General features: G+C 37.0%; 1 protein-coding gene across 3 annotated transcripts; it reads left to right on the top strand.

The window, feature by feature from the left end:
• Nucleotides 1-24,411: 24,411 nt before the first annotated feature.
• On the top strand, nucleotides 24,412-46,017 carry ptbp2b (polypyrimidine tract binding protein 2b). 3 transcript variants are annotated; one of them, XM_017491077.3, is made up of 14 exons: nucleotides 24,412-24,554; nucleotides 25,534-25,564; nucleotides 25,729-25,789; nucleotides 26,354-26,526; nucleotides 26,904-27,047; nucleotides 30,111-30,272; nucleotides 30,405-30,515; nucleotides 31,810-32,008; nucleotides 35,544-35,659; nucleotides 41,634-41,667; nucleotides 42,183-42,275; nucleotides 42,468-42,684; nucleotides 42,845-42,922; nucleotides 43,888-44,134. In XM_017491077.3, the coding sequence occupies exons 1-14, from the start codon at nucleotides 24,547-24,549 to the stop codon at nucleotides 43,991-43,993; spliced, it is 1,533 nt and encodes a 510-aa protein (XP_017346566.1). In that variant the 5' UTR covers nucleotides 24,412-24,546; the 3' UTR covers nucleotides 43,994-44,134. The 3 variants fall into 3 exon arrangements, with proteins under 3 accessions (XP_017346566.1, XP_017346565.1, XP_047017187.1); XM_017491076.3 differs by having other exon boundaries at nucleotides 24,413-24,554; nucleotides 43,935-46,017; XM_047161231.2 differs by having other exon boundaries at nucleotides 24,449-24,554; nucleotides 25,701-25,789; nucleotides 43,935-46,017.
• The last annotated feature ends 26,072 nt before the right edge of the window (nucleotides 46,018-72,089 follow it).

Here is a 72,089-nt window from a genome sequence, read left to right as displayed (position 1 = left end):
TGCTCTGGTTAAGTGAATAAATGCAGATTTTGCAGCACACCAGTGAAATGTTTGATCCACTATCCATCCATTTTCTTATCCACTTATCCTACACGGGGTTGCAGGGGAGACTGGAGCCTATTCCAGGGAACTTTGGGAACAATGCAGGGGACACATTTGGACAGGGTTCCAGCCTATTGCAGGGCACAATCACACACACAAACATTCACACACTGTGGATAATTTGGAAATGTCAATCAGCATACAACGCATGTCTTTGGACTGGGGGAGGAAACCAGAGTACCCAGAGGAAAGCCATGAAGCACAGGGAGAACACACAGGGCGGAGAAGGGATTCATACCTCCAACCCCGGAGGTGCAAAGCAAACATGCTAACCACTAAGTCACCATTATAAATAAACTATATTTTAATTTAAAATAGTCTAAATATTTCAAATATACATCTAGGACTGGTAAAACAATGTCCTTGTGAAGAAAATATGCTAAAATTGAAACCTGAAACATTATGTGTTGGCCTCAGTTCCTCCATGAAATATGAACAAACACTTCTGAAAATACATTTACACCGAGTTGATGAATGATTGGTACATGTGCCTTGTTTTTAGGTGCACTCACCATACTGAAGGAGTAAAATTAGTGTACTCCATTATTATTGTCACCATCAGTGGATAGGGACCACCACTAAGCATGACCATCACAACATTCATGGTAGTATTACAGACATGATGTCCATCTCATTATGATCTGAAAGTAACAAAATGAAATAAAATTGATTAAAATCACCAGTGTTTGTAAACCCTTAAGCAAATAAATAAATAAATAAATAAATAAATAAATAAATAAAGATGTTAACTGCTGCTCCATTTCCTCAATCATTTTTATTTCCATTCCCACCTGTGCACACCTGCTATCAGGAGGATCTCCAACTGTAGGAATGGCTTTGGAGGTTTGATTTTTGTTGATAGTGCTCATAATTTTGATGAAGGTAGGATACATAGAATATTCTACAATATGAATTGCATTTGCATTGCCATACAATGGCCTGTCTCATTTGGGACACTGGGACATTACTAAGTAGTGAACATCTGCTTTGATTTGTTTTCCTTTTATTGCCTTTAGGGCCACAGTATCTATTTGTCTTCTGCGACGTGAGAAAGATTTTAGTTTTTTTTAGGTCGTGCTCTATAGAATTGAAAGAAAGGTTCACACTGAAACACATTAAATATGTTTATATTGGAATATTTGTAATAATTTTAGTGATTCTGGTGCTTATTTTCGGTTGATCCTGTATTTTCATTATTATTGTGGGTGATTAGGAGTCGTGTGCGATGCTGCCATCACTGGGCTACATTGCTAGTGCAATTACAATTGTGTTTAATAGGGGGGAAAAAAATCAAACAGTCAGGTCCCCCTGTTAGGTCCTAAAAACAAAAGAGCAAGAGTTTATTTTCTCACTCACCATTTTCCAGTGACAGTCAATGGCATATTAATGAGAAATCCAACATAGTAGTAATAGAAACAGCAAACATTGGAGTCCAGGTTACAGAATGCAATGCATCTAAATAATGCAGTTGTGCTGAGTTACAGCAGAGGCTTGGCTAGTTAGTTAACACCATATTTGACACCTTTGGAAGCTTATGTGTTTGAGCATAGTGTACAGATGAAGAAGGTGAGGGAGCTGGACAGGACCACAGCATCACTGCATTGTTCTCTTTGGTTAGAGATGAATTCCTAATTGCACCATTATTAGCAGGTAATCAATAGGTATTGTGGGCAATGTAGGAAACTGTTCATCAAAATAAAAATAGATCAAGATGTCTTTGATAGAGGTTTCAACCCAAAAAAGTTGATCTTTTGCACAATTCAAGGTGACATATTGATTATAAATGTTGATGTACAAGCTATTAAGGATTTTTCCTTTAAACAAAGGCCTTTGTTTGACTGACAAGACACTTTACACCAGTGTTCACCAACCCTCTTCCTTGAGATCTACTTTCCTGCAGGTTTCATCTCCAACCAAAATCTAACACACCTATTTTAGTTGATCAAGAGCTTCTTAGGGCTTCTAATGATTAGATGGTCAGGTGGGCAGGATTATGGTAGAGTGAAAATCATCAGGAAGGTAGATCTCCAGGAACAGGGTTGGTGACCATTGCTTTACACCTTAATTATTCTTTACTGCTTCATCCTCCATGTCCACTAGATCATGAATCCACCCTATATGCTGCTCCATCTGCCTTGCTGGCCTTGCTTGTCAAAGCTATCACTTGTATCACTACTGGCACTGTAGCCTTTCTAAGCCAGATGATGCATTTTTCACAGCACATTGGAAAAGTAATAATGACATTAAAGCCATCAGAGAGTCAAAGTGTTTCTGCTTGCTGGGCAAGACTGCTGTCATCTCCTATTCCCTGCCCAGCTGGGGGCAGTTTCTCCTGGACTGGTTTCTATTTTGGGATCCATCACTCCTGTCTGTGGTAGACCGATGTGTCCTAAAGTAAAGCAATAAGGGCCAACATGAGCCTTTACACCCCCCCAAACCAAGATGATCCAGACAACTGACGCGACCTGCCTGCAGAGCAAGCACTTCCATGTGGGCAGTAAAGTGATTTCAGGACTGGAAGCTCACTCCAGTTGATTACTCCGTAGATGCCATAGGGATTCTGCGCTAAGCTCTTGATCTCAGACTTCACTGACTCACTCGAGTTAATGGACAATTGAGTGGTTTGGTGAATAAATGTAGCAGTAGATTTGGGACAGTTGGGAGCCACATCTCCAAAGAACGCCCACATTTCAGTTCTTAATTAATGTTCCTCTCTTTTTTATAAACACCAAAACCTGCTTTCATAGTAATTAGATATTATTATGTAAGCATATGTTTCCTGTCTCGGTGAATAGTATTTTATGGGGATATGTGAAGAGCAATCAAGGGAATAACACTGTACTTCAGTAATACATACAGTATCTCACAAAAGTGAGTACACCCCTCACATTTTTGTAAATATTTGATTATATCTTTGTGAAATGTGACAACACTGAAGAAATGACACTTTGCTACAATGTAAAGTAGTGAGTGTACAGCTTGTGTAACAGTGTAAATTTGCTGTCCCCTCAAAATTACTCAACACACAGCCATTAATGTCTAAACCACTGGCAAAAAAAGTGAGTACACCCCTAAGTGAAAATGTCCAAATTGGGCCCAAAGTGTCAATATTTTATGTGGCCACCATTATTTTCCAGCACTGCCTTACCCCTCTTGGGCATGGAGTTCACCAGAGCTTCACAGGTTGCCACCTCTTCCACTCCTCCGTGATGACATCACGGAGCTGATGGATGTTAGAGACCTTGTGCTCCTCCACCTTCCGTTTGAGGATGCCCCACAGATGCTCAATAGAGTATAGGTTTGGAGACATGTTTGGCCCGTCAATCACCTTCACCCTCAGCTTCTTTAGCAAGGCAAAAGTCGTTGTCATGCTGGAATACTGCCCTGTGGCCCAGTCTCCGAAAGGAGGGGATCATGCTCTGCTTCAGTATGTCACAGTACATGTTGGCATTCATTCAATGAACTGTAGCTCCCTAGTGCCGGCAGCACTCATGCAGCTCCAAACCATGACGCTCCCACCACCATGCTTGACTGTAGGCAAGACACACTTGTCTTTGTACTCCTCACCTGGTTGCTGCCACACAAGCTTGACACCACCTGAACCAAATAAGTTTATCTTGGTCTCATCAGACCACAGGACATGGTTCCAGTAATCCATGTCCTTAGTCTGCTTGTCTTCTGCAAACTGTTTGCAGGCTTTCTTGTGCATCATCTTTAGAAGAGGCTTCCTTCTGGGACGATAGCCATGCAGACCAATTTGATGCAGCGTGCAGCATATGGTCTGAGCACTGACAGGTTGACCTCCCACCCCTTCAACCTCTGCAGCAATGCTGGCAGCACTCATACGTCTATTTCCCAAAGACAACCTCTGGATATGACACTGAGCACGTGCACTCAGCTTCTTTGGTCGACCATGGCGAAGCCTGTTCTGAGTGGAACCTGTCCTGTTAAACCGCTGTATGGTCTTGGCCACCGTGCTGCAGCTCAGTGTCAGGGTCTTGGCAATCTTCTTATAGCCTAGGCCATCTTTATGTAGAGCAACAATTCTTTTTTTTCAGATCCTCAGAGAGTTCTTTGCCATGAGGTGCCATGTTGAACTTCCAGTGACCAGTATGAGGGAGTGTGAGAGCGATGACACCAAATTTAACACACCTGCTCCCCAGTCACACCTGAGACCTTATAACACTAACAAGTCACATGACACGGGGGAGGGAAAATGGCTGATTGGGCCCAATTTGGACATTTTCACTTAGGGGTGTACTCACTTTTGTTGCCAGTGGTTTAGACATTAATGGCTGTGTGTTGAGTTATTTTGAGGGGACAACAAATTTACACTGTTATACAAGCTGTACACTCACTACTTTACATTCTAGCAAAGTGTCATTTCTTCAGTGTTGTCACATTAAAAGATATAATCAAATATTTACAAAAATATGAGGGGTGTACTCACTTTTGTGAGATACTGTATAAACATAAAAATTTTAGTTTCCAAATAAACTACAGGGTGTGACGCTCTAGCCAGGGAAAGTTGATAATTTTGTAGTGTATCATGATACACTGTATGTACTTTGTCTTCTTTTCTAATATTAATATAATGTAAATTTTCATTGTTTATAGTGAGGTCCAAGCCATGGTTTGGCTATAAATGTATGCAATGTTCCCCTTACAACAAATCTATTTGATCGGCTAGGGTATGTTTAGAGTTTGAAGTTTGCATTTTTCATTTGTACATTTTTCATTTCAACAAGTACTGATAGCTAAATAGAGCACACTGACAAGCTAAACTTGGTAACATTTCAGAGGTTGCCATCATGCCTCTTTTCCTTTTTCCTTTCACAAAGTTTGAAGGTGGTATTGTAGCAGAAAGCAGTTTCACTCTGAATTCAAGTGTATAAATATGGACTGTATCTGTAAATTCACAAGTTTTTAAAAATGAGATTATCCTGCTTAATTATGCTGTTTGAAGCCATTTGGGCATTTCTTTATGGAAAAGCTTTTAAGTCAGGCTTTTATTTATGTCCAGTGCAAAACTAATTGATCAAACAGACACTAAACATGTCTTGGATGTTCAGCTATATTTGGTATAAGGGGAAAATCATGTAATCAATCATTTAGATTCATTTAGATCTTCATGATTCCTTAATCGAAATGACACTATAAAAACATAATGTATGTAAGAAGCATAAACCAAAGAAATTCTTCTATGGGTTTTGTATACGGAGTAATAGTGAGTGGAAAATGAGAGGTGACAAGCACCTGCGGTATCTCTCATGGGCCTTCACTCTAGATTAGTGTCTGTGCAGCAGTTGACCTTTGACCCAGATTTTGGAGCCATTCATTCAGCGTCACTGCTAGTGCCTGCATATGTACACAGGTGTTCTGGACAGTTTGATGATGCAACATGACTGTGACATGTCCACAGGTTTGTGGTGTATAGACTTCCTCATCTGTTACAATTCTTCTGGGTGGAAGGAAACATGGCCATTATGTAGTCGAAAGGCAGCCGATCTGAGCATTCAGTCTCATTTATTAATTATGCACTTCTGCCAACCTCCTGGGCACTAGCCATTAGCCCAGACATGGGCAGTCCTACACAGAAATTTTCAGTAATCCCTGATCACCTGGGACCGCAATTAAATACTCAGCCAAAGAGTGCACTTATGATCCCACTGATGTTAACAGCTAAATGCTGAAGAGAAAATATATTTTACTTCCTGAAAAATGTCATTCTGTTGACCTTAATAGTTTCAAAAAATACCGTATCCATTCTGAACAGTACTCCAGATAAGCCACAGTTATAAACATGCAGTGTTTCTCTCCATGTTGCAGCATTGTTGATGAGGCTTTAATTGTTCCAGTCTTATTAAAACTAATTCCCCAAATCACATAACCTTCTTCCTTTGCCCTCAGCCACTTTTCTCAACTCTCTTACCGCCAATTGAAAAGGATTGAACAAGAGGAAAGGAAACGAGTGGAAGGTAAAAAATCTTTAATTGCTTGCCTCTGCTATAATCGCTCATCGCAAACAAAGCTGTATTAATCTGAAATACACCCCTGCTAATTCACACCTACTTCAACTGGTGCTGATTGTCACAAATAAACATGCTAAGTAATATTCAGGCCTTTGCACTGTGAAATAAATGTCATCAGTACATCAAGCATCCACAAAATGTCAGGTTGAAGTTGCTACTCCCTAATTATCGCAGTGTTTGTGGGCATTAATTAACATTTTTGCTTCAATGTCAGTAGGTTTTAATTAAGCAGGTAATTTGTGGAGTTAACACGAAATTAATTCACATAATTCCCTTTAATTCTCAGTCAACTTTTCATCATTGTCAATTTAAGTTTAATTCCGTTCATCTCAGTTTAAATTCCGGTTTTAAGTCAGAGAACATTTCTCTCAGATGCCACCATTCAACCCAGGCTTAATTACTTTTATTAACACACTAGTCACGTTTGTTCTCTATTTAGTGATAGCACCCAGTTTGTGAATAAAGTCCATCAGGTCTCAGGAGACAGAAACCTCATCAAGTCTGTCTTTATCATGGTCTCACAATAGAATTTTTATTACTATTAACATGAGTAAACTTATGGAGAGATTAGGGATTTCACCTGGAATCCAATGAAACTGTTCTTGCTTGTTAAAATTTGTATGAATTTTGGATTAGAGCAGGTTCCACTCATCCGCAGACCAATGATGCAAGATCTTGTCAGTGGTTTGGTGAACAATGCTTTGCATATGTATTCACCACTTTGAATGCTTCCACATTTTGAAGTGTTATATGTCATGAATCTACACAAAATAGTCCATCATATTAAAGTGGGTTGAAATCAGTACAGTTTGCCAAATTCTTTACAAATAATAATAAATAAATAAATAAATAAATAAATAAAAGTTGTGATTGCATAAGTATTCACGCCTATTTCTGTGAAACCCGTAAATTTATTCTGGTGCGAAAACCTGTCATCAGAAGTCACATAACTAATAGAAAGGAGTTTATAAGTGTCACATGATATCAGTATAAATTCACCTTTGCAAGTATGGCCTATTTTAAGCATACAGCATTATGAAGACTAAATACCTATCAAAACAAATGCAGGGCAAAGTTCTGTAAAAGTGTTTCCTAGGGCATTTTCAGACCTGTAGATCTGTGATTTGTTGCAAAATGGGGACTTAAATTATTACAATGTTGTATTTTCTCCTTGGCTCGGTTCGCTTTCACAAGGCAACATTTCAAAACGTACCAAAATGTGTTTATGCAAATCACATGTGAGTAAATTGTCCTCTCATTGGTCAGAGTGTGCTTGTTTATGTTCCGGGCCCATAGCGGTCATCCATCCAAATGGATAGACAGCAGTTCCACAAGCTTATTGTGGCTTTCTTTTCAGCTGTAGTTATTATAATTTATCTAATTTATATGTTCCACAGAGAAATTAAAGCCCATCTCATTAAGACAGTTGCTAAACACTTTGAAAACCTCAGTGTTTTCCTGCGTATCATATAAGATATGATAATTATGTAACCCAGTTCCCATTATGCATTGCTATACAGGTTGGTTCCTTGGTCCGTTGGTTTAGATTGCTTTCTTTACCACAAGCGAACTGCTCCAGAGTTCGCTTGCAATTGTTTTGGTGCAGGTCAGCGCGTCAGTGCCATGTTTTATATACAGGTGCATCTCAAAAAATTTGAATATTGTGGAAAAGTTAATTTTTTCCCGTAATTTAATTCAAAAAGTGGAACTTTCATATACATTACACATAAAGTGAAATATTTCAAGCCTTTTTTTTTTTTTAATCTTGATGATTACAGCTTACAGCTCATGGAAATCAAAAATTCAGTACTTCAGAATATTATAATAAAGAATTTATAATACAGGAATGTCGACCTTCTGAAAAGTATGTTAATTTATGTACTCCATACTTGGTTGGGGCTTTAATCCTTTTGCACAAATTACTGCATCAGTGCGGAGATGCATTACACACTAATGAATAGAACCTATAGTTATTACTAAAGGTGTCACCATTTATGTTCATAATGTTTCTTACTGACTAAAGAAGATTAAGGAAAAAGTGTGTGTGTGTGTGTGTGCGCTTGCATGTGTGTGTGTGTGTGTGTCTGTGTGTTTACTGTGTGTTAATGCGTGTCAGTGAGTGTGTGTAAAAGGCTACAATCTGGGTCGAATGTGCTCATTATGGCACTTGCCTGGCAAGCTGAAGTGGCCGTCGTCCTCCATCCCACCTGCAACACACTGCCCTCTTTCCTCACACTGCCCTGCCTCCCTGCTAATGATGCCCGCAGCTCTGCATTCTGGGAAAGCTGAGCACTGCCTCGCCTCCAGTCACTATCATGTTGTCTTCTTTTAATGAGTTGTTTCAGCACTGTTAGAGGAAGCCACACAGTCCTGCTCTGACACCTTCTCCAGAGGTCCAGGTAAAAACAATCTAACAGGGGCTGCCAAGTGTCATCTGAATCTTCATTCATTGTAACTTAACCAAATGTTTGTGTAATCATGGCTTTGCCATAATGAAGCTGTGCTAAATCACCCTATTAGCACTGTTCCCAATACGGCAGGGTCCAAAAGTCTACTTTTGCATCTACTACCTAACTCTTTCTATTCTGTCAATTATCAGAAACAAATACATAATTGTACTTGGTTGACCTTTCTTAAAAAATTTTACATTATATAAAACTGTGATAAATTATATTTCTTTTACCCATTTAAGAAATATATATATATATATATATATATATATATATATATATATATATATATATATATATAGAGAGAGAGAGAGAGAGAGAGAGAGAGAGAGAGAGAGAGAGAGAGAGAGAGAAAGTACATATGCCGATTAGCCATAACATTAAAACAACTGACAGGTGAAGTGAATAACATTGATTATCTCCTTATAGTGGCACCTGTCAAGGGGTGGGATATATTACGCAGCAAGTGAACAGTGAGTTCTTTAAGTTGATATGTTGGAAGCAGGAAACATGGGCAAGTTTAAGGATCTGAGCAACTTTGCCAAGGGCCAAATTGTGATGGATAGACAACTGGGTCAGAGCATCTCCGAAATTGCAGGTCTTGTGGGGATTTCCCAGTATTCAGTGGTTAGTGCCTACCAAAAGTGACCCCTGTACACCACCGCAAGTACCCACAATGGGCACATGAGCATCGGAACTGGATCCCGGAACAATAGAAGAAGGTGCAGATTTTTGATTTAAATGTTAACACAGATGGTGTGAATAGTTATCTCTTAATGACTAATATGTGATATTGACTCAAGTAATACACTCCACTATGTGTTACCTGTGTTATCATTCATTTCAGTCAATAAGAACACAGTTTTGGATATCTATTAGTAATGGATGTCAGAATTCTGAAGGGAAATTTAAGACTATAATTTGACAATATCATTAAACTGCATTATTTTCCTAAAACTGAGCAAAAAAAACAAAACAAAAAAAAAACAAAAAAAAAAAAAACTAACAGCTCTTGGTATTGATGCAATCTGTTAAAATGGTTGTATTTAAAACTCTCTGTTTGTCCATCTGGGGGAACCTTTAAGTCTCTTACAGACCTTAATTCTACAGCAGAATGTTTTCTTATCGGAAAGTAGAACACATTTAGAAAGCCAAGAGCTATCCAAAGAACCTTTGAGGAACTATTTCTTATTTCTTGGAAAGTGCCATATAGCACTCTAAAGCCTGTTTCAGGTTGTTTCTCTGAAAAAAAAAAAAAAGAAGACAAAACTGGCATCCAGTAAAGTTTCTTCTTATTGTCCCTCTATATAGAAATCTATACACTAAAAAAATATAAAACTAAGGGTTTCCTTTTTAGGACAAGCTCCTATTTCTAATTTGAAATGTTAGAAATGTCCTACAGACTCCACCCCTTCTCCTGATATACAGAAGATAAACTTTCACATAGACCTTTATTGCATATTGAAACCTGATAGGTTCTTATATTTTATTTTCACAACAACACCTTCTTGTCAAAGATTCAGTACTAAGGTTATTTCTTAAAATATGACAATTTCTGCATTAATTTGTGCATATTTTAGAAAGATATAATTATTAACCATCTTAAGAACGCTTAAGGAACAAACTTTCTATAATCTTAGAGTAATAAAAAAAATTCCCTGTAATCTAGCACCTTAAGGGTTTCTACCATTTGTTCCTCTATATAGATTGATATAACTGAAGGTTTCCTTGTTGTGAAAGGTGTCATAGAAATTAGAATCATTATTAACCATTAAAAACTAAGACCATTATTAGTCTGTAGAACCTTTGAGGGAATCCTTGAAAACCTATTTTCTATAAGTGTGCCAATGGTGAGTAACTGGCGAATTTTGGCCACAGATGCTTGATGGAGGCTGATGGTGGCCTTGGTTTGGAATGTTTGTGTCAGTATCGGTTCCTATAACAACTTTATATTTGGACTGGATTCTGCCTCACTTGTCATTCACTTTGGATAAAATGTCTCCCAAATGAATAAATAGTAATGTAAATTATAACCGTAATGCTAAATCATTACAATCCATCAAAATCTCAGTCACACACTTCCTTCCTTCCCGATCTGTCTAGGAGACCTTGTCTAGGAGATAAGACAGACATTCATCACAATGTGTCCTAATTAGTACAAAGCCTGTTCGTCCCCTCCTCTCTCTCTGTACAACACAAATGCTGTCTCCCAGTGACTTTCAGCAGACTGACTCCTGACAAAGGCATGAACATTTCATTTCATAAACACATTGAACATGTTGTCATCAGCCATTTAAGTGTAAAACTCTACCCATTGAAGTGACATAGATTTCTGGCAGTTTTAACTAACAATACCCCATACCAAACAAAACCTTTCCGTAAAGTTTCTTCACAAAACCTTGAAAACTCAGGAGGAGAATATGGCTGCTTCTCAAAGAGGACCTTCACTCTATTGGCTAAATTAAATCCTGCATGAATATGTGATATCCTTGAGCGCCTTTGGAGGTTTATGAAGAAATGTAAAAAAGCATAAAGAAATATAAAAGACCGTCCTTCATCATGAAGCAATAAAGCACAGGAGTTTTTGTTTTCCCCCGACAGCTTCAGACTCCAGGCAGAACGAAGGAGTTTAATAAGAGGTTCGCGCTTCAATATTGAAACGTGCCGATTATATCAGGACCGTGCAGATCAGTCGGAGACCATATGGATTTTTTATTACAGGAACTTTAATTAACATTTAGCTCATCTGTGGCTTCATTAGTTCCCAGATGTCGCCGCAGATCCCTGCAGAGCTCGCGGTAATGCTAGCACTGTGTCCAGGTGTTGTATGGTGCTGAAGATTTCCTGCGTCTGGAGGGGGTGATCTGGACGTTCTGTGCAAGCTGAGTGTTATTTGTCATGAAACATGAGTGTTACTTGTCTTTACTTTTGTTTTGTTCACAGCCTATAGTTTTAAACTGGCACAAAACTCCAGAGAGGCTGAGCTTAAGTGTTCTGTCCTATTATCCTACCTATTATTATCTATTATCTTATTGATGTCCTAAAATCATAAAAAAAATTATTGCTCTGTTGGTAACAAGTTGATTTCTGGAGTTATCAAATTATTATTTCTCTTTTTCAAGACCTTATAGCTTAAAGTGCACATCATGTTGTGTGTTGTAAGGGCTGTTATATGTGACTGTATACTGCAGTGCTTTTGAATTTCTGAAATCCATTTGGTCAATGGAAACAAGGTCTCTGGAAGTTGTATCTAATCCGAAAGTACTGAAGGGCTCAAATGACCACTAAGTTACATTTTCTATAACACTTTCCCGATTTATTAAGAGAAAGGAATAACACCCAAACCACAGCAATGAGAAGTGACTAAGACAAGATGGAAAGTGGATCTTTGCATTGGCTGTAATGAGTTACACCTGTGGACTTCATATACCTGATGGAGTTTTGCAAACAAATATTTTAAGTTCAGAAAAGGTGAGGGGTGTTTTTTCTACACAGATGCCGGTCATGGCAACACCAGACCCATGCTGTTGTATCCTTTGAAGAGAATTGAGTTCAGCTCCTGCCCTCTTGAGTGGAAGATGGAACGTCATATGCCATCAAAGGACGAGTTATGACAAAAGAGCTTTTGGTTGCATGGAAGATTGGAAAGTCTGGCGTCAGCACGGTCTCTGTGGTGTTTTTGTTCCAGGAACTGTAGCGAGGTCACGGGACGCTTCACGCTTCTGAGAGCTTTCTCAAGCAAACACAATTTAGCATGGTGTCAGGGTCCGGGGCACAAAGCTGGACGGATTAAAGGACTGTCATACTATGTCTCCTATGAAAGGATAACAAGCTGAGTCCCCCAAAGGCCCCTGAGAGACACTGCTGCTTCAGGAAGGATGGTGCATACACACATACAAACACACACACACACACACACACACACACACACACACACACACACACACACACACAAGAGTTTGTTGTATTTCTACATAAATACTATAAATACAAAGGAAACATGAATGATGATATGATCATGTGTGACCCTTGGATCATCATGATGTTAGTACACATATTGTCCTTCTATGTGGTATTGTCCTCAAGAAGAATAGTAAAGAATAGTGGAGTCTTGCTTAAATTTAATTTGAGAATATTTTATTATTATAGGGCATACTGGCCAATGTAGCGCTAGTTATCTTCATCTTTACATTTCATTCATGTCGGGGGTCCAATTACAGCTACTAAAAGTTCCCAAAATAAAAGACAAATTGTTTTTTTTCTATTGTACAGCCTTCGTTAAAACTGTCAGTAGATATTTTGTGTCATTGCTGGCATCATTTCTGACTGGAAGTTATTATTTTCTTACATCAGAACAGCTCTAATAGTAGACCTAATAGTAGATTCAGCTGACAATATCAAATTGAATCAATTTATATGTATGTAACCATGACAACAAAAATATGATATTTAAACTGATCTTTAAGTGTCGCTATTGTCCCGCTACAATAAAATAAGAAGAATGAAAAACATAGCTTGTGGAAAGGATTGATTTATAAGCAGCACAATGTGATTTAAATAAAAGTGAAAAGAAGAGTACGAGACAATTCTTTCTAAATTGTAACCACAACAACTATACCATGATACAAATTGATTTGTGGGTTGTGAATAAATGAATAAAACATGACAGGCCCTGGAAAACTGCTCTTAAACTCTACCACAGCAATTGATCAGTAACTGCAATTTTGAGTCTATTAATGAACATGTGCTTTTAACTGTTCAAAGTTACATTTATTGTTGTGGAACATTCTTGCGACATTTTACTTACTGTTATCATTTTCATTGTAGCAGCTATGAACAGTCATATCCTCACACACAGCCTTATCAGCTTCTCTTTTTTCTCTCTCTCTTGAAGTATATACAACCCCAATTCCAAAAAGTTGGGATGCTGTGTAAAATGTAAATAAGAACAGAATGCAATGATTTGCAAATATCATAAACCCATACGTTATTCACAATAGAACATGTTTAAACGGAGGAATTGTACCATTTTAGAGGAAAAATAGGTAATTTTGAATTTGATGGACGCAACATGTCTCAAAAAAGTTGGGACGGGGCAACAAAAGGCTGGAAAAGTGTTACTAAATTATTGTCATTGTTGAATAAAAATAAAAATTCTTCTGTTGGAGGTCCAGACTTGTGTCCATTCCATGCTAGCTTCATAATTAAGGAAACTATAAAAGGTATTTTGTGGAAGTGGATGTGTTCAGGGATTTAAAAAAAAATTTTAAATTACAAATAAGCTTCGTACTAATTCACATGATTCATAAACCCCAAATTCTTCATAATTCTCACTCACTTCGAGGATTATTGCAGCCTTTCTGTGGCCTCGATCATGAAGTCAACTCTATTGCTATTTGTGCTACTTAAGAGTAATTATTCATTCATTTATTCATCTTCCATAACCATGTTATCCTAAGGGAATTTATCCAAACTAAGTTATTGCACCATTATCCAGAGGTGAAATGGTGGTAGAAGGCAATGCAGCAGAATTTACATGGCAAAGTACTTCAGTTCTTAACAAATTAAGGACAGCTAATTTCTACTCAACTCCTGCAATAACCTCATTCATCGAGTACATATGGGTCTCGTTTAAACAAAGACAGATGGACAGTCATTAAACGGAGATCATGTCAGTTAAGCATCGCATAACTGTGAGCACTGTGCACTCATATTCAGAGAAACAGATGACCCTGGAACTGCACTCCCCCCCATGACACCCTGTCAGCCCCAGAGATGCTAAAAAGGGAATGGTGTGAGAAAATTAGGGAATGCAGCGCTTGTTTATGCAGCACTGTTCCCGAAGGATGTGGGCAAGGGTGAAGAGGTTAATGAGATCGAGTTGTACCACTAAAAGTCTCCATGGAAACTGTCTTGGTGTCACAATCATGCGGCAATAAAGACATGTTTACATATTGTAAATTATGAGACAAGTCATGCCATGTCTTACTTTGAAAAAAAAAAAAATACACAACAAATTTTTCTCTTGTTAAATGATTACTCGTTAAACTGACGGTCCTGCCCTTGAGCGCAGAGATGCAGCTAAAAGAGGTGCTAAAGTATGAATGCCTATAATGTCTAATGAAGAAATACTTATGTGGTGACATTTTCTAAGCGTGTTAATATACTGTATATAATTACTGTAAGGTGTTTATATAGTGTGTGAATGTGAAAGTGTAAGAAAAAAAAAGAAGCTTTTTTAACCAACAGTAAGAGATGGAGATTGAACTCAAACACTGAAGCACTCAAGAAAAAAAAATGCAACGTGGAGTGAAGAAAGCCTCAAGTGACAGTAGAAGCATCTTTCAGCTTTTTCATCACACATCTGCCACAAATGATAAATACACCCAGTAGCATGAAATATGGGTAACTATTTAAAAAAACAAAAAACAAAAAAAAATCGTGATTCACAGAAAAGTCAAGGATTCTTGGAGCATTCACTATATACGTGGATGTGTCTCAAATTGCATGCATGTGTACTTAAAAAGGAAATTGGGTAGATTCAAGTCTCTTCTTGAACAATCTTGGTAGCAAATCCTAGAAGATATTAGCAGAAATCAACCAGTTGCTATATTTGTTTAGTTATATATTTGTAATATTTAAAAATAAAAAAGTGCCACTATATGGCTTTTTAAATATATTTATTAAATGATTAAAAGCTGAGACTTATTTGACCGATATCATGGTGAATACTGTATAAAACTCTTTAAACAAGTATTTATTTACACATACACAGTACTGTGCAAACGTTTTAGGCACATGCAAAGAAATGCTGTAGCCAATGATGCCTTCAGAAATAATGAAATTAAATGGTTCTACATTTTGAAAAAATACCATAAAGAGCAGTAAACAGTAGTAAATGAAACAAAGTCGATATTTGGTGTGACAAAAAAGTATAATTAGTGCAGTTTTTTTAAGGAAATGAGCTGTAAGTTTTATTGAGCATCTTGCAGAACCAGTCACAGTTCTTCTGGAGACTTTGACTGTTGAACTTGCTTTTTTTTTTTGCAGCAAAATCCAGCAGACTTCTGTGTTTATATACACACACACGCACACACACACACACACACACAGTACTGTGCAAAAGTTTTAGGCACCATATTTTTTTTTGTACAAACTTTGTTATATATTTTTTATTTTATGATTTCTACATTATCGAGTCAGTACAAAAACATTTTAGATTCCCAAACATTAGTTTTCCAGCACCAAATGAATGTTACAGAAAAATCTTTGTATGTCATTAAAGAAAGCAGAATATTATAGTATAGTATAGCATATATAAGTGGGCCATCTTGTACAATAGTGAAATTGCCTTTGCAAAAACGTGCATGTAATGTACATTCTTATTCATACACAAGTCATGTATGTCAAACTTATAAATAAATATATAAAACGTATAAATAAATAAAGTCAAACTTATAAATAAATAAATTCATACATCAGTGTGTTAAATCTTTCTCTCTGTATTTTTCTATGAGTACTCAATCACTGTATCAACAAAAAGTGTAATAATATCTGTTGGAAATGCCCTTTCCACAGGATGAGAGACTTCTTATTTGAAGGAAGTGAGGTGAAAATGTGACACCCCTGGCATTTCTGCAGACACGTCTCAAATCATAGGTAGTCACTCTAAAAGGCCACTTCGTTGAACATGCTGCACAGTGTCATGATAAGCACTAATATTTACCTATTATTTTTCCTGATTAAAACATGTTTAGGTGTAACAGATAGGAACTGTAAGCTAGACTGAAAAGTAAAAGAAATAGAATAACCAGACAGGTTTTGACTTCAGTAGGAACTATGGACAGCTTTTCAATTCCACTAACCCTAAAGCAAAGCTATCATAGAGAGAAAACTATTTCTATAGTCTGAATCATTTATTTAAGGTTCCATACAGCATCCTGAAGGTTCATTTATTTTGTTTCATGCCTTTAGGGCAACGGCTCTCTGATGATTTTTAGTCCCCCATTCTGGATGCACAGCTGTCATTGTCCAGCACATACAAGAGATGTAGCGCTGCTCTGACCACTTAACAGCAAACAGTTTAAGTGGGTGCAGGATTAACTGTGAACTGTGATTGACACATATTTAATTGAAGAACATTTAATAATATCTACTATTTTTAAATCAATTTTGCTGTTTTTATTAAACACTAAGTAGACTAAGTAGAAATTCTACAGTGAACTTGAGGAAAAATAAGACAAAAACAGAAAAGAACATTAAAGAAAGAGAGAAGACCTGACAAAGAAAGGAAGAAAGAACGAAAGGAAGGAAGGAAGAAAGAAAGAAAGAAAGAAAGAAAGAAAGAAAGAAAGAAAGAAAGAAAGAAAGAAAAAGGGAGAAAGAGCACAAAAAGAACAAGGTACTGAAAGGAAAATGCAAGAATGGCAATAAAGCAATATAAAAAAAGGAGAATAGACATTGAGAATAAAGACAAAGCAAACAAGAAAGAAAACAAAAAAGAGAAAACTAAGGGAAAAAAGGAGGATAGAGAAAGAAAGTGAGTAAGAAAGAAAACAATAAAAGAGAAAACCAAGGGACACAAGGAGGATAGAGAAAGAAAGTTAGAAAGAAAGAAAGAAAGAAAGAAAGAAAGAAAGAAAGAAAGAAAGAAAGAAAGAAAGAAAGAAAGAAAGAAAGAAAAAAGATGAGGAATGGAAAATGAAGAAAGTCAAGAAAGGAAAATGAAAGAAAAGGAGGACAGACAGAATAAAGAGAAAGAAAGAAAGAAAGAAAGAAAGAAAGAAAGAAAGAAAGAAAGAAAGAAAGAAAGAAAGAAAGAAGAAAAACAAGTCAAGGAAAGGAAAATTAATAAAGTCAAGAAAGGAAAATGAAAGAAAAGTTGAATAGACAGAATAAAGAGAAAAGAAAGAAAGAAAGAAAGAACGAAAGAAAGAAAATGAAAGGGGAAAGAGAAATAAGAGTGTGAGACATATATCTCTGTGTGCTTATGAAAGGACGTAGGTCGTGTTGTGGACTGTAGGCTGCTTAACATGCAGCTCAGCACACGGGTTTATTGGCCATGCAACTCTGGGGAACAAATAAAGAAAGATTTAAGGACATATTATCACCTTTAAATCAGCAGCTAAAATGTAATGGACAACAGATAGCTTGTTCTAACACTCAGGAGAAAGAGGGAGCAGTTTGTAGCCGGTTTCATGACTACACTGCGTACTGGATTAGCTGGTAGGTTGGTTAATAAATGTTCAGAGCACTGTAACACCTATATATTGTACATTTAATATCAACAATTATATTAATATCAACTTTATTATTTCTTAATAATATTAAACTATTCATATTTTCCTGTTTACATCTATAACTACTATCTGTTTACTGTTACAAACCTTTAAAATTTTGTATGATGGAATACAGGCATGTTTTCTTGATAGCACCAATTTATCACTCTGTAGCTGTACCACTCAGTCTCACACCATTTTATCTCTCCTCTTCAACCACTGACCCAGTTGGCCTGATAGTTACACTGACCACTGGGCCATTTTCTCTGCTAACAAATAATGGAAGTCTAGCTCACGCAAAGTTTCTTCTGTAAATGTGAGGCAGTCTGGGGAACATTCTGGAAAACCAAGTACATTCTAACTTTGCCTTGTTATCTACCTGTGAAGATCATGTTTTGTAAAAAAATAGTTTAAAAAACATAGCTGTAAAGGAAGTCTGTTTGTCCAGAGATGATTTAAGCCTAGTTCACACAGCACCAACAAACGCCAGCCAACACTGACAATCACCAAATTTTAATAGTTGGCTGTTGGATTTAGATTGTTGGAAAACAAACAAAGATTTTACAGACAATAGTCAGATAGGTTTAAAAATGGCTGATCCTTTTACCACAATCAACATTTTAATATTACTAGGATCTTTACGTATGGTTCTTTGCCTGAAGAGACGAAAAAAAAAAAAGTGAAACGAAAGAGGCTGTGGGTGAAGCCTTGGTTGTTGTGACATGTGAGACAGGGCACTTACTTAGATTTATGCAGAGAACTGCAGACAGAGGATGTGCAAAGGTTTCAAAATTTTGCTCAGTTTGCCACCAAGCAGTTTCAACAACTCCGAGAAAGACACCTTAAGGTAGGCTACGTGGTAAGCTAAGACCATTATTAGATCATACATTATGAACAATATTTTTGCGCGATTGTAAATTCTAAACGTTTGTTGTGATTTTGCTTCTTACTTGATGGCGTACAGTTAGTGGATGATCCCGATTAAAACCAAAACACAAGAGTCGACGATCATTACCAGTGGTCAAACTAAACGACTTTATTTAAATAACGCATTTATACATCATTTATCCTCTTCTTTCTGAATCGTCCTGAAATTTGCCACTCTACCCACAACGACAATTTAGCACACCTAGCACCTAGAGCATGGGCTTTCATTTCTCTGGATTTTTCTTGATTGTCATGGCAACGGTTTGTGCCAAGGTCAGATTACATCAGAATTAGTAGGAAAATCATACCACACTGCTCAGACATTTCATGACTGACAAACGCAGATTGAACATGTTTAATCGGTGAAAACAAACGCTGATCCACGCCAACAGAGGCCGACAGGTTAACACACTGAGCCGACAAAACCCTGTCTGCTGTTGCAGTGTGAACTATATACTCATATACATAGTATTTCATTTCAGCAAAGTCTGTAGTTTTCAGAACACGTCAAAATTTCACTATATGAAGGGTTCTCCAAGATTACCACACATACAGTATATCCTCTTCAGTTCTTCAGTGATCTCAAACAGATCCTGATGAGGTTTAGGACACAGTAGGACTTACTTTGAAGCTAACTTCAGAGCAGCTGAATGCTGCAATGTTTCAGGGCAGCCATCTTGGATAACTTTTTTATTAGTGCAATTATTAATGATTGTTCTGCCCCTCAAGGAAATTTTATAGGCCGAAATTGTACGTGTAAACTGGAGGTGATGCGGATGATAATGTAGATTTGCTCTGAACTTAAATTTGTAAGTATGGATTTTACAAAAGTATTTAACAATTTTGTTTGTCACATAACTATATACTGTATTTTGCAGAAGTGTATGAAGAGCTGCACATGTATTAATGGAAAAGATTTTGAGTGACATAGACTTCGAACTTACTAGTAACTATGAAGCAAAATTAGGCACCAAACATTTTCTTCTTCTTCTTTTTTTTTTGTCTGAATCATTCCTTTAATGAATTAAGTTAAAACTACTGCATGCACACACAAGCACTGCTGGGTAAATATAAAGTACAAGTATATGAAGTGTAACAGAATGTGTTTGTATTAAGCATGAAACAATGAGCAAATACAGTAATGTTCATCTGATTATAATATTTTCCTGAAGATTAGGGGCAAATAGGCAATTGTTGCAATGCAGTAAGAGTGCAGAGATTTAAAATGATGTAAATTGCTGGACATAATCATATAATAATGAACAATAATTAGAATAGTAATTCACTGCATCAGCAGTGAGTAGTCTGTTAGTCTTGGATGAACAGCATTTGATTTCATATTGAGTGCTCCGAGTCCCTTTACTGTGTTTTTCTAAAAGGTCTAAATGGCTTTAGCACCTTCAGCCATTGGTTAATGCGTGACAGACTGCATTTCAATTCGAGTTTTAAGACCATCAAGTGTTGCTCTACTGAACAGCCCAAGAGTTAAACAGCAGAAATTCAGTCATGGGCCTTTTGTTTTAATTCTAACATAAACAGCCCTAAACCTATCATTTTACCATGACATTTTATTGCGCTGTTATTTCTAAACCATTATTGTAACATTTTGTAGTTAGCGTTATTTATATTTATATGGCTTTACTTTTACATTTGGATTTTCATGCTGCATGTCTTACTTACATTATACCTGTTTAACCATAGTGCTGTTGAATTCTCAAATCTGATTGGTCAGAAGGTGGTTTATATTAATCCACTCACATGTTTTTTAATGCACTTTTTAAATGTTTTTTAATGTACATTAATTCACTCATTCTAGTATGTCATTATTTCTATAGTAAAAGCTCAATCACAGGGACTTGTCTGACAGACACTCCACATAATCTAAGACTAATAATGACTTTTAGTTAAGTCTTTAGAAAAGTGTTCTTCAGAATCATACATAAGTATTTGTCAAGTGTTGCCATGTCTGTGTGCTTTAAATAAAAAAAAAAGGGCATAACATTTGGTTAAGCCATTCCTTTGTTGATTTAGATGTATGCTTTGGGTCACTGTCATACTGAAAGGTGAAATTCCGTTTCATCCTCATCTTACTAGCAGACACCTGAATGTTTTACAGTTAAATAAGCTGGTATTTGATCTATTTATGATTCCCTCTACTTTGATAAAAACCTGCAGTCCTGGCTGATGAAAGCAGCCCTAGAGCATGATGTTGCCACCACCATGCTTCACTGTGAGTATAGTGCTCTTTCGTTGATGTGCTTTTTTTTCTGCCAAACATATTTTTTTGGAATTATCGAATTTTTATACTTTTTGGTATTGTTTTCATCTGACTATAACACGTTTTGAATGTTTTTTGTGAGAAAAGCTACCCTACCACATAGCCCAGACGTGAATTATACGAGAGAATGTTGTCATTTGCAGAGAGTAATCCGTACTTGCCAGTTGTTCTTGCAAGTTCTTTAATGATGCCCTAGGTCTTTTGGCAGCCTCCCTGGTAAGTTTTTGTCTTGTCTTTTTGTAACTATTGGAGGGATGTTCTGTTCTTCTTAACGTGACTGTGGTGCTCCATTTTTTCCACTTGTTGATGATAAACTTTATGATGTTACATAGTACATCTAATGATTTGGAAAAAATTTTGAACCCCTCTCCTGTTTAATTCCTTTCGACAGTGAGACCCTGCCCATGCTTTGTAAGCTCTTTGCGGACCATGGCTTCAGCTGTCAGGCGAAACCAAGAAGATGTGAAGAAAATCCTACAGAAACAGTTGGTGTTATAATATATAATACTGTAGGAATTACTGTGATGTTTCTTTTCTTTTCTTTTCTGGGAGCATGTTTCCTTTTCTGAGTCAATACTTGGAGTTGATAATGTTGACACATTTCCCTTACCCTCATATGACCCTGAGATATGTTTGTGTTCTAAATCTCACACTAGTGGACTAAATAGTATGCTGAAATAATACATATGTAATGGAGTGCCAGCATCACTGACTAAAGTGTCACACTATATTGAACTTTTATCTTTTCTAGTTATTTATATGAGCTATGATTAAGAAATTATTAATATACAATCATAACATGTCTAATTAATATCACCAATGATAACTATAGCTTATAAATAAGACATAGTATCCTAACCTTTATTATTGCTGCTGATCTGCCGGTGGATTGAGTGCTCAACAATCCAGTTGAGAAGATGGAAGTAGGCAACAGACACATTTGTCTTAATAAGCTATTATCAGTCAGCCCTTGCCCACTGCTCTTACCTCTAGTGAGACAAAAACGCCAGCATTCAGTTTGTATCTCCATTATCCTCTCACACACACAACAGAACTGTTCTTATTTACTGTCAGTGCATTTACTCTTATTGGTGAGGAATAGTGCCACATGGTCTTAGTGACAGATTTAGAAAGTGTCTGGAAAGCTTTCTGTTGCAAGGTATTATATAAGAGATTTTAACAGGCTACACTTTCAAAAAGCAGTGAAGACATGTCTCCCTATCATAAATTATACCTAGCATTGAGGTAACACTTCATTATTTCCTGAAAGTATATTGATTTATACCATCTAAATATAGTGGTAGGAAGGTTGTTGATTATTTATCCATAACAGCAAGGCAAGGGAAATCAGGTTTATATGAATGCACCCGTCCTAATGCATTACTGTTTCTATGGTAACAACTTACAAAGTGGTTTGTATTTTGGACACACCACCTAAACATACTTTTACAAAAATGTGTGGATGATATGGTGAAGGTTTCTGTGAGAAGAGGCTTATTCTGTGTTTTTGAAAGGAGTCTCCAGTGTCAACAGCATGAACCTGCTTTGCACCAAAAGCATTAAGCCTTCAGTCATTTTCTGCCTAAGCTAAAGGTTGCTTAAAAATGATAAACAAACAGATATCCAAACAATGTAGAACTGTACACTAGATACTTACAGCGTCTATCCTATGAGTTAACAGTTTATTAGGTACAACTGGCATCTGAACTCATTGTAGTTGTTTTTTTAAGTATAGGTGACTTTCTGTAGCCCTTCTTGTGGTATCTCCATCAATGGAAAGAGACCACAGCTGACCTCTATTTGGGTGGTGGATTGTTTTCAGCACAGCAGTGACATGGACATGGATGTAGTATACTGCTGCTGTGAAAACAGATGCTTAACTTAACAGCTTTGGGCTATTCATCAGTACCTTTGTGTAACTGCCACAACAGCCCTCTTTCATGACATAGGGTCTGTGTGAGTGTTGCCAGGTCTGTGGTTTTCCCATGAAAATAAGCAAGTTGACCCACCATGACTATCACTACAGAATGTATTATGTAGGTTTGTAGCACAATGACACTGGCTGTATTTTCATGTTGAGTGCTTCAAATATCCATATCCGTATCTGTATTCGTATGTAAACTTGAAGAGTGCATGGCCTAAAACGTCTGGGTTACGCATGTAACCCTGTTCCCTGAGAAGGGAACGAGACATTGTGTAGTGTTATGCTAAACGCAAGATCGAAGTTCCCTTTGGAAGGGAACTGAAGTCTTTCTTTCTTTCTTTAAAATGAATATAAATGAATTATGAACCATACGACTAATTCTGGAAAACACTGAAAAAAAAAAAAAAAAACCTCAGATGTAAAAATGTCAGCACTGTCAGCATGGTCTGAATTATGGCTTTGACAGTTCCTCCACCTCAGCTACATCTCTCCAGGTTGTAATATTATTTATTTATTTATTGTAATTCCACTTGGGCAGTTGTTATTTTTGTTTGTGCCTTCCCACAGTGGTGCCTAAAGAATTTAATTGGTTATATTTTCAAAAAAACTATAAACAAAGCAGTAGCCTAATTTAAATCACCATGACCCTCACCAGGCAGTTAGTTGCATCTCAGTGCACACAACTAGTTTCAACCACATGCCATGTGCACCTTTATGGAAACCTCTCTTAAAAAAAAATAATAAAATAAAATAAAAAATAAAATAATAATAAAAAAGCCAAAATAGCAAAAAGTACATGCCTGTATTTGTTTAGCACACATTTGTATTTGGTTACATCCTTAGTATTGAGGTATTCAAAACAAACAAACAAACAAAAAACAAACAAACAAACAAACAAAAAATAATATAATAGTCCAAAAACAATATAATAGTCCAAAATGGTATCATAAATTGTTACTTATTATTGTCCTAATAAATAATATAAGAATTATTGGTTATTGGACTATTAGATGAAATACAGAGTAAGGATTTAGGGCTCATGTTGAGAAAGAGGTGTGCCACCTCAACTGGTGTTAATACATCATTCATTCATTTATATTTTATTAAAATACATGTAATTAATATATTATATATTACATATATTACAAACAACAACAAGACAGGCTTAGTGGTTCTCAAGTTCGCCTCACACCTCCAGGGTTGGGGATTTGATTCCTGCCTCTGCCTTGTGTGTGTGGAGTTTGCACATGCCCCTCTGGGATTTGCTCCAGGTTCCCCGCGACCATGAAGGATAAGCAGTATAGAAAACGGATGGATGGATGGATGGATGGATGGAACAACAAGGCATCAATTTAGTCTAAGGTTAAAAAGAGCAGAATTGAGCATTAACTGAAGGACAGATTTTTTTTCTCAGACCTGGCAACCCAAACCTCTGTACATGTACACACACACACACACACTCCAGTAATACACAACCTGCAGACTCGCCACCATTTTGCGTATAAGCTTACCAACAGCTAGGTTTAAAGGTGGAAAACAGACTCTTTTTCTAACAATGGACGGGTGAGTGTATAATGTTGTGCGAATATGAAAACTAAACTGTTTCCGCTCTTTCATTTTGGTAAAAAGAATAAAAAAAATAAATGAAATTCGAGATAGTCTTAGCTTAGCTTAGCTTAGCTCAGCTCGCGCTGTTAGCTAGCACTGTATAGGCTTTGCTAGCATTTAGCCGCATTGTACTTTGTTTGAGCACTCAAGCTACAGTCGTGTTTACTTCATAAGATACTTACACAGTAAATGTATTTTATCATAATCTATTATACATTTTGCTTCATCAGTTAATTTAGACCAGATAGGTAACTCCCATAATACTATTTTTAGAACTGGTATTGATTAGTTTCCTTCAGCTGAAGGGGTTCTTTGTTAGAAACATGCTTCACTCTGAAGATATTAAATGTGTTATAATATTCTCAAATATTACTAAAGGATATATTAAAATGAGTTTTAACCTAGATACCAGGGTATCTTATTATTCTGTGTGTGATAATACAGAAAAGAATGCTTAAAATCCCAGTTGGCTTCCTATTCAGCCATGTAACATTAGTGTTATTGCACTATACACTTACCGGCCACTTTAATAGGGACACCTGCACTGCTCATTCATGTGTACAAGAGCAGGTGTTCCTACTAAAGTGTCTGGTGTATGTGTGGTGAGTTGAAAGCTGTTTGGGATTTTGCCATAACCATGACTTTATCCTGGATCTTATTCGTAACCGATTTATTCATCTTTCAGCCCGAAACTTTAACTGGTCAGTGAGTTAATTTGCTAATCTGATAGGAAACATAATATGTTAATTCATCTTATCAGGTTTTTTTTTTTTTAAACTAATCTTTATTACTTCATTATAGTACAACATTTAATTCTAGTCTCCTGTTTTACTGAAGGATGCTGTCGTAATGCATGGATGAACAAACAGAAAATCACGACAATATAATATATCCATAATAATCTTTTCCACCTTTTTCTTCATTTTCTCTTCAGCATCGCTAGTGATGTTGCAGTTGGTGTAAAGGTAAGCTATTGTCATCTTTTTTTGTGGCTCACACTTTATTTAAGTGAATATGTTAATGTACATATTGTAAGGTTAATGGATTAGGATTTAATGATAGCGTTTAATACATGCATCCTATTATAATGTTTCTTTAAAGTTGGCCTCGTGATTTTTTCCCTCCTCAGAGAAGTTCGGATGATTTGCTTTCTGGCAGTCTTTACAGCAGTCCAAACACTTCAGTTAAGGGTAAGTGTAAAAAAAAATGTATATAGAGTAACAATGGATTTAATACAGGGGTTCCCAGATGTTTTGGACAGATGAGCCCAGTTTGACATTATGAATTTTCTGCAACCCCATGCATTGGCCACCCTAATTTATTTTATTTTAAAAAAATATTTGAATATTTTATTGTGGCATCATACATACGTACGTGTATGATAAGTGATAAAACGGGTTGTGGGATATGTTGTGTTGTTATAGGAAACCTATACGGCCCAACGCATAGCAGAGAACACGGGTTTATGCCTGATTTTGCTTGCAGGTGCAGGAGCTGTGGCAGCATGTGTGGCGTTGTTCTTGTACTCACCGCATATCTTATGTACATTCAGAATATTTAAAAATGACATTCGCTAGACGGCATTTCCAGATGTGATGCCTTTTTAAACACTGATACACCACTTTGTTAAAATGTCTGAAGGCCAGAAGTCTAGACGTTACATACTGTAATGTGTGGATAGAGCCCATAATTTAACGAAGTCTTGCCTTTAATGCCGAATGATGACTAATCTGAATTTGTGGTGTAATTCACAGCTAATGGAAGTGATAGCAAAAAACTGCGAGTGGAGGACAGCATGGAAAACCCGCCCTCGAGAGTCATTCACATTCGTAAACTCCCGAACGAGGTTTCTGAGACAGAAGTCATTGCCTTGGGCCTACCCTTTGGGAAAGTCACCAATATCCTGATGCTGAAAGGCAAAAATCAGGTGTGAGGACAGAATTTATTCTTCTTATTCTTCTTTTTATTTATTTTATTTTTTTAAGAATAGTTTTATTTATTTATTTACAAGGATTTTTTTGGCAGTTGTTTATATTGTTGTACATTATAATGAGGTGATTAAATAGCTTGGAATAATGTTATTTTGTGTTGTGTCATAGTTTGCTATTTATTTTAAAAGTCACTGTGTGTATAACTTTATCTGTAACTCGGAAGTTATTAACGATGCTTTAATTCGGTGTTCCGATATTTTGAAATCATGACCTGCCTACTGAAAGTCCAAATGAGTCTGTCTGTACAGTTGATTCGACGTCTCAGTACTTTTGCTCAACATATTTACTATTAAATATTGATCCTCTCCACCAGGCATTTTTGGAGCTCGGGACAGAGGAAGCAGCGATCACCATGGTGAACTACTACACAGCAGTGACCCCTCAAGTGCGAAATGTTCCTGTGTGTATCCAGTACTCCAACCACAAAGAGCTCAAAACAGACAGTGCACTCAATCAGGTTCGTAAACCAGTCACTTCAATATGCTTCTTATCCACCAAACAGAGATCCAAACTTTCAATTGCAAAAGGAAATAAGGTTTGAATTTTGGGAATTTTAACACAACTGTATGCAGGACTTTTTTTTTTTTTGCTTGCACACTCCACTGACAATGCACATTAGTAAAAAAAAAAAAAATCCACCCAAAATATTTCGTACTTCCTCCCAAGATAAAAAAAAAAAAAAAGTACTGTAAACACTGCAGGTTTTTTTTAAGCAATCAAACCAATTGACTTCTGTTTCAACTCATAACCTTCTCGCTTAGGCTGTTACAAGCCAGCAGTGGTCAGACGCAAATATAATGACTCTGTGGAAAAAGAGCTTACTTGAAAGCTATGATGAATAGAATGAGATGTGGTTGTTTTTCCTCTTTTTTCTGGGAAAAATAGCACAGAACGGAAGAACTGCTAATTAATTATTGCTCATACTGACCATGTTCGTTCTCTTCATCTCATGATCTTTTTTTTTTCTGACCTCCCACTCACATGAGGGTGAAAACACCTTGAAACCAGATGCATGCCACTTGTATTTAACTTAGTCAGGCTTGAAAATGGTTCTTCCATTTCCTTCCGCCCTGCTAGTACCCACCATTGATTGGTGTTTCCTTATTAAGCAAATGGTAATCTTGAGCTCTTAAACTGGTAGTATAATTCAAATTAATTTCGAGAAGTCTTTTGAGTGGTTTCATCTTGTTCTTCTGAGACTTCATCCTATCTGCAATCTATACAACCCTCGATTGCTTGCAGTTTGGTATGCATGTCCTCTGTTTGCACATTTTCTTGTGGGAAGCAACAGCAGAAAACATGTTCAAGGAGAACTCGAATATCCTAATTCCTTTTCTGTCTTTTGTAAAGTAATACTACAACCAGCAATCCACTCTGTGGCATTTGTGCCTCGCCGCCGTCGCCATCCCTTTCAAACCGTGTATGACGCTTTGTTAAAGGTTAACACCACGACTACTATTGCAAAATGCACTGTAATAGTTAAAAGTAACGTCATGCAATACACTTTAAAGAAGCGGTATTAAATATAGTTTCCTTTGGCAGCACTTCTCCTGCTGTCTGCAGCAAAACTGACCTGGCAACACTGCGATGTTCTGAAGTCTGCTCAGCTCACAGCTCTCTCAAAGCCACTCTGTGCCCCCTAACAGTACAGAGCCTTCTAGAAAGACTGTGCTCTTTTTAAGTATATTGAATGCTGCATGTACTGCAGAGGTTCTTTTTGTTTAGCTCTTGCATCGTTTAAAGAATTCCACCAGCCTTAGGGCTGCTGTGGCTGCCAACGTGCACATTTTAAACCAAGAGTGTACACATACACATATAAACCTTTGATCAAACTAACCAGTTTATAAAACTACACATGCATGTGCTCTGTGGTGAACAGCAGCGAAGATACTTATTGAATTCTTGTAGCTCAGTGTTTGAAGACATTGGACTTCTGATTGGAGAGCCGTGAGTTCAAATCCCAGAACGGCCAAGTTGCCACTGCCCTTGAGCAACTCTCAACTGCTTAGTTATATAATGAGATAAGTGTTAGGATTTCTGCCAAATGCTCTGAATGCAAATGTATAAATGTAGATCAGTTTTTTTTTTTTGTGATTGTTGTGGCCAAAAATGCTTGGATTTTTTTCTACATATTTTTCAAAATGTGCAATGCGACTTGCAAGGTATTTTGAGCTTTTTTTTTTGGTGGAAAACTACTTGAATTGGCAAAATTGTTTTGCGTGGCCTTTCACAGTGATGTTTGTTGGTAAATGAGACCTTTTAAGCTGTACTCGTTTGACGCACAAGAATCGAAGAGGGCTTTGACCGAATGCGACAATGTGACGACTTCACATGACGCGTCTCGGCCCAAATCTGCGGAAGTTCTGTGGTAATTTTGCAAAATTGCAAGCTCCTCCGAATATTGCGGAGTTTGCTTGATTTTGCGTTTGTTTCTACGATCGCAAAATCCTGGAGGGACTGATACATTAGAGTTGCCCTGATAATTACATTTTCTGTCAATTTTTAAACAAATTTTAACCTCTGTTCATGTTTTGCATGGGAAGATATTCACAGCTTTATCTGTTTGGCAGCACAGACATGGGAATCTAAGATACATCAGAGAAAGATGTTTTGTTGCTCTAGTCTGAAGTCAGACAGCAGGTTATTAAGCTCCATATAGGACACAAAATAGGCAAAAAGGAAACCTATAGGACAGGATACAACACGCTTTATTTTTGTTGATTTTATAGCTGCAGACACCATGTTTTCCTACAGACATTTAAATCGTCTGGCTTGATAGCCATTGAGCTGGTTGGAATCGATCGTCAATCGTCCCTAGCCTATGCTGGAGTCTGGACTCCTCCAGGAACAGAGCTGTCTATTCAACCCTGCTTTAAATAGTCCTATTATTGTGAGGCAAATCATATTTCATTTAGTCTGAGCACTGCTTAACAGAGTGCTGCTGAATTAAAGTTTTATTTAAAAAAAAATATATATATATTAACACACAAGTGCTTTGTTCATTCTTGAGACAACTATTCACAACTAGGAAGTCTAATAAATATGTTTAAATAAATATCAGATAACACAAGGCAATATATACAGTTCAAATAAATATATATCTCATGTTACTGTAATAACAAATGTAAAGTAATAAAATATCAGGGGGGGAAAGGAACTGGTTTAATTTAAAACAGATAACTGATGTCTCTTGGTGTGAATCAACGGTTACAAATGTTCCATAAGGAGTAGCGACAGTTCAGTTGAAGACATGAAAAATGCATGGGATGATTTCTAGTATCCAGAGTTGACTGTCTGTTTACAGCATCCAATGTTTGTATTTTGCATGATTACATTTAATTTTTAAAAACTGTGGTGTGCAGAAGGGACTGAAAAGCTAAGCCTTTCATTTGATCATTTTACAGCCTGCCTCTTTGTTTCCTGTGTGTGTGTGAGAGAGAGAGAATAATGGTATGAGCTTGAATTTGATTTAGTTTCTGCATTGTTGTCTTTTTTTTTTTTGTCCTCTCGATGTGGTCAGCGTGCCCAGGCCGTTCTGCAGGCAGTGTGCGCCGTACAGGAGGGAGGTTCTCCGAGCTCAGATTCAGCAGGAGAGAGCGTGTTAATACCGCCGCCAAGTCCGGTTTTACGCATCATCATCGATAACATGTTCTACCCGGTAACACTGGACGTCCTGCAGCAGGTCAGAGCTTTTCCACACACCTCCAATTAGTTTTTTAAATAAATAAATAAATACTTTCAGTATATCTACGGCAGGAAAAAAAAAACACTGAGTAAACAATGAGGCATTACTTGTGCATCTTTTCTCTTTTAGATCTTCTCCAAGTTTGGGACCGTGATGAAGATAATCACATTCACCAAAAATAATCAATTCCAAGCGCTGCTGCAATTCAGCGAGCCTGTAAATGCACAACAAGCCAAACTGGTGAGTGAGCTGACACGACAAACACAATCCTCCTGTGAAATCCTCAAAATCCCATCACCTAAAGATAATGACCATTCATAGTTTAACAGAAGAAGATTAAAACCTGCACTTGTTTAAAATGAAGTGGATGTTTTAAATGAGGCATAGGTACCTCTGACAGGCCTGTGCTTACTTACAATAATGTATGATTTGTGACCCCCTCACTATAGCGATTTGGGGTCCACCTGAAAACAGCACTTTTTTCCCTGCCTTTTCAGTTGAAAGTGCAGGCAGATTAAACGACAGTATAATTCACTCAGCAGGAAAGCTGATTCACTGAAAGCTAAAGGATGCAGGATATGAAAGGCGTATTTGTTTCTTGTAATGGTTACTTTTACTTCCTGCCAACATAGATAAACATTTTGTGAGACAAATGTACTTGAGGCAGTATTAACCAAGTGGGCGGGACTGTGTGGTCTTTGGTTGATAAACAAATGGAGGAGCTGCTTATTAATGCGTAGCTACCACACCGGACTTTTTTGTTACTGTTGCTTTGTGCACATCTGGAAAAGAATTGCCGTCTTATCCTCCAGCATATGTTAAGTGTTGGGGTAAAGTATCGTTTCCTTCTCAGAATTTCTCTGCCTGCCTGGATTTTTCTAGTCTGCACCTCTCTTATAGTAACAGTTGGTGAAAATCTAAACGTATGAATGAAAAGCTCGAAGTGATGGAATGAAACCTGAGGGGTAAATGATTCTATAAGTCAATACAATAAGTGCAAATGTGTTAATTGAAGCATGTTTTACTTCAATATGGTGGCCTCACATGCCTTAGGGTTTTGTTTTATGGTTAAATGCATAATGATGATACAAAAAACAAAGAAATACTTGCTTGGATATTGGATGGTGATGGAAAACAAACATAAATGAGCTAGGCATTCAGTTCAGAGAAGGATCCAAAAGTGTAATCATGTTTACCTTCAGCAATACAGGTATACACACACACACACACACACACACACACACACACACACACACACACACACACACAAGATCTGAACAAAAGGAACAGATTGACTGAGGTGAGGCTGAGGTATTAAGTCTCTGTGATACAGACTTACACATTTAATAAAGCTGTGCACGCACAGGGGTCAGTATCATTTTCAATGTTGAGCAATGATTATATTATTAGAGTATAATGCTTTACTAAAGACATTACAGGAACATAATGAAAGTATTTTGCTCCTTCAGTGCACAGTTAACTAGCTCGCTTCAAGATAGAACATGCTTGAACACCTCTTTATCATTGACTCTAGTCTTTGGATGGACAGAACATCTATAACTCGTGCTGCACGCTGCGCATCGACTTCTCCAAGCTGGTCAACTTAAACGTGAAGTACAACAACGATAAGAGTCGAGATTATACAAGACCCGAGCTGCCTGCAGCAGACGGTCAGCCTTCTGTAGATCCAGCGATGGCCGCTGCACTTGGCAAAGACTCCACATCCCTGCTTGGTAAGACTTGTACACTCATCCAGCGTAGAGCTGTGAACCTTGTTTACTGGACACGCACAACAACCTGTATAATCAGAATTGGCCATCCAGAAGAAGTTAATCATAACAATACAAATTTGTTTATGAAAGTACTTCATTCCAGTTGGTTTTTATTTAACTCTTAAATGATTTCCAAGGTTCTTGAATATACTTTTAGGCTGGAATTACTACAGCTGGTGAAATAGCATTAAATGAGTATAAAGTGGTAAATTACTTGGCTTGAAAGTCTGGAAATAGGCTATATGTGTGTTGCATAATCCATTTACAGAAGCTTATGTGAATTTAATTTATAGCTGTATTATTGTAAAAACAATTTGCTGCATGCAGACTCTTTTTATATGAAAGTTTTAAAGTATAGTGTAGCCTGTGTTGGGCCATCTGAAAAGAGTTTCTGATTTTCGAACCGTTACTTTGTTATCCTCTGACATGAACCGGGCATTTTCAGTCCTAATTAGCCATTATTATATCTGAAATATAATAAATTAGTCCTTCATAAACACACTTGTTCCATGCAGTCATTGTTTGTGGCAAGAAACTTATACAGGACAAACAAATGAGCCTTTTTTGTTTTGTTTTGTTTTGGGGAAAAAACAGCAAGTGGGGGAAAAAAAAGCCTAATTAAAACCTTTCTCTATGGAGATTCAGTTCTGTAGCCAGCTGAGGAGACAGTACAACAGAAGCTTTAAGTTGGTATTTAGTCAATTAACCGTTGTTCACTGAAACCAGTACTGTAGGTGTCCAAAACTTTCAGTAGGAGTGCAGTAAAGATCCTCTCACTGCAGCTCATACTTTGATTCAGTCGTTTGTTTATTATTAATATTAGTGTTGCACTGATTCGTAACTTTGTAGTATATTCCTACTGATATTGCTGATTACTCATATAACCTAATATTGATGTGAATGAAATAACACGTGTACAGGTGCATCTCAAAAAATTAGAATATCGTGGAAAAGTTCGTTTTCCCATAATTTAATTCAAAAAGTGGAACTTTCATATATTCTTGTTTCATTACATCTAAAGTGAAATATTTCAAGCCTTTTTATTGTTTGAATGATTATGGCTTACAGCACATGGAAATCAAAAATACAGTATCTCAAAATATTAGAATAAAGAATTTATAATACAGAAATGTTGCAGTGTCGCATTCCTAGTGTCAAGCCAGTCCTGAAACAGAGACAACGTCAATAGCATCTTACCTGGGCTAAGGAGAAAAAGAACCGGACTCAGTGGTCCGAAGTCCTCTTTTCAGATGAAAGTAAATGTTGCATTTCATTTGGAAATCAAGGTCTCTGAGTCCGGAGGAAGAGTGGAGAGGATCAGAATCCAAGTTGCTTCAAGTCCAGTGTGAAGTTTCCACAGTCAGTGATGATTTGGGGTGCCATGTCATCTGCTGGTGTTGGTCCATTGTGTTCTCAAGTCGAGAGTCGATGCAGTGTCTACCAGGAGGTTCACTTCATGCTTCAGACCCAACAATACAGACGAGCTGAAGGCCGCTATCAAAGCAACCTGGTCTTCCAGAACACCTCAGCAGTGCCACAGGCTGATCGCCTCCATGCCACGCCACATTGATGCAGTAATTCGTACAAAAGGATTAAATCCCTGACCGAGTATCAAGGGAATAAATTAACATACTTTTCAGAGGGTTGACATTTCCGTATTATAAATTCTTTATTCTAATATTTTGAGATACTGGATTTTTTATTTGCATGTGCTGTAATCATCAAGATTAAAACATAAAACGCTTGAAATATTTCACTTTGTGCAATGAATCTAGAATAAATGAAAGTTCCACTTTTTGAATTAAATTATGGGGGGAAAAAAATTATTTTTTCCCACAATATAAATTTTTTTTTTCAGATGCACCTGTAAGTGTTTATCACTGCGTAGGACAGAGATAATGATAATACTACCTTTTTGTTTCCCTTTTCTTCCAAGGGCAACCTCACTCGGATAAAAAAAAAAAAAAAAAAAAAAAATAAAAAAAAAAGGGGAAAAATGATGTTGCTAGTTTTTGTTAATTGATGCAGGTCATTGTCCCTGGTAACAGTTGCCATTGTTGTCACCACCACTGTTGTCACTTGTAGGTTCAGCTTTTTGAGCTTCACAAATGATGACGCCAAAATGTTTCTAAATATCACACTATTTGTGTCTACATATGCAATAAACTGCAGTCAGCACTTGGAGGTCCTAGGCAATGGATTTATGTTTTAAAAAGGAATGTGTCCATAATTGCTCATACGATATACAGGAACATCCCACATGCACAATGTTGTTATCTTGGACTTTTAAAAATCATCTACCTCCGCGTCTGTTTCATTCAGGACGAGGTTGCTTAGACACGCAGAAGTGTTTTTGCAGAATGATGAAGGCAAGAAAAGAACAGTGTTTTTTCTAAAGACTCTTTATTTTTGATATTTTAAATTATTTGCATGCTTCTCTCTCTAAGGAGACACCAAGCATCCTCCTCTTGTTCCAGAGCATTTCCATCCTCTCTGGGTACCTTTTCTCAGGTGTTTAACTTTTCTTAACATTACTTCTGCGGTGTTTCTTTCTTTTGGAAGAACATTTCTCAGTGCTGTCAGAGTTGTCACTACTCAGAAGATACAGCAGGAAGGGTACATGTCTACTTGCAAATTTTTTCTGCTGCATCACCTTTTTTTGCCCCTCTGTGGTTTTAGATATAGACATAAAAAAAATACATCAATCTGCATTGAACATATCATTGGGGAATATACACATTGATGCATTGTGTGCCATTTATCTTGTGTTGTATCAAATAAGACTGCGTGTTGAGTTTGTTTTACTTAATTATAATGTGCATCAACCTTGTTTAAAAAAAAAAAAAAAACTTATATATATATATATATATATATATATATATATATATATATATATATATATATATATATATATATATATATATATATATAGTATTATTGCTCAGATAAAACAGTGCAGCAACTGTCATGTGCCACACAGATCTGGCAGAACTTTTCATTGAAGATAATGGAATGCGGCACAGTAAATTTGTACGTGGACAGGTACAGTGAGGAAAAGTTTCTGCATTGTGGCCTGTATAGGAGGAATTTGCACAGAGATGCTTTCTCAGAGAGAGAGAGGGAGAGAAATGTAGGTGAATTGTAAGATGGAGAAACTGATTTACACAGCTAAAGCAGGAAGAGACAAGCCAAAGTGTTTGTCTCTATATGTTCCTCAATACCGATCCTTCTGTGTGGAAATGAGCCGACTGGCCTGTACACATTGGATGCCTTTGGGTCAGAGGGGTTGCTGGGAATGAATGTTTGACTGATATTTAACTCTTTCATTCTATCTCTCTTTCTTTTCCTTTTTACCCTTTATTCTTCTATTTATTTGCTTCTCTTTATCTGACCGTTTCGCCTTTCTGCCTCTCTCCCTCCCTCCCTCCCTCCCTCCCTCCCTCTCTCTCTCTCTCTCTCTCTCTCTCTCTCTCTCTCTCTCTCTCTCTCTCTCTAGGGTCGATCAGTCCTCTAAGTGCGGCGGCCGCAGCAGCGGCAGCAGCTGGGCGGGTCGCTCTGTCAGGACACTCGGCGGCTGGTGCAGTGCTGCTAGCCAGCAATCTCAATGATGAGGTCAGTTTATCCCACCCAACACACCTATACCCATTCTCTCTCTCTCTTTCTCTCTCACTCACACACACACTCTCCCTGCTCTCTCTGTTCTCAGTCATGTGTTCAGTCAGGCCCCCAGCAGACTCTGGTTCTACACTTTCTCTGTGTTCAGTCATCTGCCAAGTTTTTTTTTTAATTTTTTTTATTTTTTATTTTTTTTTAGGATCTTCTACAATTTTTCAGCATCATGTTTATACAGACTTACATTTGGGGTATTATTTAATTTTTTGGTCCAGCTTTTTAGAATTTCTCAATGATAGTTTTTTCTTTTTATAATATAATGGGGTTAAAAGAAGAAAAGATCAAATGAGAAGGTCTTAAGAGCAGCTTATATATGCATTAAAATCATACAGTTTAACAGAAGTATATTAAAATAAAACAATATACACAAATAATATTCCAAGACATAAAAGAAATTAGTTTTATATTGGCATTGTGTAAACCGCATGCCCCTCATGTCCCTCATGTCCCTCAATGTACAAACGAGCAACACAATTTGTACCCAAGGCTTCATTAAATAGCAGAAAGGTGTGTTTTTAATATATACAGTTTCTAAACAAATCATCCTGGAACTATAATTATCTTCCAGATTACTTCTAATGTACAATTCCACCTCCAAACATTGTGCAACACCTCCTACCTGAGTCTGATGTTTATGCAGTGGCAACAATTTATATGCCACTGCATAAACATATGAGGAAGAAAGTCATTCCAGCTTCAGGGTAGCTGCTGCTAGAGGAAGTCCACACTGATTAACACAGGAAACCAAATGCTTGTGCGGTGCTACGCATTTAACACAATCATTCATTCGTCTTTAGGTACTGCTTCATCCTGGTTTGAATGACTAATTTGGTTGTGTTTTGGGAAATAGAACCATCTAGGTCGATGGTTCTCAACCTGGGGGGCGCGGAGAGATTGGAAGGGGGTGTGAATTTTTTCAAGAAGAAACAGACAGGACATCATGTGGGTACTCTGTGTATTTTATTGCTTTTCAAATAGAATGTGCATAAATGGAAAACTCCACGTTCTCTCTCTCTCTCTCTCTCTCTTTGTATTTTCTTTTTGCTGGGGAGAGGTGGAGTTTAGCCTGCCTTTTATCCAACTGTCAGTGCAGACCAGTGTTGCCAACTTGACGACATTTCAGACCCCTTTAGCAACTTTTCTTTGCAAAAAAAAAAAAAAAAAAGCACCTAGCGATTTTTTTTTTTTTTGGACAAACCTTAGCGACTTTCTGTCTTATGTCGCCAGTACTGTCCTGTAAGCGTGAGGTCTTGCTTTCCCGCTACACTCACACCTCTCTCTGCGTCAGCTCTGTTCAGTGAGTGGCTGAGAGCCGGAGATTTAACAATGTCACATAACAAAATCATTCTTTTGCGAATGTTTTTAGAATGTAAGACGAATGGAATGCAACATGTTTTACATGTGTAATAGTACATGTTATTACAGCCTAGTTCTCTTGTTCAAAGTAGTTATAGTGTTCAGAAACATTTTATCATTCATGTTCCATACCTGTCCGTTATATACTTTTATAAAAGTATTTAAAAAAAAAAAAAATCATAAAAATTATGAAAAGTAATAAAAAAAAAAAAAAGTAAAAAACCACAAAAGCAAAAAAAAAAAATGTATTATCAAAAACAGATTATAGATTAGGTATGTGTGTGTGTGTGTATGTGTGTGTGTATATATATATATATATATATATATATATATATATATATATATATTTATATATATATATGTATGTATATGTGTGTGTGTGTGTGTGTGTGTGTGTGTGTGTATTCATTAGAAAATATTGCAGGTTGGTACAAACAAAAATGGTAACTATAGAAGTGGACAGGATTGGTAAGAATTCCTGCAGGAATGCTGGCCAGAGTGAGTTTAAATAACAGTCCCACACAATCCTCATAAGCAAGTCTGTTTAAGATACTGAACAACTCGACAAGGCGGGTCGAGGGATGTGAGGTGAATTAGGCATGCGGTTTACAGAATCCTAAACTCTCTTGTAGGAGTGTTACTGATTAAATTTTCACAGTATGGTAACCTAGTCTAGTCTACGTTATCATTATATGCATTTGATTAAGTTGATAATATTCTAGGAGTGGCAGCAGAGGTAGTATGATTTAGGAGGGGTCGGGGGGAAAAGGTGGGAAGCAAAACTGGACAGGAAAAGGATGAAGAACCACAGGAGTAAGGAAGCACTGGAGGATCGGTGTGACACAAAATAGACAGTGACACACAAAAATGCTTTTTAATCAGTGTTTTGGAAACATGAGCAGTGAGGTAACCCCCCGATCATACACTATGACTAAACCCTGAAACCATGACACCATAACAACCCTGATGCAACCCCGCATCATTATCCTTGTCCCTCCAGTACAAAAAAAATATGTTTGCCAAATGATTATTTTAAAGGTAAAACCAGCATATGACCACCTTATTTTTGATTTGTGTCACTTTGCATTTCAGCTATTTGTATACAACTTTTTTTTTTCTTGTTGTGCCTGTTGAGTTGAACTTGATGTTGAAAGATAGTAGAACATCCTGTGTCCTCATAAGTGCATTTGTCTATAGTGTCACTGCTCACAAACCAAATGTTTTCTTAAACAGTTACTCAACTACAGCCAAATTGTATTGGATATAATATCGACCCCAGGGATGAATGATGACAAAACGCTGTGTAATTATGACAAGGGGGAAAAGGTGCCGCAAATGTCAACTGGGAAGCTATTCAACCTGCAAGCTGATATACCATCCTTAAAGAGCACAGCAAATACCTATATTTCAGGTTTTTGAAAAACAGCCCTGTTGTTAAATTGTGCTGTTTAGAGATTGTATACAACTTTAAAGACTGAGCAGCCTCACATTAGTTGAGATTTGATTACAATGGATTTGCCATTGAGCAGAGTACAAGTACAAAGGCAAAGAAATGAAGTTAGTATCTAACCAGAAGTGCAAAATAGCAAGCAGCATTAAGTATGTAGGACAAAAAAGACAATGAAGTAGGTTGGTAGTCAAGTGCAAAGTAAAAAACTGTGTAACTGGAATATAAAGCATAAAAAAGTGCCATGATGTGTGTATATGAGTTCAGAGACATGGACTACAGTAATTAAAGACATTGCAGGGCAGTGAGCAAGGTGCAACATGACATGGATTGAACATGAATGAAATTCAAAGATAAACACGTGCACACACACACAGCACAGAGATTCAATCAACATGATCACAAAGCATCTTTACAGAAATCCAGATGTATATGTGGATCCCTAATGAGCAAGCCAGTGGCAAGAAAAGGTTCCCAGAGATGACATAAAGAAGCAACCTTGAGAGGAACCAGACTCAAAAGGGAACCCATCGTCTTCTGCAAATATTTTGTACGGAACAACTGCTTCTAGCTATTTAACATGGAAGGGACATGGTGAGAACACACTGTTATTAGTTAATAGATTTAGAGAACTGAAATGGTGGCGTTTTACGTTTTAAACAAAGTGACAATTGCGGAAAACACGTCGTGCAGCAATGACTCGGTTACAACGAAATAAGTAAATTTAAAAAAGAACTGTTCTTGTAAGAGTATAGAGAATATATGTTGCTCTTAAGTAAGTATGCCTTACGTTCAGCTCTGTTCTTCTGCTACATCTTCTTTCTGTGGCTAAATCTCAGTTGGTGTGCACAACAGCATTGTTATCCTTTAGGTAGAGAGCATATGTGGTGAACAGGAAATCACTCCATGTTGGCAGGGTTGAAATAAAAAACAGTTCTCCATGCATACTGTTTATGGTACTATCTTTGTCTTGATCCTTTTATTTTGCACTTTGCCCAGTAATACCATTTATATGCTTTAATAAGAGTAATATTGACATCATTGTTCATTTTTTGCTTAATAAATGTAAAAACATAAATAAATAAAGCAAAAACACTCACTTTCAGGTTCTGTGTAACATCAAGCATTAAAGTACGTTAGTCTTAAGTTATTGCATCTCTTGTCACCATTGCATAGAATGTTTGTGCATGTTGTGCAGCCCAAGTGCTCGGTGGTTTTATTCGTACTGGCAATGTAGCTACTATTCAGGTTGTTGTAGTTGCTAGTAAAACGATTGTTTACTATTCTGACCACTGCTGAATGTAATTTAGCTCAAAGCTGAAGCTTCTAACAGAGACAGGATACAATTGAGCAGTTGAGGGTTAAGGGCCTTGTTCAAGGGCCCACAGGGGTGCTGGTATTTGAACTCATTAACATCCAATCAGTAGCGCCGTGCTTTAAACCCTGATCTACCTCTGCCCTAATGTTAAAGTAAAAATAAAACCTTGAGTCGTTTGAAGACTTGTTATGGTTACACAATGATGTTGATCCCAAGCTCCTAATGTCACTGGTTCTTGGTACCATACAAGCAGCATTTTTGTGCTGGAACTAAACCGAACTGGCTCTTCTGAAGCGTGTCCAGATTAGGCATCAGCACTTTGTTGGTTGAAAAGGTTTGATATTTGCGGCACTTTTATGATTTGTGTATAATTTATTGTTGGTCCCATAAAGTGCAGTGAGCAGTTTGTACATTCTCTACCATCCTTAGGAAGTTGTTTTAATGTCGTTTCAGTATATTTAAAATTAGCTGAATGTTTTGGGTGTAAACAGAGTTGTAGACATGTGAAGAGATTTTCTGCACATAAATATACTGAAAGCATTACTTGATAAATTTCTCGCCAAAATGGAGGGTTTCTGCGGTCTCTCTGTGCATTCTGTACAAGTTTTGACCACTGTGCCTGTCTTGTCTTCTCTCTCTCTCTCTCTCTCTCTCTCTCTTTCTCTTTTGTCTCTCTCTCTCTCTCGTTTCTATTGCTCTATTGCTCTTTCTGCTGCTCTGTCTTGAAGTAATATCTAACTGTCTTTTCTCTCTAAGCTGTAACTCCTCTCTCCTTCTCCTGACGTTCCACTGCCTCTCTCTAAGTTATTCAGAGTTGGTATGAAATGTGGTAGCCCCACCCCACGCCTCATCTCTCTCTTTCACTTTCTCTTTCTCTCACTGTCTCTCTCTCATCTTGTCTCTCACCTTCTCTTTCTACTTCTCTGTAAAATCTCCCTGTAATGTGTTTTCCCATCATGTGTGTGGTTTTTTTTTTTTTTTTTTTTTTTTGTTTGTTCCAAACACTCTCGTGGGTCTGTGGTTTTTTAAACATGACGTGACGTTTCTATTTGATGCCCATAACTCTGCAAGGTGGTTTTCATGCCCATTTCCTGCATGGCCTTATCACTCTATTTAAAAAAAACAAAAAAAAAAACAGAAAGGCTTGCATTGGTTTAGACTCAAAGCTACCTGTATTTCATACTCACCTAAGCTTCAGCTCCTCAATCTGCCCTATTCTCTGCATGCCTGCTCACTTTCCCCATTCCTGGGTAAGGCTACATCAGTGCCTTAACCCATGTTTGGTCTTTGGAGACTACATTTGGCACAAGTACAGCGATGTTTGGGAGCAGAAAAAAAAACAGAGGAAAGAATAGAGAATCCAGCCATTTTTGACCTGCATTTCCTGTGTACTGACATGTATATTATTTTTTTTGTCCTCCCCTTCAAATCCATTTTATTTATTTATTAATTTTTCTTTCACCCCTTCCCCATTTGTTCCTTTTCCCTACCCTTTTTCTCCTCTCCAACCTCTTTTCCTCTCCACCCCCTGTTTCTCCCCAAACCCCCTGACCCATTCCTGTTCATGCTTTGCGCCTGAACAAAACACACACACACAAAAACGAAACAAAACAAAACAAATGTTCCTCCTCGGACCAACCCCGCCCCAATTAACCTCCCCGACCCATGCTCCATGGTCACCTCACCATCGTGCGGGAAACCACCCTCCGTTATGGATGATCTGTTCATCTTCGCTCTACCTCGACTCTTCTCTCTTCCTGTCTTACGCTGCTTGCTCTTCTCTCCTTCTAAAGATGGTTACGCCCCAAAGTCTCTTTACCCTCTTCGGTATGTTATCGTTGGCAATCTACCTCCTTTTTTTAATTTATTATTTCATTTTATTTACTTCTTGATTCATTTTTATATTCTTACGTCTTTAGTTTGTCTGTTTTTCTATTTAGTTAATATGAACATCTGTAATTCAGGACACATTTTTTAATTTACCAGTTATGTTTTTGTTCACATTTTAATCAGGTCTATTTTGGCCTTTTGAAGTCTGTCTCTATCTTGCTCTCTGTCTCTTCTCATGTACAGCTTATTGTAATGCATGGTTGATGATTTTGCATGTAGGCTTTCGTTTTTTTTAAACTTTTTCATATCACATAGCTCCTCTATATGGGAGGGTGTATCAGAATTTTGTTCTCTACTCTATAAACACACCATGCTATAGATTGTTTTTGTTTAAGATGCCATCTTCGTTTCCAGGCTCCAGCCTGTAAAGCACTAACTTGTACTTCATGGTTCACTTCTCTCTTCCGCTCGTCATTTCCTCCTACCTCCATCTGGCTCCCGGCTAACTGAAGGTGTGTATGGGGATGTGCAACGTGTCAAGATCCTCTATAATAAGAAGGACAGCGCCCTCATCCAGATGACCGATGGAAATCAGGCTCAGCTTGGTATGACCGAATAGCTGCAGTGGGGTCAAGAAGGCTGAGTTGATTATCAACAAGATATATAGCACAAAAATACTTGTTTAAGCTTGAAGTCTACCTGAATGAACAATTTGCAAGACAACGTGCCTAAATCGATTTCAGATTTCATTCGTTTGCCCATTTAAATGACACATTTTTCTTTTCATTTTACTTTAGCCATGAGCCACCTGAATGGGCAGAAGATGTTTGGGAAGATCATCCGTGTGACCCTTTCCAAACACCAGACTGTGCAGCTTCCTCGAGAAGGCTTGGATGATCAGGGCCTCACTAAAGACTTCATCAATTCACCCCTTCATCGTTTCAAAAAGCCTGGCTCAAAGAATTTCCAGAACATCTTTCCTCCGTCAGCCACTCTCCATCTTTCCAACATCCCGTGAGTAGTAGAGCAGAAGCAGTAGTAGTTCAGAGCTACTCGGCTAGTCTGTAACAGATGACCGAGTGTCTTGGAATGGTCACTTTGGTTCTACCTCTTCTGGGTGGATAAAATGTCCATCAATGTCGAGCCAAACACGAACATTTGTATTTTTCCACAGTGAGAAGGTGAATGAAGAGGACCTGAGACTTCTTTTCTCCAACTCTGGAGGCACAGTGAAGGCCTTCAAGTTCTTTCAGTAAGTATTTTCAGTTTTGTTATAGGACGACGTGTCCTATTAAAGCTTACACATTTTAATGCATTTCTACTACATGATTTTTACTATGTGTTATATGTATATTAATAATACATAAAATGCTTTTATATAGCTGAGAACCTAAAGCAACTCCCAGAAATGTTAAGAATGAACTGGATACACTATATGGCCAAAAGTGTGTGGACACCTGACCATAACACTTATAGGTGGTTGTTGAACAGCCCATTCCAGATTTAGTCTCCCTTTGCTGTTATAATAACCCCACTCTTCTGGGAATCTAGCGTCCCGCTACACTTTGGAGTGTGACTGTGGGGATTTGCCCATTCAGCAGCAAGAGCATTTGAGAGATCACTCACTGCACTCGTGAGAGGAGGTCTTGGACGCAGTCAGCATTCCATTTCATCCCAAAGGTGTTCAGTCAGGTTGAGGCCAGGGTTTCATTGCAGGTCCCTCGAGTTCTTCCACTCTAACCTTGGCAAACCACATCTTCATGGACCTCGCTTTGTGCACAAAGGCATGCTGGAACAGATTTGGGCCTCTTAGTTTAACTGAAGGGAAGTCTTAATGCTACAGCGTACAAAGACATCCTATAATTGTGCGCTTCCAACTTTGTGGCAACAGTTTGGGGAAGAACCACATATGGATGTGTGGGTGTCCACACACTTGTGCCATATAGTGTACCTGTCTGTTTACTCTGCATTTACAATAAATACTGCCATCATACTGTACATGACACCTTTCCAAGAACATATGTTCTGTTCCACCCTTGTTAACCATCAGAGGCAGTGACAATCACCTGGACACTATATGACAACAATGTAATGAGGAATAGGACTCATCCTTGAGCTCTGTACCTTGATTGGACTCTTGTAAATGTATGCTAGATGTATGAATGTAAATGTGCAGAACAAGACTGATTTTTAGAACTTCTGCACTTTTCTGAACAGATTTGTGTTGTTGATGAGACCATCCACACCTTTGTTTTTCACACCAGAGATCGCAAGATGGCCCTTCTGCAGATGGCGACGGTGGAGGAGGCCATTCAAGCCCTGATCGACCTCCATAGCTATGATATGGGCCGTGGCCATCGCCTCAGAGTCTCCTTCTCCAAATCCACCATATGAAAAGGCACTCTAGCCTGCATCCTTTTTCTCATCCCTTGTACTCCCTATGGAGTGTTGAGCGATATTACAGTTCATTTAGATCAGTCATTCCTGAAGACCATATTAGAAACACGCAGGCACCATTGCTGTCTCTTTCTCAGTATTTCTCTTCCTGATGTTACCCCATTGGTTGCTCCCACAACAAAATGTGCCTTACTTATACAAAGCAGCATAATCTCCCCTTCCCTCCCCATCTTCCTTTACAGGCGATATAGTGTAGGCACATTCCGTTGTTTGTGGTAAGGCGTTTTTGTTAGCCGTGATCTTGCCCCACTGCTCTGACCTGCTGTTCTGTAGGATTTTAAATGTGGAAATTTATCTTTTGCAAAACCACACTGAAGCAGTTTTTATCGGCTTGCTTTTTGACTCAGCCGAATACAGTTGAGTTATGAATCACCTGAATAGGAGTGACGTGATTTGATGAACAACCACCTGCTAGCACACATTATGTTTGTATATTTGTTGTTTGATCTGACACTTTTAATGCAGTTTAAATTTAATGCTGGAGACCCTTTATACACACATCACACTGTGGGCAGTGTAGTAGATAATTCATTACAACATTTCTTTTTTTTTTTTTTTTAAGTAGAAGGAGATTAGTGTTTAACATTAACTGCTTACACTTGGCAGTAGTGAGGTCAAGCTAACAGTTGCGTACATTTGACTGAGGTCCATTCAGTGTCACCTTGAGCAATCATTAGCGGAAGCCAACAGTTGTTTGTTAGTTAGCTGATGATTGTAATCTGATGTGGACTGATCACTATGAACACGGCAATCAACTCTAACAATGCAAATTGTCCTTGAAACACACTCTAATTAAAGAGCACGGAGGGCATCCATTCCCTTGTTTCTGATCTCTGGTTGTTTTCTCAAGATAAAAATTGTTTTATTAACATAATGAACTAAATGATTAGGTTTGTAGATGCAAGTGGGTTAAGGAGGACATCTACATTTTAAATAATGACGAACAACGATGCGTTTGACTAATTTTACCTGACAAACACTTCGGTAATTAGCTTCTGTTAACTGTACAGCTTACCCCATTATCCTTAAATATTTTCATGATGCGCAGAAGAGCTTAGGCAGTTTTGTTAAATTGTCCAAAAACGCATGAATTAAAATCCCTCAGCATATCAGATCCCTCTGTGATCATTACTTACTCCCACACAGACCTATCACTTGCACTGGACACCCACTGTTATAGTTTGGCTCTCGTTTAGATATTGAAAACAAAGAATTAAATTAAAAATGTTCTAAATGTCTTGTAATTTCATTTTGATGCATTGGTGTGAATTGTGCTCATCAAATAGACCTTGAAATCAGTTAAAAAAAACAAAACAAAAAAAACATTTTCCTTGCTGTTGATTGAATCTGCACATTGAACCTGCTGAGCTTTGTAAATGCCATTGTGAAGCATTCAAGCCCTCATATGTACAATACCAGTTAAATGCCTTTCTTAAACTCCCCAAATAGTCTGAGCTCCTCACTGCTTCTCCTAACTTCTAAATGGAAAGAAGATTGAAATGACTTGGAAATTTACACAAAAAAAGTAGACTGTTCACACTTTTGACTGGTAGTGTAGATAACCATTAGGACCAAAGCTGCCGTGCCTTTTTGACTTATTTTTCTGCATGTTTTATCAAGCTGTTTCATTCAGCATTGATTTTCACTTCAACAGGGGAAAAAAATCAGGATTTATACCAGACATTTGAAAAACATCTCCATTGATATTTGCTGTGTTTTGGAGGCTGTGGAGGTCATTTGTTGATGTACTCTGTGTTATGATTAAAGAATCTGTGGTCTTAGGTTCAGAATCATGGACAGGCTGTGTATATTTTCTACATGGGTTGCATTTTTACATTTACAAATTCAGTGTGATTTGGAAGTGATGCGATTAAAAGTTCTTTTTTTCTACCAGGCTCATGCTGTACGCTCCCTGTGTGCCCGTGTGCTTTCTCCTTCTGTAGCATGCTCAATAAACTCCTGTCACTCTGCGTTCACCTTTCTGACTCTCTGCTGTCTCTCTTTCTCCTGCTCTGTCTCTTTCTTCTCACACAGGACAACATAGGCATGCTTCTTTTTTTATTTCTTCTACACCTCCCAATTTGATTTAAATTTGACTAGGCTAGTCCAGAAGTTTGTTCTGAAATTGTGACTGAATATGGAGAGGTCACTGGATGCCAATGGTAGGAGTTGGATTTACAGTAAATGTGTGGTTTGTGGATTTTAAGACAGTGTAATAAATGAAGAGTCTATTGATTTTATTGGTACCTTAGAAAAACTTTGACTTAAAATATTGCAATACCTTTTTGCACTAGGTTTCACCCAAGACCAGAGAACAGACTTTCTCATCTCTGGTTTGAGCATGCAGGGGCACTGTAACGGGGAGGGAGGGGGGATTATATCGATTATAAGGGCCCTGGTCAGACGGGGCCTAGCAGAACCCCATACTTTCCTGTATGATTTTGGTATTTAAATGGCCTCTTTGCACAATAATCGATTAAGTAGCACGCTATAATGAATCCCCTCAGACTGTGCCATGTGCATGTGTGTGTCCCCTTGGGACGTTCGCGAATTATTCAGAAACGCGGCACTTCATAGTTGTGAGTCCTTACATGCATCAGGTAAATGGCAAGAGAGGGTGCAGACAAAATCAGGATACCAAAAGAGGAAAGAACATGAAAAAGAGGAGAGAGCAAGACAGGGAAGACAGCTAGTCATCCAGTTTTTCCAAAAATATAAGGTGATTTATGTTCCTTGTTTTGTGCTAGGATTCTGAAGCTAGCCTGTATGAAGCTGTTATAATTAACATAAAATAGAAATTCTATGTTATTCGCCCCGATGTTTATCATTGGAATTTGGAAAACAATATTTCCAAGAATGTTTTTCCACGCAATCGAGCAATAGTAATGGAGCATTGAGCTTCAAAAAGGACGGAAAAGCACCAAGCGACAATAAAACTAGTCCAATGTTGTATATATCCAAGCTTTCCGAAGCCTTGCAACAGCTTTCTGTGAGGAATCGATTGATCATATAAGTCTGCTTTAATTGTCCCAAGTGAGTTTATGAGAGAAGTGTTGTAATGCTGTCCGATTCATGAGAGAATCGTTGGTTTGAGTCGGTTCATATCAGTGAATTGGAGATTCCCGTTGATAAAACCAGTCTGAATGATTCATTCACGAATAGAACCGATTTGATTCTCAAGTTCAACTCACTGATTCAATGGTCCTGTCACTGTTTAGCTAATTTCCACATTTCTTTCTGGAGCTGCTGGTGTGTGAAACTTATTATTTACTCAAATAATAATAATAATAATAATAATAATAATAATAATAATAATAGTAGTAGTAGTAGTTGTAGTAAAGTTCATTATTCTTGGTACTTGTGGAATAAGAAATTACAAGTCTTATGAAGACATCCAGACAGTTTCTATAGTGTGAGAGAGAGTACAATGGTGTTAATTACTTGTACTGTTTATAGTTATAAGTGCATAATTTCAGTTAATTTAAGAAACTGTTCAAATTTAGTACGTTATAGGCTTATTGAATATGCAATAATTGTTATTTTAAATGATTGCTTTTACACATGGCAATAAGAAAAGATAATTGGGGGGTGGGGGCCTGGGGTCCAGAGTACAAATTAGCCAGAGGGCCCAGAAACCCTAGTGACGGCCATGTGAGCATGTAGGAGTATTCGATGCAACCTCATCAGTAGTGACACATGCCTTCATTTGCTGTTTTTAAAAATATATATATATTTTATTTTCCCCAGCTAGGCTCCCACCACCTCTCTATTATTGTTTAACATTTTACCAATACAGAATTCCCAAAACAACTGACAATACAGTGTATATATTACGTAATATAATGTGTATATATTTATTTCCTTTTTCTCTCATTCACTTTTTGTGACCAATTCCCAAAGACACCCTGGAATGCCTAACAGTCCAACAGTTCATTTCATTAAATTCTGAAAAAAGCCGCAACGAACCCAAGCATTTTTGACAGTACTCCCAGAAATGCTGTACGGACTATACAAGTGTAGAAAACATATTGCTTGGTTATTCCAAATAAGATATTGACACTTTTTGACATTATTATTGAAGTCTGAAGGACAGTTTATGTTGGATATAAGTGCTGGTTTGGTTGAGCAAAAGCCTTGCTTTTGTCAGGTCTAGACTTGTTGAATTATTAGTGCACACTGTTGTGTCAAAGTTTCCCATGCATGTCTTTAAAAAAGAAAAAAAAAAAATCACACAAGTGACCAACACATCGTGTTAAATTATTGTCCAATCATGTTGCCAACTGTGCTGCTGAGGTCATCATCCATCTCTAAACTCAACTCAAAGTGACTGTTTGTTGCGTTAAGCTTTTGACTATGACAACGGAGTCGGACTCCTGAGGCGAGGAAACAAAATGACCACAAGTAAATTAGTGTTCATCACTATTTAGCTCTCAAAAATGTATTCAATGAAAAACAGTAACTCAGCGAGTGATGATTAACTTTACCTATTGCTATGGCTTCAAAAGTGAATATCATGTACTGCTTCCTCAGTGTTGGTGTTACACTACTAGTGTCATGTGTTTGTTAGCTGTAAAATATGGACTGAGGTTATTCTATAATTCTCTGGGTCTGTATCTTATCCATTTGGTTTACATATGGTGTGAAAACCGTAAAAAAAAAAAAAAAAGGGTTCTTCCTGTTTAAATGCAGAAGGGCTCAAAAGTTAAAATCCTTGAGGCAGCTACTTAAGTACAGTAATAAAGTACATGGCCTTGTTACTTTCCCCCAGAGCTCAATTCCCACTTCTTTCTGTTCTCTCCGAGGCCTTTTTGCTCCAGCTGCCTGTTGCTGAGAGTGCTGATTGATTCTTCTGTCTGCTCATAGCTCAGCTCACTCTCTCACGGGTCAGGAAATCACTGAAAGTCTGGAGTACGCGGACTTTAACTAAAGTGTTCAATAATTTCCCCTTACATAAATAAAGTTGTGCAAATCTTAACAGTACAATAATACAACAGAGATATACAGGTCTTTATTAAAATCATTTATATGATTTTCAGACAAAAATGATGTGTTAAATGCCTGGTGTGTAAAATGAGCTTTTTTCCTCCCATCCCAGTGCTTTGATGCTTACAAGGGAAGTACATAGCCTCTAGTTTAATGTTGTGCAAAACTCCTTGCCCTCAAAATGCATCGGTGGCACCATTTGCACATAACACTATTGCAAAGTCTCTATTATAAGTCTCTGAGGAGAATAAGTATTAAAGAGTTAAATATGCAGACCTGCCAGACCTGATAGAATTTTGCACAAGGAGCTCTGTTTTTCAACTTCAGAGTATGCTGCTATGAGTTAGCACTGAGAAATACACCTGAAGAGTAATTTTTTTTCCCCCCAATGAAATTGGAAAATGAGCCAGTCAACATAGGAATCTGTAATGATTGCTAATTGAATGGTTGTATTGAACTCTCCTATATTAACTGACACCCTGGAAGCCATGCCCCTATCTTGCATTAATAATCAGTAGGATTTGTTTGATTTTTCTTGCTTGAAAGATGTGGCCTTAGTTTCTGTCAAGGTAAATAAAAGTTTTGAGTTCAACTAACCAAAGAAACGTTTGAGGCTGAAAGAGGAAAAAAAAAAAAAACCCCAACAACGTAAGGATAATTAAGCCTACAAAGAAGTGTGGTTTACAAATAGTTTTAATGGTAATGGCCGTGTCTTTGTTAAGGGATGTTCAGCAATATATGTGATTTGATGGTAACCACCATGTGTTTGGGAGAAAAAGTTTCCCCCATCTGTTTTAGTTGAAGAAACTAGAAAAGTTTACATAAACACTATTGTTTAACTAATTGTTGTACATCCTTTTTTTTTTTTCTAAAATAGCGTGCACATAAACTTTTCTATGTATTATTCCCAGGTCTCCTATAGTCTTCTCTTAGCTTCATTAGCCCTGTGCAAGAAAACAAAAATTCTTGGCTTGTGGATTACATTTGGGGGTAAGAGATGTACTGTGTAGGTAACTGTAAGGTCATGTGATATAAATGCAAATGGATTCTTGTTTATTGAACAATATTGGAATTGTAATGCAGCGTTCCACAGTTTAAGTGGAGCAGGATGAATGTGGGAAATGCTCACTCATGCACATGATATTTTATACACACACAATTCTCTCCAATTCGCTACTTTAGGTCTTGTATAAACATAAATCACACATTATTAATGTGGAAGTGAGTGCAGTGTGTGCGTGTGAAAGAGGAAAGGTTATTAACAGCCTAAAGAGCACCTCAGAGTAACAGTTCTCCCAGTGCTCCGTGCCAGCCAGCAGATGAACTGGTCCACTTTAACAACAGTGGGAATATTTGCTGTTAGTTGTTCCACCAGAGTCACTGTATCATTAGCAAATAGCATTAGAAAATGTAATCATTCCCTCTATATAAAGATATAGACCATCATCTTTCTCCGGTCAAGATGTCACATAGAATGTGGAAGTAAATATATGTGTTAACCTTCAACCATAGACACCAAAAACACCAACCATAAACACTACAATAATACAGGATATAAACACAGGACCATTTACTCACACTACACCAATACAGAATATAAACACAGGACCCTTTACTCACACTACACCAATACAGAATATAATTACAGGACGTTTACACAAACTACACTAATACAGGATATAAATAGAGGACCTATACACACACTACACTAATACAGGATATAAATACAGGGACAATACACACATTACATTAATACAGGATATAAATATAGGATTTATACTCACACTAAGCTAATATAGGATATAAATACAGGATTTATACACACTACGCTAATATAAGATATAAATACAGGATTTATACACACTACGTAATACAGGATACAAATACAGGGTATAAATATCGGATTTATACACGCACTACGCTAAATACAGAATTTGGCTTAAATAAATTGATTTATCAACTTAAAATTTTTGAGGTAATTAGTTTCCTCAATTTTTTTGAGTTAAATGAATTTATCCGGTTTTACAGTGTACAGGATTTTTACAGTGTACACTCTACACTAATGCAGAATATAAATACAGGACTATATACACACTACAATAATACAGGATATAAAGACAGGGACTATATACACACTACACTAATATACAGGATATAAATACAGGGACTATATACACACTGCACTAATATAGGATATAAATACAGGATTTATACACACAGTACGCTAATATAGGATATAAATACAGGATTTACAAACACACTATGCTAATATAGGATATAAATACAGGATTTATACACACAGTACGCTAATATAGGATATAAATACAGGATTTATACACACACTACGCTAAATACAGAATTTGGCTTAAAGAAATTGATTTATCAACTTAAAAATTCTGAGGTAATTAGTTTCCTCAAATCTTTTGAGCTAAATGAATTTATCCGGTTTTACAGTGTACAGGATTTATACATACTCTATGTAATACAGGATACAAATACAGGATTTACACACACACCACGCTAATACAGAATACAAATATAGGACCTATACACACACCACTGTAATACAGAATACAAATGCAAGATTTATACACACACTACGCTAATACAGGATCTGAATACATTCCCTATGCACATGCTATGCTAACAGAGGATATAAATACAGGATTTATAAACACACTACGCTAATACAGGATATAAATATAGGACCTAATGCACATAGTAATAATACACAATTTTGAGTGTAAGACCATAAATCTAAATAATTATAATAATTTGGGGATTATAGTGAATGTGAGATTCAAAGATCAACTGAGAAACTCCTTAATGACACCAGTACTCACTGACATAGGTGTATTTCTAAAACTTGGATTTGGAGTCTTAGAGGACATTTATTCAAAGATTAAAGGCAAATCTCTCAGATCACACTTAGGGGGTTGGCGGATTTTCTAAATCAAATGAACTTTTATCTAAATGCAAATGATATGATGGACCTCTCACATTCATTATTAATGGCCCCTGAGAAATTGGGCAATGGCTTTGCTGGGGTTTTGTTCAGGAGGGTAACCTACGACGAACGAGTTAGTGTGTGATATCCAAAAGTGAATAACAGCCATATCATGGCAACCCATTTTCTCATTCCCTTTGCACACTTGTTTTCACATATTAAAAACATTGATCACCTTGCATTGATCACCTTGCCTGCAAAGCACCTTAAACCATTTGTCACATGTGAAGCTTGTTTCTGTGGTGTACATTTATCTCTGAATGTCTGATGAGATTTATGCTATAGTCTTTATGCTATAGTTGTGGATATTGTTTGCACATCTCTCATATATTATTGCTGTATAGTAGAGCATGGAGTATATTACTACACTGATGAATAATCCACCTCAATATATTGTATTTGGTATCTGGTATAATAAACCTGGTGGGTATAATAACATAAGAAACATATATTTTATGTTATTTTAATTAACACATTTAATAATCTTTTTGTTACACTTTATTTATCATAATTCAATTATAAAAATAGAGGGAATACAGTGCGGGCCGTGGTGTTTCAGTGATAGTTATATTTACATTGGTGTTTCAGTGATAGTTATAGTTATATTTACAGTGATAGTTCAGTGATAGTTATAGTTATATTTACAGTGGTGGTTCAGTGATAGTTATAGTTACAGTGATAGTTCAGTGATAGTTATAGTTATATTTACAGTGATGGTTCAGTGATAGTTATAGTTATATTTACATTGATAGTTTAGTGATAGTTAAAGTTATATTTACAGTGATGGTTCAGTGATAGTTATAGTTATATTTACAGTGGTGGTTCAGTGATAGTTATAGTTATATTTACAGTGATGGTTCAGTGATAGTTATAGTTATATTTACAGTGATAGTTCAGTGATAGTTATAGTTATATTTACAGTGGTGGTTCAGTGATAGTTATAGTTATATTTACAGTGATGGTTCAGTGATAGTTATAGTTATATTTACAGTGATGGTTCAGTGATAGTTATAGTTATATTTACAGTGATGGTTCAGTGATAGTTATAGTTATATTTACAGTGATAGTTCAGTGATAGTTATAGTTATATTTACAGTGGTGGTTCAGTGATAGTTATAGTTATATTTACAGTGATGGTTCAGTGATAGTTATAGTTATAGTTATATTTACAGTGATGGTTCAGTGATAGTTATAGTTATATTTACAGTGATGGTTCAGTGATAGTTATAGTTATATTTACAGTGATGGTTCAGTGATAGTTATAGTTATATTTACAGTGGTGGTTCAGTGATAGTTATAGTTATATTTACAGTGATGGTTCAGTGATAGTTATAGTTATATTTACAGTGATAGTTCAGTGATAGTTATAGTTATATTTACAGTGGTGGTTCAGTGTTAGTTATAGTTATATTTACAGTGATAGTTATAAGTTATAGTTGTGAGTCAGTGATAGTTATAGTTTATAGTTATAGTTGTGATAGGTATAGTTGGTGATTCATTGATTGGAATAGTTATTGTGGTGGCTCATAGGCTTATAGGTTACACAGTAGTTATAGTGTTGGCTCAGTGGTCAGTGTTGTGCTTGTACTGGTGGCTATAGTTACAGTATAGTGGTGGCTCAGTGATAGTGATAGGTTATAGTCATAGTGTTGGCTCAATGATTAATGTTGTGTGTTGGTTACAGTGAAGTGACTGCCAGACAGCCACTGATGGGTCGTTAGCCCTCTGCTGCTCAGCTCTGTGCTTGGATTGGAATCTGTGAGTCACTGGATAAGTGTCTGCCAAATTAATAAAATGTTAATGTACAATATAAATGGGAGTCTTAAAATAAGTAACAGTGTCCTCTTGAAACATGTGATACAGCTCCACTGGGGACACCAGACAAAACCTGTTCTAAACACATATTAACCTGCTACACAAATCAACAGCCTAATAACGGTAACAGGGAGAGAGAGCCATGAAAGGCGTGGCTTCCACTGTTCTTGTTTCAGGTCCCTCCTTCCCTTACCCTCTCAGTATATTTAATGATCAGCTAAGATGTGATTGCAGCCATCCCCTTAATGATGTACTTGCAAGCACAAACACACACACACACACACACACACACACACACACACACACACACACACACACACACACACACACACACACACACACACACTTCAATTAGCAGAGGTTTATGGGCAGCATTATATCAGTAAACAGAAAATTTAGGATTGTGAAAGGCCAACAGGGGTACTGTTGCCTTTTGCAGATTGCCATGTGACAAATTATAAGCACTGAATTTTGATTGCACCTCAATAATGTTTGAGATTGAAAATTTACAAACTTCCAGAAGCTAAGTGTTATGCTAAGCTCATTTTTTGTGTGACTGCACTGCCTGTGTGATCACAGTCCAGTATCAAAGTATATCCTCATACATATTCGAGATAATAAAAGCACAGCAGATTAACTGCAATTGCTTTTTTCTGTTAGGAATGTATTCATCCCAATAGGCCATCTATAATAACATAATATGTCTTTGAATTTATAACACAGCATTGTTCTATGCGTATGAACATCAAATCCAGATTAAAGAGATCAGCAAATGACTCCAGCCATCTCTCATCATAGTCCTCCTTCTGACAACGCTATAAAAATCTATTTAACGCCTATTGTGAAAGTGTGGATCAACTGTGAATGGCTCCAGGGTCATATCTCTTTCGGTCAACTTCAAAAATCCAATTGATCTGCTGAAATCCGGGCTTGGGGAGAGGCATGTGAGCACACACCGCTGATAGTCTGTAGCTCTGAAGCCATTTTATCCCTCTTTAAAGTAATCACCTCCATTACCATTTATCAGTCTGTCCATCAGAGGAGCGGCATTGAACATCTGCTCCGGGCTGGGTGCTGAAAGGATTCGGCATTGCTGGCTCACTGAAGACTCACTATTTTTTCACAAAGACTCAAAAGGTACAAAAGGTCAACTTGGAACTGTATGTCTCTAACATGCAGTGACCTGAAATATAGTATGTAAAACCATAGATGTAGAGAATGCATGATTCTCACTGTGAGTGAATCACTGAGCCAGATTTCATACTGTTTCATATGCCATGTATTGGAGTGTGCCAGGGCTTGGCATGGAAGTACACTTTGGAGTCAGCCTGTGTCCAACGCTGGCATGCAGGGCACACCAGGCCACGACCAGGCTGGAGTGTAATGCTGGGCAAAATGTGATTAGCATTGGACACTGTTCCACAGACATCCTACCTCTACCAGACTAATTTAATTAAACCAGCAAACAAGAGTTTATATCCTTTTATGACTAGAGGGAATCACTGGATTGGAAACACTGAACATGGGCAGGCTTTGTTCTCTCTCTCTCTCTCTCTCTCTCTCTCTCTCTCTTTCTCTCTCTCTCTCTCTCTCTCTCTCTCTCTCTCTCTCTCTTTCTCTGTGTGTGTGAGAGAGACTGATTAACAATGCCATGTGCTCCCATTCTCCGTTCTCTCAATAAGTACTACCTAGGTCTACACCCAAATTTCTGGAAGTGATTTAAAGGAAACATTTTAGGGGTAATTAAACGCTTACCACCTAAACTCTAACCTGTAAAGATTTTCTACCTTGAAATATGATTTTTTTCTTGTGAGAATTTAAGGCAGAATTTATTAATCAAAATGCACAAGATTTGCACCATTTCTTTCTTCTTTAAATATAATCCGACCAAAGACTTTAAGACTAGTAAGAAAGAAAAAAAAAAAAAAAAAAAACGACACTTTAATAAACAACCCATGAAAAATTTCTCTCTAAGTTCTCAATTTTCTCTTCATTATCAAGCCCTAAATCATCATCCGTGCTGGATCACAGCTCTTTCGGCTTTTTATCACTTCTTAATAGACTGAAATGAAATGATCTCGTGACGGTTTCCTGCCAATGCAAATTAGTGCAGGTCAAAGGTTATGAGCTTACACACCACTCACCAGGAGCTTCAATTTGCCCATGCTGCACCATGCTAATAGCTTTAATGATTATTGTCAGCTTCACATTAATGTCCTTGAAGGCAGAAGCAGTTGAACGTACTGTCAAATTAGATTTGTCAAAGGATGGGTCATGAAGATCACAGTGGTGGAATGAGAATGAGGATGAAAACAACTTTTATTTTATTTATTTATTTATTTACTGTTGGGTATTGTGAGATAAAGATTTGTGTGTTAAAAATACTGCAGTATTTTCTGCTGTTCCTTCATGTTTGAATTCTTCACGTTTGAATTGGAGTGAACACAAGCTGTGAGGTGAGTCATTTTGGCAACTTGCAGAAATATTCTTGCTTTTAGATATTTATCAAGAGCGTTTGACACATTACATTTTTTTCCCACTCTCGCTGTATGGATTTTTTTCAATAGTTTTTTCAAAAAAATCATGAAGTGTCCAACAAAGACCAGTACAAGAACCTGTTCATTAAAAAAGAAAAGATTTTACTCCTATTTCTTGCTTTTACATTGATAACAGTATCTCTATGTTGTTTGATTGACATAGGTCTTATTGAAACTGCAACATTGTTTTAACTCAATTTAAAAGAGCTTAGTTGACCTTAAAATGTTGATCCAGGCAAAGACTAAGTAAATGTCATTCTTCAGGTCTTGCAATATTGAGAAGGCTATGATTGTTTATTGCTTGCAATGATGTGGAGGTAGTTTATTTATGTAAATATAGATTTAAAAAAAAAAAGTGTCTGGGTATCTGGATTGACTGGATATTCTTAGTTAAAATGCATAAAGAGAAGCTAGCTAAGAACTGTAGCATTTTATTGGACCATACAAATAAAATTAGTGATTACAAAAGCATAATTTGATGGATGTTCCTCCAACATTTAAAGCACTTAACCAAATGTACTATATTAATATATTAAGGCCATTTTCATAGTTGAGTTAGTGCAGTGCGCAGTGGGTAAACAAAATTAAAAGAGAAATTGAGCACATCAGACATTACTACAGACTTGAGCGCTTTTTAGAAGTTACAGTATGTGAGAGTTACATGGGAGCACAATTAACTCCAGTTCCACTGTCTGACAGTTTAATGCAACCACAATATGTCATGGTGAAATTTATGTTTTGCACTACACTACAACAAAATCTAAGGAATTACATTCAAGGCCAATATTTATACATAAATATGACACAGTTAATGAATGAATGAATGAATGGATTAATTAATTAGTAGTATAATCCCTTTGAAGTCTATAATTTCTTTATTTCCAGGAACTGAATTTTAAATGGGTAAAATTATGAACTTACATTACATTTATTCATTACATTTATTCATTTAGCAGACGCTTTTATCCAAAGTGACTTACAAATGAGAAAATACCAGCAAAAACTTAATGTGAGCTGTAAACATAGGAGATGAATGTTAGTCATATTATCATTCAAATCATGGGCACATTTTCTTTACAGGAGAATGCATCAAAATAACCATTATAAATGAATCATTTTAACACACCGAGATAGCAAATTAGAAGTGTGATAGAATAGCCTACATCCCGAGCACACAGTCCATTGCATAAATCATCTTACACCAAAACTCTTTGCAGTCTAAGGACTTAATTTAGTAGTTGATCTACACCAGGCATTTGAGCCTGAATCTGTACAGTATAGCTATTATATCAGTGAAATCTCAGCGATTTAAAACAATAACCAACAGTGTTGTTGTGTTCAGTGGTTTTGATCAATTTTAAGTCTACCTTGGTGATTGAGTCTCACAAATAGACATTCTCAATATATAAGTCTTTTGAATATGAATGAATAAATTGGTTAACAAGCAATTATAATGACCACACCTCTACAGATGTGCTAAGAATTTGAAGAATAGGGTCTGCTCCATTTTCTTGCGATTCAATATGCATATCTGAATTATTTAAGGAGACACAAGCGAGTCAATTTCAGTGAGTCAAGTGGAGGTGCACCAACCTAAGCCTTTTATTTCAAGTTTTCATGGTACCTACTCACCTAATGGTTCAAATGGTCTTTAGAGGGACATACCTTATGATTATGATCAAGCACGTTTGAGGTGTTCAACACAAAAGCGCTGATGAAAAGGTCAATATTATTTCTGTTCCACGTGAGACAGGAGGAGGAACAGGAAGGAAGGGGGAGGGCTCTTGGCCTGCCTATTCACATTTATGAATAATTTAAGCAGGCAGGCCTGGCTACGGTCCAGACACATCATTTCCTAGTTGCAATTAAAGAGAGGAAGTAGGATGATGCAGTGCAATGGATGTCTGGCAGCTTGGGATCGCACAGCTCTGGAGGGCAGTTCTGTGTTCAGAAGCAATAAACACGGCATTTCGATGCTTTCTGGCTCAGTATGGCTGATTGTCGTAATAAAAGTTGATAATAAAAAAAGGTCCGTAATAAACACTGGGATGTTTATTCGTTTGTTGCAGTGTGTCGTATTCACTAGAGCAGTGTTGAATGAGAGCACTTACAGGCAGAGCACTTACATTTATTCACCAACACCGGGATGTTAGAACAAACATCAATGACAAATGTAAATCTCAAACTATACACACCATCCGGGGTGGCTACTGGAAGAAACCACTTATAGCTTGTTGACACTGATCACTGTGTATTATATTTTAAAGTAGAAACCTATACACTTTATGCACATATTTAACTTCATCTTTTATGCAACGCTGGTTCACTGCAGGGAATTCTCACATAACTGCTGTAGCATCTTAGGTTTTGTATTACATGCCTGTAATTTTTGAATGTCCTTCATGAATATGGCTTGTAAATTATTTACTAACGTTTATACGAGTGCAGCTTTTACACTATTAGCATTTATATGTATCATCAGATACTTTAAGCCTTAATAATTGCAGAAAAAGCTAATGTGACTGAAAATAAAGTGTGCTATCTTGTGCATGTGAAAATTTGATTTACTTTCCTGCCACCATGGCTTGTTGGTCTACAGTGGCAGTGTAATCCAGTGACACTATCTGTATCTGCATCTGTTTCATGCCTTAAATACCCATATTTGTATCTTTATTTGGATTTAAACCCAATTTAGGCATTGCCTAAAACTAAAAAGTTGTTTTATGCCCATGAAAAACACAGGAGTTCATAATTGGTCTCAATTAATGTGCACAGGACTGTGATTTTAATCCTGCTCACACAGTTATATATATTTTTTGTACCTGCCCATAATATTTACTAATGAATTTAGTGTCCCAAAGTGTAAACAAACCCATAGACCCATAACCCTTTAAACCACTGTGACTCTGACCAGGCAGTTACTAAGGATGCTGTAAATGTATCACGCAGCACCACATGTTTATGAATGTGGAAAAAAAAAAATTGCAACCCCTATTTGTTTATGTATTTATAATAATTTAGAACACATTATCTGTTCTATTTATTGTGTATTGGGTATCCATGTTTACATAGCTATGGTCTACTATGAAAAAAGCTGGAGTTTGTTCCAATTGTTAAAATATGAGGCTTAGACAAATTCATTTAATGTTTTTGCTGGACATATATATTTTTTAAAGACACCAGCTAATCTGATTGATTTCCTCATTTTCCCAAACTGTGCCAGACACTTCTAATGTTATAGCAATAATTTTTGCTTCTGGTGTGTAAGGTCCATGTGTTTTTAAATAGTCAGCATAAATTGACAAGCACTCTGTTCTGCCATGGCGTTAGAGCTGTTACTTAGTGAACTTTGATTACCATGGTTACAGCATTAATGCAGATTTTATTCCCGGTCACCAGAGCCAACCCTACAGCCATCAATGCTTAAAGTATGTGATTAAGCTGGCATGAAGAATCACCTATGGCAAGGATAGTTCCAGAGCTGTCAATCATCTTATACAGAAATATTTAACAGCTTCTTTTATTTCACTTTTTTTTAAATTATTTTTTTTAATAATAGCACAGCACTGACCATAATGTGTTGATGATGTTTCTATGAAAGCAGCTCTGTCAGTAGTTCAAGTCACATGTTTTATATAAATACACTTGTTCTAAGAAGCGTTTTCTTTAATTTGATACCAGGACTTGTATGGAAGATGCTCAATATAAATGGATAACAAAAAAATTTTAAACAACTTTTTACTTGTTCATTTGGTGTTTTCTGTGAGGAGAAGCAGTCTCCAGTGTCAGCTTTATAACAGACGCAGTGCTGGAACTTTATATTTTGCGGTAACAGGACAAGCTGCATTTTTGTCATATTAACTTCAAAATAGACAAAAGAGAGGCTGGTGAGGGAACGACCTTATAATGTATGTTATAACAGAGACTAACATGTCTTTTGTATATTTCACAACATTAAATGTAACAGTGAATAATAATAATAATAATAATAATAATAATAATAATAATAATAATAATAATAATAATAATAATAATAATAATATTAATAATAATTCCTTATATTTACAGACTATGAACAGACTATGAAAACTAAGTAACTATGAAAAAAAAAGTTTGGGAGGTGCTGTAATTGGAAAATAATCAAATTTGGGGCAGTAACATTAACTACATTTTGTGTTGGGTTGCATCACATCATCGCTCCATTTATTATTTTCTTTTAATAAGAAATGTTGATATGTATTATGTATGTAGGATAATATGTAGGATAATAAATTCTGCTTTTCAGTAAAAGTCCATACATTCACCCATTTTCCATTCACCATTATCTTACACAGGGTTGTGGGGCACCTGGAGTGTATCCCAGAGAACTCAGGGCACAAAGAGGGGGACAGCCTGTACAGGGTGCCAACTGAACACAGGGGGCAATCATGCACACATTCACACACTACGGACAATTTGGAAATACAAATCAGCCTCTGCCACATGACTTTGGACTGCAGGAGGAAACTGGAGTACCCAGAAAAACCCCCTGAAGAACATGCAAACTCCATGCACACGGGGCAGAGGTGGGATGCAAAGCCCGTGAGACAAATGTGCTAACCACAAAGCCACCGTGCCTCCCTTCAGTAACAAATACCTATAGCGCAAAGCATAATGAACTTTATAAACTAAAGTGGTCTAGATGCTCATTAAAAAAAAGCCAGATTCAAACTTCAATATGTTGGTTTATTTTCTATTGTACTCTTGTCTTGGATGTTTATTTGTATGAAGCAAGCACATGCAAAACAAGTTGTCTCATGATTGAAGTTCTAGTCCAATATAAAGATTTGTGAATGCAGAGTTTTCATTGTAATCACTTATTATTGTGCAGTCATAATAGCACTAAAGTAACTGGCAAATGCCTGGCTGCTGTTTTCACCAGCAGTGTTTTCATGCATTTCACACCGGATCTGACGAGATGGTTATGATAGCATTTTAATTAACTTTGTCTTTAAATGAGTCCAGCGTGCTGAACGGTGTGTTTGTTTGCAAAGTCGTGAATTAATCACATTAAAAGTACAGAGAGTGTGCAAAACGCATTTCTGACTTTTATTCAAATCAACAACAAAGAACTCTTTGTCTCGCAAAACTAATTGTGCTCTGCAAAACTATTCAGAGGGCGCATCTAAAGTCATTGTCATGAAGACAATTTGGATGATTCATGCTTTGTCAGAAGCGGGAGAGCCGCTGCATTAATATACGAGTTTATAAGCGTGCATTTAGAGTTCGATTAAGAGATGCACAGCTTGAGTGTTTTACTCAATTAAATAATACGGTTAGACAAATCACCATGTGTGTTTTAGATTTCAAAACACTGCATACAGTTGCAATTAAATGCAATTAAGTAGAAACATCATAATTAAGCCTGTCATTTACAAATCATGTAAATTTGTACATCATCCCAGTTACAACAAACATGTACTTTTTAAATGTGCATAATTATTTATTGATTTTCCTGAATATATCCAGATTATGTAAATGACAAATTGCACCCATGGAAATGAGAAAAATAGTAATACTTTTATTAACATACTGTATCCGTGATTTTTCCACAACACAACTGTGTCCAGTCTGATGAGAAAATCTTGGCGAGTTGTACAAATGCTAAAGAGCACTGCAGGCTATTGTCTCAAAATAATGCAACTTGCTATTTTTGCCTGAGTGCAATTATTTCTGCATAACTGGCTTGGGAATGTGAGGCAATTATTTCTACCGGCTAATTATTCATTTTCATAATAAAGGTAATTTTTTACACAGCAATTATGAGCCAAATCAATGCAGCAAACCTGATGCCAACCGTTTTCCCTCCTTTTTTTCTTTTTTTTTTTTTGTGTGTGTGTGTGGTCTGGCTTTAGTAGACAAGGCTAATGGGTGGCAGGTCTCTCTTGAGCACGAATGGCATCATATCGCTAACCACAGTGATACAGTCTCTGATAATGGGACACACACTCAGTCAGTCCGTGCAGCTGTCTGTGATTACAGGGAGATGGGTCTCAGGATCAAACTTAATAGCCTGCAAAATAAGGGAAAAGGGTAAAGGGAGCATGGGGGTATTACATTATGGAAATTATCCATATTCTATAGGAGGATCTCAAAGTGCCTTTAAAGGAAGGGAATCACAATGTGGAAATTGTGATGGAAAAGATGTTGCACATAAGAGCTTGGGATTTAATGTGAAAAATTATCTTTTGAAAAATCCAACTGGGGGAGAAAAACTGTACATATGACATCTCCACTAATGTACAATCTTGTATAGGCTACATTTGACATCACACCTAAAGTATTTAATCGTATAAAACATATTCATACAACAGTTCCGGTTCAATAATTTGATTGGACAAGTGACATTCCAAGAGTGCTGATATTTAAAATAATACTAGTACATTTCACTGTTTGTATCACTCTGCGTGTCTGCATTCACTACATAAAATCCCAATTCTAGCCGTAGTTTGTTACACCGAAACCATTTCTACATGTAATATTTGGTCATATAAACAAAATATTTGGCCATATTGTGTCTGAAATGTCAGTTCCTCAATATTTATTTATTTTTTATGCAACAGATGTAAAAAGCAATATCACACTTGCAGTTGTGCTGTTGTACTGAATATCAGCACGGCTGTGATTACTTGGGCCTGCAGCCTCATGCATATGGCCGATTCAGCACTCTGATATATTGATAAATATGACATCACACTCATACAGTCTGATACAACCTGTATATGACATCACACTCATGCATTACTGTATAGACTGTACAGGGCATTAAACTTGTACAATCCTGAAGAAACTGTATATGCCATCATATTCATTCAGTATTGTATAGTCTGTTTATGACATTATGTTTGTAAAATCCTTTAGATCCTGTATATGACATCAAACCCATACAGTCCAATAAAGCCTGCATACGATATCACACCCACACAGTTCAATAAAGACTACATACGACATCACACTGATATAATCCATTAAAGCCTGCATATGACATCAAACCCATACAATCCAATAAATCCTGCATATGACATCACACTGATACAGTCCAAGAAAGCCAACATATGGCATCATACCCATACAGTCCAATAAAGCCTACATATGACATAAAACCCATACAATCCAATAAATCCTGCATATGATATCACACTGATATAGTCCAATAAAGTGTACATATGACATCACGACCATGCATTCCAATTAAACCAGCATGACATAACATACAGGCTAATAAACCTTGCATATGACATCATACCCATACAGTTCAATAAACCCTACATATAACATCATAAACATTCAGTCCAATAAAGCCTGCATATGACATCACACCTAAGGCAGATCTCATAAACAATATAAAGCACTTGGGCTACTATGTGTTGCTATTTTTGGTTTGGAGAGATAAAAGTAAAACAGCAACAACATCAACAAATCTCTTTTTATTCATCAAATATTATTATCTCCACTAACACATTTCCAAGACTAGCTAAAATGCCATATGGACACATGAAGCTTTGAAGTTAGTTTTCAGGTTTCAGTTTTCAAAATAGGCAACTTATGCATTTTCTTACTTTTGCTATTTGGAATATGTTTTACAATTGGAAATAATTTTAAGAGTGGTCTACACTTCATATGACAACTTGAACATTCCTGTGTACTCTATATTCTGTATAAGACATTCACATCACCTATTTATTGCGCTCATATTAACTACATCACCTTTATTGTAAAACAATTCATGGTAAGAACTGTTTATCTCTTAAAAGATATTTTCCATATTGGATTAGGTATCCTGAATTATTGCAAGTCATGCAGCATTTGGACATGATTGTATCGATGAGAGCCTGTTACCTGCTTCTCATTGTCTACTTTCTGGTTGCGCTGATGTGTTTGAGAGCTTGAGCAATCACATCTTGAACACACAGGGAAATGCCCACAGGAAATACCAGAAGAGTGTCTTAATTAAACCGCTGTTCAGGAATGACTCCATTTCAGTTTGTCTTTGTTGCTGTGGAAGCAAACTTTCTCCCTAAAGATACCTCTCGATCCCAGCTGTTTATTAAAGTCTGGTTTATAAGATAGGAGTTAATACAGGAAATTCAGAAGAAAAAAGGCCTGAACAAATAGAGATTTCTGGTGGATTTCCAGCTCTTCATGTAAACTATAGTCCTCCTAAAAGAAACCTCATGCATATAATAAAAGCTTTTTGGACTAAATAACAGATTGCATAACAGAAGCAAGATTTTAAATAGATAGATAGATGGATGGATGGATGGCTGAATGGATGGATGCCACAGAGCATGAGCTGTTTTGCATACACTTTTCTGGCCACAAGCTACAGAATGTTGAATGTGATCGGCTCGCTGTAATTTATATGTGGGAAAACAAACTTTTCAACTTAACAACAAAGTGAGCATTTCTGAGAAAAGTTTAATCACTAGACGTAGTAAAGCAAAACGGTCTGTGGTATTGACAATACATGCCAGATGCTCTAGTAGCTTCTGAGACAGTACTGGATGTACAACTTTAGCTGTACGTCTGCTAAACACTGACAGAAGTTACGCAATTTTTAACTTCTAACATTTGAAAAAATAATATACCCACTATGAAAACACACAATTTATTTTCACTCAAACTTTCATCTTACGTTAGATTTACATTTGTTATAATAGAATAGAATAGAATAGAATAGAATGCTTTTATTGTCATTTATTGTAACAAATTTAAGGTGCAGTAAAATGTATATAAAATGCAAGACAAGTACAAAAGTAAAAAAGTAAAAAGCATATATCCATATAGGATTATTGTACACATTGTAATACATGACATTTATTTCACACAGTGAAGTTAGCTACTTTGTCAACCTTTTATCGAGCTATTTATACTAATAGAAGTTAGCTCATGGATATCAAACATTTGCAAACAAAACACAGGTTTATCTATCTATCTATCTATCTATCTATCTATCTATCTATCTATCTATCTATATATATATATATATATATATATATATATATATATATATATATATATATATATATATATATATATATATATTTGTTAAATATAGGTGTGCAACAAATATTGGCACCCCTTTGAATTCATATGAGAAGAATATATTTGAAGTATATAGCTGTGATGTGTGGCAAAAGGTTGTTGAGCTTCACAAATTGGGAAGTGGCTATAAGAAAATAGCACAAGCATTAAACATGGAAATGTTTTGATTCAACTGGAAATGTTATGAATCAACCTGGAATTCTATGTGTGTCTATATTGTCATATATATTGGGCTTATTTTGCTGCACCTGGACCAGTATGGCTTGCCATCATTAATGGAACAATGAATTCTGAAATATACCAGTGAATTCTATATGGATATCATACAGTACAGGCGGTACTACTTATCAGAGCCATATAGTTATAGAAGATTAATCAGCACTTTCTGACTAATCAGAATAAAGAATATAGCAGTGCTGCGCAGTTTATATATAATCAAATATATATCAAATTGCACATTCACTGAAAAAACTCTCCACATTTTAAACTTGGTGAAATAAAAAAGAGAGAGAGACATACAGGCAGAAAGATGGAACCCCAAGGGCGACTCTGAGACCCCGAGTTTGCATCTGAGAACAAAACCTATGGCTTAATCATGTAAGAGCTAATAAAACCCACACCACGATGTAATATGCTGTTATATTCAAAAATCTAAATATATTGCAATAGCATTTCACTATATTACATTTTTATGAAGCCGCTTCACTAAAACAATATCTGCAGTTTAAATATGCTGAAAGTCATGGTGTTGTCTCTCTCCGTTGGGATACGAATATTTATTTTTCTGCTCGGTTTTACTGTCTCATTCCCTTTTGTATTTTCACCCAATGCAAATGTCACAGCACTGGAATAATCCACTTCCTGAAACAACAATCTATATAAGAGTGCTGGAGGACATGAACATGCTCTCTTACATTAATGCTTTTCTTCAGCGTGTTAGTTTTAAGAACAATGTAGATCTCTGCCTCTATCTCTCCTTGTCTCATACCACAGGCTGAGTCTGCTCTATAAGGTATGATCAAAACCCAACAAGCTCTATGACACATAGGGGGAAAAATATACTCACATTTATAGTCATTTTTTTCCACTATACCATATTTACACTTATATTTACACAATTTGGCAAATGTTCTTATACAGAATGATTTACAGAAGGGCTTTGTAGTCTCCATCAAAAACATATACTCATACTAGAAGTAGAAGGTCACGGTTTAAGAGTACTATTAAGCTAAAGCTCTGTTAGACAGTAGTTTGTACAATGAGTTTTCTTGTGTACAGCAACAAAAACAGTACAAGGTTTTTTCCCTTAAGTGCTTATGTACATGCTTGGTGAAGATGTGAGTCTTCGATCTTCATTTATAGACTTCATTTGCTGTGACTCAGCTGTTCAGACATCCATGGGAAGTTCATTCCACCACCTGGGTGCCACTACAGAGACGTTTTGATGCAAGTCTTCCTTGTATCTGGGGTATTCATAATTCCAGCCATAACTTGTGTTCCTAGGGGTGATTGATTGCTCTTCAGTGTCATTAGTCGGCACATGTTTGATTTCTATCTGCTTAGAGATTTTTTTTTTTTTTATAACTGATGATGTTGTATGGTCTCACAGTGGCACAGCAGGTAGAACTGCTTTCTCACAGCTCTAGGGTTTGATCCTGAGCTCAGGCAACTGTCTGTGTGGAGTTTCTATCCATGTTCTCCCCATGTTTGCGTGGGTTTCCTTTGAGTTCTCCAGTTTCCTCCCATTGTCCAAAACATGCTTGAAGGTGGATTGGCTATGCTGAACTGAATAAGTGTGTGTATTAAAAAAAAACATGGGGATTAATATTGAGCTGTTCCAACCATCCATCTTCTATACTGCTTATCCTTTCTTCAGGTTCACGGGGAAACCTGGAGCCTATCCCAGGGAGCATCGGGCACAAGGCGGGGTACACCCTGGACAGGGTGCCAAATCCATTGCAGTATTGAGTTGTTCCCCCTTGTTATAATAACCTTCACTCCTCTGGGAAGGCTTTCCACTAGATTTTGGAGTTTGGCTGTGAGGATTTGTGACCATTCAGCCAAAAGAGTGCAAGACTTTGGGCACTAATGTCAAGCAAGAAGGCCTGGTGTGTAGTCAGCATTCCAATTCATCCCAAAGGTGTTCAGTGAGGTTGGGGTCAGGGTTTCTTTGTAAAGCAATCGAGTTCTTCCACTGCAAACTTGGCAAACTATGTCTTCATGGACCTCGCTTTATGCACAGGGGCACTGTCATGCTGGAACAGGTTTGGGCCTCTTAGGACCAGTGAAAGGAAATTTGAATGCTACAACATACAAAGACATTGATAATGGTTGATAATTGTGGATAATGGTTGATAATTGTGTGCTTCCAACTTTGCGGCAACAGTTTGGGGAAGACACACATATGGCTGTAAGGGTCAGGTGTCCACATACTTTTGGCCACATAGTGTACATAAATCTATTTTACCAAAAGAACATTAAATTGGCTTTATTTTTGTTTTAATCTTGCCCAAGCTTTCTTCCTGTATAGATTATGCTTGGTAAAGATTAGGTTTAACAACTCTGATGGTAAAGCAGTCAGATTGCCTAAAAATGTCTAAAGCCTTGCTGGGAAAGTGTGATTTCTTCGTACAGTGAATGTCACGTTTTGATCAAGTTGGCTAGCTCTGTGTCATAGCGAAATGAACATAAGCCTAATCAATTGAGTTTGTACTTAGATACAGAAAAAAATGTGCAGAAAATGTCTGCATTACCCTGCGCTACATTCAGAATGAAATCTTCAAATGCAATTTTCTCCCTTTTTCATTTTTCGGAAGTAACCAGATTTTAACATGCCAAAACCTTTTTCTGTGTTGTCATTATCTAAAAGTCTATATTTGCCGGAAAAAAATATAGTTTCAAACAGCAATATGAATGCAGTCAAAGAAAATGCATGTCTCAATACAACTCTATATTCTTCACACTTAACCTTCCATTGAAGGCATTAAAATGAATGGTGAATTGTACCAGACAATATGAGCTAATTTAGCTTTGTCTTAACCTTTGCTATATTTTAGCTTGAATGTGTCCGAATATCTTGTCATCTCGTTTCCAAATCCATCAAGAGTGAAAGTGTGGCTCTTTCTTCACCTCTAGGTTGAGACAAATGTATTCCCCTGGTCCTCCAGAGCGTGCACACTAAAAGGCCGATTCATATTCACAGTCACACTTCAATTCCTGCACTCTGAGCCTGGGAGGGGGCCATAAAGAGCCCAGAGTCATCGTTCTCCAAATTGGGTGTTCTGCAGGAAACCAGGGGAAAAGAGACAAGAAAGGCAGCTCACCACAAAAATTAGCCACCCTTTTAATGGAGCCATAAAGACAATTGGAAATAAACTGTTGGGAAATTGTATGATAGTACCGGTAATTGGATGGATTGGCTGGTCAATCTAATGGATTGACACTGAGATGGTAATGAATGGTAATTCATGGAAAATAGACTTATGGGTTGCTAATGGGTACTGCTTCCAGTAACAGATCTTCCAAGTATAAAGTGATACACATCCTCTTGTAAGTCACTCTGGATAAGGGCATCTGCCAAATGCCATAAATGTAAATATTATAATTACTTAGGGTTTTATACTGTAGTCCTGGAATGAACTGGATACACTCTCCATAAAACAGCATTTTTGCCTATTTATTTGGCATACACTTTTACCAAAGAAACCATATTTAGAAATAAACCAGAATCCAATGCTCAAGGTATACAACTGTGGCTCTCTGGAAGTCCTGGGATTTGAAATTCTGGACACTTGTTGTAAACTGCCAATTTTTAGATTTACACTCCAACAGTAATTAATAGAAATGCTACATCATGGTGATATAGAGGGTCGCATCGCCACCTCACAACTCCAAGGTCCAGGGTTTGAAACTGATCTGGGGTTATGGGTCTGTGTGGAGTTTTGCATGTTCTTTCCGTGTCTGTGTGGGGTTCGTCTAGGTTCTCTGGTTTCCTCCTACCTCCCAACAGCATGCTAGGAGGATTGGCGACTCTAAATTGCCCCTTGATGTGTATATATGTGTATATGGGTGCCCTTTGAAGGACAGGAATGCCATCCAGGATGTATTTCTGCCTCATGCTCAGTGTGCCCGGGACATACTCCGAATCAACCGTGACCCTGTCCAGGAAAAAGCAGCTACTGAAGATGGCCGAATGTGTCTGTCCTGTTCTCTGTTATCTGGATAAATGTAATGTCAAGGCTTTATGATACACCCGGTTGCTATCACCCGTATAATACTAACACAGCTTTACCAAAAATCAAGTTATCGCATCAACAAGACATGATAATTGACGTTGAAAATTGAAGACTGACATTCCCTCTAAAGCTTTCATCCACAGAACGCCTCAACAAATCAAACTGTCACTCCCCCGTAATCAGCTGCTACAAGCCGGAAAAGAAGTTTGCATGCTGACAGGCCACAACTTCTGCCTTTTGTATTTCTCAGAAATGAAGCCAAACCAGGAGGAGAACGGTGGCCTTTCGGAAAAAAAAAAAAAAAAAAAAAAATTCCAAGCCCACGAGAAGCATCATGGACAAGAAACAAATGGACAAATCCACAGGAGCAGTGTTGACTTCACGACTAATGGTTGCCTTGGGGGGAGGGGAGGGAAGGGGGGGCATCCTTGATGTATTTATTTCCCTGTAGAGCTCACACTGGTGGCCCTGCTCTAATCCTGCATAAAAGCATTACTCTCACCGGCACCGGCTGACAGCATTAATGAATCAACTGCTCTAGCCTACAGCAGACAAGCCGTGGGACCCACCAGAGGCTGCAAACACACACACACACACACACACACACACACACACACACACACACACACACACACACACACACACACACACACACACACACACACACACAGCAAGGATATCATTAATGCTGCATGAGTCAAAACAAATAGACTATTGGCTATTTGACTTTTCTTGCACAAGACAACTTGATTAGAAAGATGAAATAGAATTTTATTTTGCCTGATAAGAGATTTATATTCTAACAAACACCTGATCAGCTCATTATTGCACACCTATTTTTTTTTTCCATGCAATTTGTTCCTCTATATGTCATATTTACTTACATCTATATAATTTATATGCTCCAACATACTCATTATCCTGCTACTTAGGATGGTTTAACATTAGATGCAAATTGCACAGTCATCTTTATCCACTCATGCTTTCTGATCAGCCCCAGAGCTGCAATTTGATACAGTTAGTGCAGTTATTTATGGTTCTGTATATTAGTTGTACTGTGCTGTAATAGTATTTTACTAAAACTATAGCTTTGTATGTTTCTCTTGTCTTAATCTTTGCAGAATAAATGCACCATGTGTGCAGAGACTGTGTGTCTTCATGGATGTTACGAAGCACTTCGATCCAGGATTGATATTTCACACGGCTGTATATTTGTAAGGTAAAATGAGGAAAGTTGACCTCATTCAAGAAGAATATGAATTTACTGTAAAATTCAAAGAAATGTAGAAATTAGATTAACATCAACAAGATGACGAGACATAAAGCAAACTCTTATGGGAGGTAAACTGGAAGGGGAAAGAAGCACATTACTGTAATGGGACTTTTGGGACAATTGTATATCCTACCTGTGTAAAGAAGGTCTCAGAGGTACATTTCCCCAGGCTATGCATATAAATTACTGCATAAAAAATGTGCTACTCAAAATGAAAACTAAGTGCATCAACCAGGTTAGATTGAAAGACCAACACTGTAAAATAAAATTTAAAAAAATGATAAATAATAATATTAATAATAAAAAAACAACAACACTTTATAGGACTTTACTAAAAGTATGAGGTCAAATATGAAGAGTTTAAAGTGTTAGAATAGTCAGTCATAGCTTTTCTTAAGTCATGTGAATTCCAAGAATTCCACTTTTCTTTATTTGTATACATTTTCTTTGAGAACAAATTTAAGTATTTCCATTAATAGATGGAATGCATAGGGGTTATAAGCCATATTGATTATCCAACAAGCTAAAGGATTTTTTAAAATTATTGTTCTGTCTTTCTGTCTCAGCATTTCTTTTCTCAAGGCTAGCATGAAAAGTCTTTTTTTTGTGGAATTTTTCTGTGGGGACATTTTTTCACAAAGGGGTAACTTGATATTTTCACATTCAAAGAAAAAAAAAATCTTTTTTTTTGTGAAGATTTTTTGTGAAGATCAAAAGATAATAAAATTCAACTCGTACATCTCGAAATTCATGGTTGCACTGTGGTACAGCAGGTAGAATTGCTGCATACTGCTGCATCATTGCTCCAGGGTCCAATCAGTTCGATCCTGAGTACGGGTTACTGATGTGTGGAGGTTTACATGTTCTCCACTTGGCTTCCTCTGGGCTCAATGGTTTCCTCCCACCTGCCAAAAACTTATTCCCCTAGATGTGAATAAGTTTGTGAATGTGTGTGTGTGTGTGTGTGTGTGTGTGTGTGCGTGTGTGTGTGTGTGTGTGTGTGCGTGCATGGTGCCCTGCAATGAATT

This window comes from Ictalurus punctatus, chromosome 17 (assembly GCF_001660625.3).
Source record: "Ictalurus punctatus breed USDA103 chromosome 17, Coco_2.0, whole genome shotgun sequence".
NCBI classification, from domain to species: domain Eukaryota; kingdom Metazoa; phylum Chordata; class Actinopteri; order Siluriformes; family Ictaluridae; genus Ictalurus; species Ictalurus punctatus.
Note: the sequence above shows the minus strand (reverse complement) of the source record. Positions and strands in the feature narration are given on the sequence as shown.

Coding starts and splice junctions, on each gene's coding strand:
- ptbp2b (XM_017491076.3), top strand. Junction 35,660..41,633: donor CCAGCAATCTCAATGATGAG/GTCAGTTTATCC, acceptor CTCCTTCTAAAG/ATGGTTACGCCCCAAAGTCT. Junction 42,276..42,467: donor TGGAAATCAGGCTCAGCTTG/GTATGACCGAAT, acceptor ATTTTACTTTAG/CCATGAGCCACCTGAATGGG.